This window comes from Nicotiana tabacum, chromosome 4 (assembly GCF_000715075.1).
Source record: "Nicotiana tabacum cultivar K326 chromosome 4, ASM71507v2, whole genome shotgun sequence".
Taxonomy (NCBI): Eukaryota; Viridiplantae; Streptophyta; class Magnoliopsida; order Solanales; family Solanaceae; genus Nicotiana; species Nicotiana tabacum.
This window is the reverse complement of record NC_134083.1, coordinates 44656330-44728418: the sequence shown is the minus strand read 5'-3', so window position 1 is coordinate 44728418 and position 72089 is coordinate 44656330. Positions and strand designations below refer to the sequence as shown.

Here is a 72089-nt window from a genome sequence, read left to right as displayed (position 1 = left end):
GGGGGAGAATGTAAAGACCCAACCGGTCGTTTTGAGTATTACAACCTTGTTCCCCCATTTAATGCTCAATTTATGCTTTACATTTATTATGTGACTTTCCGGGGGTAATCGGTTCGGGTCCGATGAGATTTTTGAATAATTTGAAACACCTAGTTCCAAGGTTTCGAAATTACGTTGAAAAAGTTGACCAGATGTTGACGTATGTGACCCCGGAGAATTTTTGCTAAGGAAATTAAGGTTTTGTGGTGCCAGGGTAGATCAATTAGTACAAAGGCAAGCTCGCCGCGGCTCAGACTTTTTGGGTTGAATAATGCACCGATGTGTAAAGAAAACTTTTTGCCTGAAAAAGGGTCATTTCTGCGACCACTATGCGGTCGCAAAATTACTCTGCGAAATGCATAATGGTCGCAGAGTGGATCAGGAGAGGGGCAAGTGTGGAGGAAAATTTGCGGCGCATTATGCGGCTGCAGATCAGTTATGCGGTGCATTATGCGACCGCAGAACAGGTCTGCGGACCGCATAACGACCGCATACTGAGGCAGCCTTGCCCAGTTCCAGAGGCCACATTTCGTGGCCATTTCGCGAGCTGCATAACCGTTATGTGATCGCCTATACGACCGCAGAGTGTGTTTCGGGGCTTAATTTTTCTGATTTTATAAACCCGACCCTATTCTTATAAAATATTATTGGGGGTCATTTTGAAGGGTTTCATATGATATTTTAGAGAGAGATGTGAGCATTTTAGAGATAGAAAGTGAAGACTTAGTCATTTATCCATCAATTCTTATTCAAGGTTTGAAGATTTCACAAGGGCTTCAAAGAGGTAAGAATTTCTTTCCCCAATTCTTCAATTTCGGGTTCGGAGTAAAGATGAACGATTAATAGTATGATTCTTGGGTGTAAGAGTATTAAGTATACATACCAATAAGGTTGTGAAAAGATTGTTAAGTTCAAATGGGTAAATATTGGGTTGAAAATGGTAGAAATCTTCATAGACTTTAATTAAAGATTTGAGGGTCGAGTTGATGTCGGAATTTGGTAAAATTTATACGGTTGGACTCGTGGTTGGATGGGCGCTCATATTTAGTAACTTTTGTCGAGTTCCGAGACGTGGGCCCCACATGCGATTTTTGAGTTAATTTTGAATTTTATTGGAAAATTAGTATTTCCTTATGAAATTAATTATAATAATTGGTATTGACTGAATCGAATTAATTGGGGCTAGATACGAGGTTTGCGGAGACCAATTCTTATGGCAAGGGGATAGCGGAATAAAGAATTACATAGTTTGAGGTAAGTAACAGTTCTAAATTTGGTCCTGAGGGTATGAAACTCCGGATTATGTGTTATGTGATTTGTTTTGAGGTGACACACATGCTAGGTGACGGGCGTGTGGGCGTGCACCGTAGAAATTGTGACTTGGTTAAATTCCATGGAACTATGTAGTTGAATAATCTGTTGATACCGGTACATCCTCTACGTGTTAGAGAAAATTGAGCTGAGACTCGTATTAAAAATTATGCTTAGACATATGATGTTATTATTGGTACACACTGGGGTCATTTCTGTGGTTGAATTATATGTTCAAAGTGTAATTTCACACTCAGTCTTGTTTATTCACTTCATATCATATCTCAATCTCTGTTGCTATTTATTAATACATCATATTATCATTTTTTTGGGCTGATTATCATGATTTCTAAGAGCCCGAGAGACTGGAGAGGTTGATGACTGAGTGAGGCCGATAGCCTAATTGTGAGGATATTTAAGGGATCGGGCTGCACGCCGCAGTATGTTTCATTGATTTATGCCATGATTGGCTTGATATAGCGCTTGGGCTGAAGGAGCCCCTCTGGAGTCTGTACACACCCCCAGTGAGCGCAGGTACCTACTAAGTGTGAGTGCCGAGTGATGAGTGACTGTGAGGAAAGAGTGACTGTGAGGTTGGAGTGAATGGGAGAACTGAGTGACTGTTACTCTGAGAAGATGTATTGATTTCATTATTTGCTGCATTTCAACTGTCATATATCACTATTTTTGGAAATTTCGGAAAAACATTATTGTCTGTTTCAATCAAATTTGTTATGAAATTACTATGAATTTCTAAATGTTGAACTTGAGAGCATGTCTACCCTTTTATGTGGAAAAGTACTCTATTTGGACTTAGCTGTGAAGCTCGTCACTACATTCAGTTCTTATTTATTATTGTTACTTACTGAGTTGGTTGTACTCATACTAAACCCTGCACTTCGTGTGCAAATTCAGGTGATCCCGGACACAGTGGATATTCATTCTTTCACACAGTTGATTTTCTGGAGATTCGGAGGTAGTTACTATGTTTCGCAGATCTTGTCTCTCCTCCCCTATCCTTTTGTTTATTGTATTTGGTCTCGGATTATTATAGACCGGGTTTCCCAGACTTGTAATGTATAAATGCTCATGTACTCAGTGACACCGGGTTTTGGGAGTGCGTTTATTTCTAATGTTTGTGGGATTTACTCTTAAACTTAATTATTATGTTTTCAGTATTTAAAAAAAATTGTGGGTTATTGATGTTGTCGGCTTGCCTAGTATCGAGATAGGCGCCATCCCGACGGTTGAGATTTTGGGTCGTGACAAGTTGGTGTCAAAGCCTAGGTTACATAGGTCTCACGAGTCATGAGCAGGTTTAGTAGAGTCTTGCGGATCGATACATAGACGTTTGTACTTATCTTTGAGAGGCTTCCGAACCCTTAGGAAAATTTCACTTTCTTGTATTCTATCATGCAAACTGGTTGATTCCGGAAAACTAAAATTCTGTTATTCTATTCTCTCACAGATAGTGAGAACACGTACTACCGGATCGGACGGGCATCCACCAGTGCCACCAGTTGGGGCAGCGAGAGGCCGGGGCCGTGGTAGAGGTCGAGGTGTCGCTAGTACAACAGTTGGAGCAGCACTTGTAGCACCACCAGTTGCTCCAGCTCAGGAGCAGATTCCGGATATAGTTGAGCCGGCGAGACCCACTTAGGCACCAGCTGTGCCCATTGAGATTCCAGGCCTACAAGAGGATTTGACTCAGATATTGACAGTTTGCACTAGCCTTGCTCAGGTAGTTTCGGCTCAGGCCACACCAGCCACTTCTCAGGCCGGGGGAGGTACTCATACCCCTATTTCTCATGCTCCAGAGCAGGTAGTGCAGGGACTTCATATACCGGGGGCACTACCAGCCCAGCCAGATGAAGCTGCTCAGGCCCCGGTAGTCCCCGTTATGGCAGAAGATGAGTAGAGGAGACTTGAGAGATTTGGGAGGCTTCGACCTCCATCATTTAGCGGTGCTGAGTCAGAGGATGCTCAGGGATTTCTTGATAAGTGTCAGCGGATGATGCGGACAACGGGTATTCTGGAGACCAGTGGGGTCTCGTTCACTATTTTTCAGTTTTCTGGAGCTGCCTTCAGATGGTGGGAGGCTTATGAGAAGCGCAGGCCGGTCGGTGCAGTACCACTTACATGGCAGGAATTCTCCGTTCTATTTTTGGAGAAGTTTGTGTCGCAGTCTCGCAGAGAGGAGCTGCGCAGACAGTTTGAGTAGTTACGTCAGGATGGAATGTCTGTGATATAGTACGAGATGAAATTTTCTGAGTTGGCTCGTCACGTAGTTTAGTTGGTTCCCACTGATAGGGAGAGGATTAGGAGGTTCATTGATGGCCTCACATATCAGTTGCGGTTACTTATGACTCGGGCAAGAGTATCAGGTGCTACTTTTGATGAGGTAGTTAACATTGCTCGGCAAATAGAGGTGGTCCGTAGTCATGAACGTGGAGAGAGGGAGGCCAAGAGGCCTCGTGGACCAGGTGATTTCAGCGCTGTTCCTTAAGGGGGTCAGTTTTACCGCGGTAGGGGTCGTCCTTACGGACACGCTCAGACGGGTCGTCCAGTTCACCGTGGTGCATCATCCGGCTAGGGTTCATATAGTTCTCATCAGGGCCAGTAATCTCTTAGTGCCCTTCCAGCCCAGAGTTCGTCATGTGCCTCTTCAGTTCAGGGTTCATTTGCACCGGGTGCTTCTAGCAGTTATTCTGGTTCTCGGGGCCCGATTCATTCCGCACCACCAGTACCAGGTAGCTACTTTGAGTGCGGGGAATTTGGGCATATGTGGAGACAATGTCCTCATCGCTCGGGAGGTCCAGTGCAGCAAAGGAGTCAGGCTACGACTTCAGCACCAGTTACTTCTCCACCTGCCCAGCCAACGCGGGGTAGAGGTCAGTAAGCTAGGGGTCGCCCAAGAGGGGGAGGCCAATTAGGTGGCGGTCAGGCTCGATTCTATACTTTTCCTGCCAGGCCAGATGCTGTTGCCTCAGATGCAGTGATCACATGTATTGTCTCAGTGTGCCATAGTGAGGCTTCTATATTATTTGACCCTGGTTTTACTTATTCGTATGTGTCATTGTACTTTACTCATTATCTGGATATGCCCCGTAATTCCTTAGTTTCACCTGTTCGTGTATCTACACATATGGGCGATACTATTATTGTGGACCGTGTGTATCGGTCATGTGTGGTAACTATTGGGGGACTGGAGACGAGAGTTAATCTTTTATTGCTCAATATGGTTGATTTTGATGTAATTCTAGGCATTGATTGGTTGTCTCCATGTCATACTATTCTGGACTGTCACGCAAAAACTGTGACGTTGACTATGCCGGGGTTGCCAAAGGTTGAGTGGAGAGGTTCTCTATATTATGTTCCTAGCAGGGTAATTTCTTATTTGAAAGCCCAATGTATGGTTGGGAAGGGGTATTTGTCATACTTGGCTTTTGTGAGAGATGTTAATGCAGATACTCCTACTATTGATTTAGTATCGGTAGTGAGAGACTTTCCTGATGTATTTCCTGCAGAACTGCCGGGTATGCCGCCCGACAGGGATATTGATTTCGGTATTGACTTGGTGCAGGGCACTCAACCCATTTCTATTCCTCCGTATCATATGGCACCAACTGAGTTAAAATAATTAAAAGAGCAACTTCAGGAACTTCTTGATAAGGGGTTTATTAGGCCTAGTGTCGCCTTGGGGTGCACCGGTTCTGTTTGTGAAAAAGACAGATGGTACCATGCGAATGTGTATCGATTACAGGCAGTTGAACAAAGTTACAATCAAGAATAAGTATCCTTTGCCGCGTATTGATGATTTATTTGACCAACTTCAGGGAGCGGGGGTATTCTCCAAAATTGATTTGAGATCTGGGTACCACCAGTTAAAAATTCGGGATTCGGATATTCTAAAGACGGCATTCAAGACTCGTTATGGTCACTATGAATTTCTTGTGATGTCGTTTGGGCTAACAAATGCCCCAACAACATTCATGCACTTGATGAATAGTGTATTCCAATCATATCTTGACTCATTTATCGTAGTATTTATTGATGATAGCCTGGTGTACTCACGTAGCCAGGAGGAGCATGCACGACACTTGAGTATTATACTACAAAGGTTGAGAGAGGAGAAAATTTATGCCAAATTCTCTAAGTGTGAGTTCTGGCTTAGTTCGGTAGCATTCTTGGGACACATAGTGTCCAGTGAAAGGATTAAGGTGGATCCGAAGAAAATAGAGGCAGTTCAGAGTTGGCCCAGGCCATCTTCAGTTATTGAGATTCGTAGTTTTCTCGGCTTGGCCGGTTGTTATCGTCGATTCGTGGAGGGTTTCTCGTCTATTGCATCGCCTATGACTAAATTGACCCAGAAAAGTGCTCCATTCAGGTGATCGGATGAATGTGAAGAGAGCTTTCAGAAGCTCAAGACAACTTTGGCTACAGCTCCAGTATTGGTGTTGCCTACAGGTTCAGGGTCTTATACTATGTATTATGTCGCATTGCATATTGGTCTCGGCGCAATAGTGATGCAAGACGATAGGGTGATTGCCTATACGTCCAGACAGTTAAAGGTACATGAGAAGAATTATCCAATCCACGACCTTGAGTTAGCAGTTATTGTTCATGCCTTGAAAATTTGGCGGCATTACTTGTACGGTGTCCATTGTGAGGTTTATACCGATCATCGGAGTCTACAACATCTGTTTAAACAGAAGGATCTTAATTTGCGGCAGTGAGGGTGGTTGGAGTTACTTAAGGACTATGATATCACAATTCTTTATCATCCCGGAAAGGGCAATGTGGTGGTCGATGCCTTGAGTCATAAGGCGGAGAGTTTGGGCAGCTTAGCATACTTACCGGTAACAGAGAAGCCTTTAGCCTTGGATGTTCAGGCCTTGGCCAACCAGTTTGTTAGATTGGATGTTTCCGAGCCGAATCGAGTTTTGGCTTGTGTGGTTTCTCGGTCTTCTTTTTATGATCGCATCAGAGAGCGCTAGTATGATGATCCCTATCTGCTTGTCCTTAACGACACGGTTCAGCACGGTAATGCCAAGGAAGTCACTATTAGAGATGACGATGTAATACAGATGCAGGATAGGCTATGTGTGCCTAATGTAGATGGTTTGCGTGAGTTGATTCTCCAGGAACTCACAGTTCGCGGTACTCCATTCATCCAGGTGCCGCAAAAATGTATCAGGATTTGAGGCAACATTATTGGTGAAGGCAAATGAAGAAATATATAGTTGGGTTTGTAGCTCAGTGTTTAAATTTTCAATAGGTAAAGTACCAACATCAGGGACTGGGAGGATTACTTCAGAGACTTGAAATTCCGGAGTGGAAATGGGAGCGCATTACCATGGACTTCGTAGTTGGGCTTCCACGGACATTGAGGAAGTTTGATGCGGTGTGGGTGATTGTGGATCGGTTGACCAAATCCGCGCATTTTATTCGAGTTGGTACTAATTATTCTTTGAAGCGGTTGGCTGAGATTTATATCCGTGAGATTGTTCGCCTACACAGTGTGCCAGTGTCTATCATTTCAGATCGGGGCACGCAGTTTACATCACAATTTTGGAGAGCAGTACAGCGAGAATTGGGCACACAGGTTCAGCTGAGTACATCATTTCACCCTCAGACAGACGGACAGTCCGAGCGTGTTGTTCAGATATTGGAGGATATGTTACGCGCTTGTGTCATTGATTTCGGAGGTTCTTGGGATACATTTCTGCCTCTCGTGGAGTTTGCTTACAATAACAGCTACCAGTCGAGTATTCAGATGGCTCCATATGAGGCATTATATGGGAGATGGTGTCGGTCTCTGGTTGGTTGGTTTGAGCCGGGTGAGGCTAGGCTATTGGGTACTGATTTGGTTCAGGGTGCTTTGGAGAAGGTTAAATTGATTCAGGAGCGGCTTCGCACGACGCAGTCTAGACAGAAGAGTTATGCCGACCGGAAGGTCCGTGATGTTGCTTACATGGTTGGGGAGAAGGTTCTGCTCAAGATTTCACCAATTAAGGGTGTGTTGAGGTTCGGGAAGAAGGGCAAGTTGAGCCCTCAGTATATTGGGCCTTTTGAGATACTTAAGAAAATTGGAGAAGTGGCTTATGAACCTTCTTTGCCACCTAGTCTATCAGGTGTTCATCCAGTGTTCCATGTATCCATGCTCTGAAAGTATGTCGGGGATCCGTCTCATATTTTGAATTTCAGTACAGTGCAGTTGGATGGTAATTTGACTTATGATGTGGAGCCGGTGGCTATTTTAGACCGGCAGGTTCGAAAGTTGAGATCAAAGAACATAGCTTCAGTTAAAGTGCAATGAAGAGGCCAGCCAATCGGAGAAGCTACTTGGGAGACTAAGCGGGAGATACAGAGCAAATATCCACACATGTTTGAGACTCCAGGTATAATTCTAAACCCGTTCGAGGACGAACGTTTGTTTAAGAGGGGGAGAATGTAACGACCCGACCGGTCGTTTTGAGTATTACAACCCCGTTCCCCCATTTACTGCTCAATTTATGATTTACATTTGTTATGTGACATGTCAGGGGTAATTGGTTCGGGTCCGGTGAGGTTTTTGAATGATTTGGAACACCTAGTTCCAAGGTTTCGAAATTAAGTTGAAAAGGTTGACCAGATGTTGACGTACGTGTAGTGACCCCGGAGAATTTTTGCTAAGTGTTCCGGAGGCCACATTTCGCGGCCATTTCGCGAGCCGCATAAGCGTTATGCGGTCGCATATGCGACTGCAGAGTGTGTTTCGGGGCTTAATTTTTTTGGTTTTATAAACCCGACCCCATTCTTATTAAACACTATTGGAGGTAATTTTGAAGGGTTTCATCTGATATTTTAGAGAGAGGTGAGAGTATTTTAGAGAGAGAAAGTGAAGACTTTATCATTTATCCATCAATTCTTGTTCAAGGTTTGAAGATTTCACAAGGATCTTGCTAGGGCTTCAAAGAGGTAAGAATTTCTTTCCCCAATTTTTCAATTTCGGGTTTGGAGTAAAAATGGGTGATTAATAGTATAATTCTTGGGTGTAAGAGTATTAAGTATACTTACCAATAAGGTTGTGAAAAAATTGTTAAGTTCAAATCAGTAAATATTGGGTTGAAAATGGTAGAAATTTTCATAGACTTTAATCAAAGATTTGAGGGTCGAGTTGATGTCGGAATTTGGTAAAATTTATGCGGTTGGACTCGTGGTTGGATGGACGTTCAGATTTTATAACTTTTGTAGTGTTCCAAGATGTGGGCCCCACGAGCATTTTTGAGTTAATTTCAGATTTTATTGAAAAATTAGTATTTCCTTATGGAATTAATTACAATAATTGGTATTGACTAAATTAAATTAATTGTGGCTAGATACAAGGCTTTCAGAGGCCAATTCTCGTGGCAAAGGCATGGCGGAATAAAGAATTACACGGTTTGAGGTAAGTAACAGTTCTAAATTTGGTCCTGAGGGTATGAAACTCCGGATTATGTATTATGTGATTGGTTTTGAGGTGACGCACATGCTAGGTGACGGGCGTGTGGGCGTGCACCATAGAAATTGTGACTTGGTCAAATTCCATGGAACTATGTAGTAGAATAATCTGTTGATACCAGTACATCCTCTACGTGTTAGAGAAAATTGAGCTGAGACTCGTATTAAAAATCATGCTTAAACATATGATGTTATTATTGGTACCCATTGGGTTCATTTTTGTGATTGAATTATATGTTCAAAGTGTAATTTCACACTCAGTCTTGTTTATTCGCTTCATATCATATCTTAGTCTCTGTTGCTATTTATTAATATATTATATTATCATTTTTTGGGCTGATTATCATGATTTCTGAGAGCCTGAGAGACTGGAGAGGTTGATGACTGAGTGAGGCCGAGGGCCTAATTGTGAGGATATTTATGGGATCGGGCGGCACACCGCAGCATGTTTCATTGATTTATGCAATGATTGGCTTGATATAGCGTTTGGGCTGAAGGAGCCCCTCCGGAGTCTGTACACACCCCCAGTGAGCGCAGGTATCTACTGAGTGCGAGTGCCGAGTGCGAGTACCGAGTGTCGAGTGATGAGTGACTGTGAGAAATGAGTGGCTGTGAGGAAAGAGTGACTGTGAGGAAAGAGTGACTGTGAGGTTGGAGTGATTGGGAGGACTGAGTGACTGTTACTCTAAGAGGATGTATTGATTTCATTATTTGCTGCATTTCAGCTGTCATATATCACTATTTTTGGAAATTTCGGAAAAACATTATTTTCACCCCATGTTTTCATACGTGAAAGTACAAGTACGCCATAAGTAAATTGATATAAGATCGGAAATGAGATGTTACGTCCCGCATTTTCGTACGTTGAAGTTTTGTCATAAGTTAATCAACGTAAGCTCGGGAATGAGATTATTTTGAGGTTATAAGCATTATTCTATTGCAAACAAGGGATAAGTAAATTCGTGAAGGTGAGATGGTAAGCAAATCGAAGAAAATGAGTTTCGACGAAGCTTGGCAATTTGGGATAAAATACGGACCGAGCTATAATATCCGGTATTTATGGACTAGTGCCATAAAAGGTACTACATGACCATGATAGTAAGATGTATAATTTGTATTAAAAGTGAGTAGTATTTTAATTAATTTAGGATAATTCTTAATTATGTGAGTAATTGATTAATTATTGGATAATGGGACATTACCTAGTTAATTAATAATTAGTGGTTATCTTTTGTATAAAGACTAAGGTCTTTGGATAAGAATTAAATTAACCAACGTGGTAGCCACATACAAATGCATTAAGTGATTCATATACACATTACGTGACTCATATACACCATTAAAGTGATTCAACTCCCCCCCCCAGCCTTCATAACGTGATTTGCATACCTATAATCACTTTAACACATGCAAACACATATATAATATACCAAAAGGGGAAAATACTCATTAAACTCAAAATACAACACTACTTCTTTTGGTAAAATACAACACTGCTTGTTCTTATTTGACAATGGTAGGTGTGGTCTAATTAAGAGTATAAGAGCTCTATATGCGTGCCTCTTGAGTAGTGTCTGATCTGTATCAGTGCTGGAATCCTGTGGCACTTGAAGCCTAATATTTGTTAAGCCTGTAATGATTATCAACTTCTAGAGATGATTGGATATTATTATGTTAAAGCCGCCATGTAGTTAGACCACGCAAATGACCATAGATGTTATACCCACAACGGTTTCCTCCGGATGATAGAAATTTGGAGATTTTATCGTAATAAAGTAAGGTGGAAGAAGAATAGTTTTGGCATACAAGATGGAGGGGGATTGTTCATGGATACAAGTAGAAAGTTCGCGTTAAAGGTATGTTAAGGCTATCCCTTATTTCTTTTAGCATGATCTATACGATACAAACGAAATGAGAAAATGTACAACTTCCATAAATGACTCTATTCGTAAAAATGCTAGAGATGCCTATGTTCTTGATTCTCCATGTGTCCTATTATTTTATCATCTGTTCATGGGTCTCAGAAAATACGTAAGTTGATAAAGTTTATTTCATGATATTAATCAAAGAAAATGGTCTTATGACACTCCGGAAGATTTTATTGACGTACTTCTCATGCATTGCATCCATTTACATTGACCCATGACCAGATGGCATTATATACGCGTATATATATATATATATATATATATATATATATATATATATGTGTGTGTGTGTGTGTGTGTGGGGGGGGGATGGGAAAAGGTTACGACGTTATATACACACCACCACCTGATCAGCTGGTATACGTTGATGATTTTGCCCACAGTGGCCGAGATGATATGATAGGATGCCCTCAGAGGCCTGATGATGTTATGAAACATGTACCTATGCACGACATTATATTTATACGCATATGCATGACACTATAATTATTTCATGATTTACAGAGTTATCCAGAATTACAGGTTGAGTCATTTACTCTATATTTCTTCCATGTATGTTATGTACTTATTTATGTTCCTTACATACTCGGTACATTATTCGTACTAGCGTCCCTTTTGCCTGGGGACACTGCGTATCATGCCCGCAGGTCATGATAGACAGGTCGAGAGTCCTCCAAATAGGCTATCAGCTCAGCGGAAGGTGTTGGTGCGCTCCATTTGCTCCGGAGTTGCTTATGTGATCAGTATGATTAGGACATGTACTGATTAGTATGGCGGGGCCCTGTCCCGACTTTATGATATTTATGTACTCTTAGAGGCTTGTAAACAAATATCGTGTACGTGAAAGATTGTACGGCCGTGTCGACCTATGTTTTGAGTTTATAAATGATCATGTTGGCCTATTAGGCCCGTATGTCACATGTATATGATGATGTAATAAGAAAGATATATTACGTTAGTACTCGGTTATGTAAGGTACCGGATGCCCGTCGCGACCCATCGGTTTGTTTCGTGACATATTATTGTCTGTTTCAGTCAAATTTGTTATGAAATTACTATGAATTTCTAAATGTTGAACTTGAGAGCATGCCTACCCTTTTATGTGGAAAAGTACTGTATTTGGACTTAGCTGTGAAGCTCGTCACTACCTTCAGTTCTTATTTATTATTATTACTTACTGAGTTGGTTGTACTCATACTATACCATGTACTTCGTGTACAGATCCAGGTGATCCCGAACACAGTGGGTATTGATTCTTTCACACAATTGATTTTCCGAAGATTCAGAGGTAGCTGCTATGTTTCGCAGACCTTGTCTTTCCTCCCCTATCCTTTTGTTTATTATATTTGGTCTCAGATTATTATAGATCGGGTTTCCCAAACTTGTAATGTATAGATACTCATGTACTCACTGACACCAGATTTTGGGAGTGTGTTTATTTCTAATATTTGTAGGATTTACTCTTAAACTTAATTATTATGTTTTCAGTATTTAAAAGAAATTATGGGTTATTGATGTTGTCGGCTTGCCTAGTATCGAGATAGGCGCTATCACGACGGTTGAGATTTTGGGTCGTGACAGTCATATATCTAAAGAAAGGTTAGAACGATTAGTAAAGAATGAGATTCTTATGAATCTAAATTTTACTGATCTTAATATATGTTTGGATCGCATTAAGGAAAAGCAAACCAAGCATAGTAAGAAAGGTGCCACAAGAAGTACCCAGCTTCTTAAAATTATACACACCAATATTTGTGGACCCTTTGATGTTCCATCTTTTAGTGGAGAAAAATATTTTATCACTTTTATCGATGATTCTTCACGTTATGGATACATCTATTTGCTGAAAGAAAAATCTCATACTACTAGAAATTAAGCCTATGGCAACCCTTTCAAAACCGTACCTATAGATACTGTAACCATTTGTGACGGTTTGTGACGCATTCCAAGATTCAGCGTTACAATAGGTCATCTGGAACTGTTAATTGTAACGGTTTCAAAACCGTCTCCGTATATGGCTATTGTAACGGTTATAACTGCAACCATCGACCAGTCTATGGGAACGATTTTCTGTTGTATTGGAACAGTTATAAACCATTGTGTTATAATTATAATAATAATTTTTTAAGTCTATTGTGACGGTTTTCATGGTATATTGTAACGGTTTTGTTATATATTGGAACAATTACATGTATCCTATTGCAACGGATATTGCAACATATTGCAACGGTTATTAGAGGGCTGCTATTGTTGTTTGCTAGTTCTATTGGAACAATTATATTGTCTATTGCAGCAATTCACTATTGTAATTTTTAATATTTATGGAAGCAAAATGAGGAATATTTTCCTATGCAATGAAATTTTATACACCATAACTTTTAGAAACCATGAAATAAGATTAAAATATCTAACTCGCATTATCCATATACAAAAATAAAATATGAATACATTGTTTGATCAACAATTCAAAAGTCAAAATAAATGAGTTTTAATTTGCATACAAAAAGTTCTAAACTAAAATATGCTTGAACATGATGATAGAAAGTCTAACAACGATCAACAAAACTCAAGTAAGGTCTTCATCACTACTTTCATCCGCAATCGATGCACCTACAAAATTCAATCAGAAATAATTAAACGAAGAAAATTTTAAGATAATTGAATAACAAAGTGTTGAATGACCAATTTGTAACTTAAAAAATTTCTAACTCTCTAAATTTTTAAAATATTTGGCAGAGTATCCTTTGTAAATACGACTATCCCAAAAATTTTAACCTGCTCAAAATAACATTATGTTATACACAAGAATAATTTTCAACTCTCCCGTCTGTTACAATGATATTTAATTTCTTTAACAACATACAACAAACCAGAATCAACAACAGACAAACCATATCAAACAACTCTCCAGTCTGTTATTTTTTAAGCAACAATCTGCCTTAACATCTTCGAACACTATTACATCACAAAACAACATCACAACTAAATTATTCAATGAGTTGATTCAAAACAAGAAGACAAGGGAGCAACTTTATAGTGAAACTACTCTATAACTCTCATAAAGTTAAGGAAATTATCCACGGCTAACAATCAGTCACTAATCAACCATGGTTACTTTGGATTTGTCCAGAACTGCTACACTAAGTCAAGTTAGACTATCAAAGTTCTGAATACAAAGCTATAAGGGATGTGGTTTCGACATGGGTATAAGAAGTGAGTGGGAGATATGAGCAAGATCAAACAACTCTACTAGTGGCACTGTTGGCCAACCAGACTACTCGCCATCCCAAGGAGTGATAAGGCAGAAAGCAAAGATATTAATTAGTCCCCTTTGGGAGGCCATTCTGGACAGATGGGAACCCTCATAAGAATACAATCCCACTTTCTACTGGGGCAATATGCATCTGACAGTAAATGAATTTGATTCTGAATGTGACACATGCCAAAGAGTCAGGACTAAAAGTATTCCTTGTCCTGGACTATTCCAACCTTTACTAATAGCTCAAAAAGCTCGAAAATCAATTAACATGGATTTATTGAAGGTCTTCCAACATAAGAAAGAAAGGATACCATACTTGTGATATGGAAAGATTCACAAAGTATGGCATTTCATTGGTCTCAAACACCCCTACACTCAGGTGCCACTCCCACCTTGAGCAGATGAAGCTTCTCCCAATGAATTATCACCCAATGCCGCTAGAATAATGTTAGCATCAATATCAATTCTTGAACGCTAAAGTCGTGCAAGGACATCTGCAACAACTTCTTGACGGATAGTTGCCTTTTGTTCCTCATATTTTTTCTCCATTCTTTGTATCTTCTCCTCCAATTTTTGTATAGAATTTGAAGAGGGTTCAAAACATCCTACTTTCTCTCTCAAAGAAGTTCTTGTGACCCCATGTCCATATAATCTCAGACGTCCCGGATGTTCAGGTCCCATGACAGATGCAAATGCCTCTACGAACTCATTGCCATTTTCGTTTTGTTGTGCTTCAATTTCCTCCATTTCAACCTACAAAGCAAATTCAAAAAAATATAATTCAAGTAAATAAAAAGTAAACAAATAGAAACAAATAATTGATCTCGATATAACATTAGTTAAATATAATTCGCACAATTTTACTAGTTGTATCTTCATCTGAGGACTTGTATGATCGCCCAACTTTTCTTTTTCTTGTAGCTACAAAGACTTCCTTTGCTGATAAAGGATCGGAAGTTTCCTTGTCGTTTTCCTAGTTACATGAAAGTGAGTTAGTATTCCTAGTGATCTGCCATGAACTAAACAAAATCTAAAACTGAAATTTTTTTTGCCATGATTTGCTAGTTACACGCCAACTTAGAGCGAACTAAAGTAAAATTTCTTTTTCCAGCATTGTAAGAATTCTTCAACATTTTCTGATTCTCAATGTTAGTTTTAGATATTTTTTGCAAACAGAAAGAAACATCAAACAACAACTTACAAGTAGGACTTGAGAATTATATATTAAACACAATATAAGAGAAATGGAAGAACATTGAAAGAAAGAAAAAACAGCAGCAACGAGGAGTATATGCAGCAGTGTTGACAAAAACACCCAGCAATAGAATGTGTGGTGGTGGGATATAAAAGGGAAGAAAGTTGTGGTAGTGGGCTATAAAAAATCAGCAATAGATCTTGCTGTTGAATGTGCTGAAGAAAATCAAGGTAAAGATTTCTGTTCATTATACATTCATACATCAAAGAACACAATACTCCTTTACAAAGATTTTTGTTCAATGCATAGTTTCTCCTTTATAAAAAGTCCATACTAGAAAAAGATTTAAACATGAAATTGATCTATTCTCAATAGCCCTTTCATCTATCCAAATCCACCAACTAAACTCCCAACGCAAGATAAAATGACAGGTATGACATCGAGTTATACAGTTTATACTGAACACAGATAAGGGAATAGGGATTTAACTAAGCATGGCGCACATAATATCAAATAGGCAGTTAAAACACGTAAGCATGCTCTTCTAGTATAAACTAAATAATTAAGCATATTAGTGCAATTTAATAAGAGAAGCAATTTATGATTTAAAAAGGATAAACAAGATTTTTACAATAACAGCCCGTGTACGTACTCATCACCTCACGTACTCGGTGCCCGCACACCAAATAATATCAAGACATCCTAAGGGGAAAGTCTCCCACACAAGGTTAGGCAAGCCACTTACCTCGAACCGCTCAAATCACCTCGATAACACGTTCTTGCCACGAGTATCCGACTCCAAATGGCCCGAATCTATTCAAATAAATTTCATAATATAAATATAACCACAAATAACTAATTTAGCTAATTAATTCGAAGCTAAAGCATGAAATTAGGGAAAACGCCCAAAAAGTCACCCCGGGCCCACATCTCAAAATTGGGTAAAAGTCGCAAAATACGAACACCCATTCACTCACGAGTTTACTCATACCAAAATTGATCAAATCCGATACCAAAATCTCGATCAAAACCCCAAAATTCGGCCTAAGAATCTTTCTCAATTTTTCACCCCAAATCCAAAATTAAATGATGAAATCAATCATAAATTAGTGGAATATAACCATAAAGGAGTTAGGAATTATTACCCAAAAACTTCCTCCGAAAATCTCTCCAAATTTTGCCTTCTACTGAGCTCTCAATTAAATTTTTTATGTTATGAACTCAACCCTCATTTTTGAACCTTAAATTCTGCCCAGGTGCGTTCTTCTTCGCGAACGCGACATCACGATCGCGAACGCGATGAACAATCTTCCACTAGCCTAAAATTCCTCCTTCGCGAACGCGAGGGGAATCTCGCGAACGTGTACCTTCCACTGACGGACCCTTCGCGAACGCGGGAACCTCTTTGCGAACGTGTAGGCTTAATGCCTGAAGCTTCCTCTGCCCCATTCCTCTACGCGAACGCGAGGACCATATCGCGAACGCGTAGGCTTAAGGTCCCATACCTTCGAGAAAGTGGGAACAACATCGCGAACGCGAAGAACAACTTTACTGCCTTTCCCAGATGCTCTATGCGATCGCGAGACAGCTCTCGCAAACGCGATGAAGGATTTTTCTGCAATAAAACACTAGAAATCTGCCACTTCTTTAAGTCCAAAGATGACTCGTTGAGCATCCAAAAGACACCCGAGGCTCCCGGGACCTCGACCAAACATACCAACCAATCTTAAAACACCATACGTACTTAGTCGAGCTCTCAAATCACATCAAACAATGCTAAAATCACGAATCACCCTCCAATTCAAACTTAAAGAACTTGAAACTTCAAAATTCTACAACCGATGCCGAAACCTATTAAATCACATCCGATTGACCTCAAATTTTACACACAAGTCATAATAAATATTACGGACCTACTCTAACTTTCAGAATCGAAAAACGACCCCGATATCAAAAATTGCACTACCTATTTTCCCTTTCTTTATTGAGAGCTATGAGAGTAGAGAGGTTCATGACTGAGTGAGGCTGAGGGCATGTTTGTGAGGTATTGTACCTTATCACGTGAGTTATCTTTGCGTATTCTGATGTGATATGATGGCACGTCAGTTGTCCGTACGGGCCTTGATATGATATTATAGCACGTGAGTTGTTCGTGCAGCACGTGAGTTATCCGCGCGGATTATAGCGCTTGGGCTGTAGGAGCCCCTCATGAGTCTGAACACCCCCAGTGTATGAAAGTACCTATTGAGCGTGTGCATTGAGGGATGAGAGTTGAGTGTCGAGTTATTGAGGGTTCGAGTGCCAGTGTCTGTGAGGTTTCATCTATTTCACTTTGTTGCTGCATTTAGCTGATAATTGTCTCGCAGGAATTGGTAATTATGCAACTGATCTTATACTCATGTTTACTCTTAACTGTGAAAATTATCAACTGAATTGTTCTGTATAGCTCGTCACTACTTCTCAATTCCTTATTTATTGTTGTTACTTACTGAGTTGGTTGTACTCATACTACACCCTGCACTACATGTGCAGATCCAGGAGTGTCTGCGCATGGAGACTGTTGATTCCAGGCCTGTTTGAGTTTCATAGACTGCAAGGTAGCTGCCAGCGTCTACAAGACCTTATTACTCCTTCCATATTTCTTTCCATTTGTAATGATATTTAGACATTAGTTGTAATAGTTTTATATACTTAGACGCTCATGACTTGGTGACACCCCGATGTTTGGGGCTCGTTTTCTGCACTTCGTTTCCAATTTGAGTTTAACTTTGATTTTATGAAAACATTCCTGATATGGAAAGATTTACTTTCTTTTATATTTCGTTTGGAAGTATTTTTTGGAAGGTCGTCTTGCCTAGTACCACCGATAGGCGCCATCATGACACGTTAGGTTTCGGGTCGTGACAAGTTAGTATCAGAGCCTAGGTTACATAGGTCTCAAGAGTCATGAGCGGGTTAGTAGAGTCTTGCGGATCGGTACGGAGATGTCTGTACTTATCTTCGAGAGGCTGCAGAACCCTTAGGAAAATTTTACATTCTTGGATTCTTGTCGTGCGAATCTGTCTATTCTGGTAACTAAACACTTGTTGTTTCATTCTCTAACCGATAGTGAGGACTCGTGCTACCGGTCAGGAGGGCTAGCCACCAGTTCCACCAGCCATGGCCGCGAGAGGCTGAGGCCGCGGTAGAGGCCATGGTAGAGGCAGAGGTGCAGCCCGCACAACAGCTGGGGTAGTACCTGCAGATCCACTAGTTGTCCCAGATTAAGACCAGATTCCAGTTATTGATGCACCAGCTCAGGCACCATATGTGCCTATTGTGATTCCAGGCCTTCAGGAGTCCTTAGCTCAGATTCTGACCGAGTGTACCAGTCTTGCTCAGGCGGTCTCTATTCCAACCGCAGCAGCCATTTCTCAGGCTGGGGGAGGTGCTCAATCTCCCGCTGCCCGCACACCAGAGCAGGTGGTATAGGGATTCCAGACACCGGGAGCACCACCAGCCCAGCCGGTTGCAGCTGCTCAAGATTATGTGGTTCCTGCTATGCCTGAGGTTGATCATCGTAGGTTGGAGAGGTTTGGGAGACTCCAGCCTCCACCTTTTAGTGGCACAGAGAGAGAGGATGCCCAGGACTTCTTGGACATGTGTCAGAGGATACTCTGTACAGCTGGTATTCTGGAGACTTGTGGGGTCTCATTCACTACCTTTCAGTTTTCTGGGGCTGCACTTAGATGGTGGGAGACTTACGAGAGGTGTAGGCCTGTTGGCGCAGCACCCCTTACTTGGAAGCAGTTCTTCGTGGTCTTTTGGAAACGTTCGTGCCTCAGTTCCGCAGAAAGGAGCTGCGTAGACAGTTTGAGCAGCTTCGCCAAGGTGATATGTCTGTGACGCAGTATGAGATGTGATTCTCGAAGTTGGCCCGTCATGCTATCTGGTTGGTTCCCACAGATAAGGAGAGGATCATGAGGTTTTTCGATGGTCTCATTTTTCAGCTACGATTGCTTATGATCAGAGAGAGAGGGTGTTTGGTGCTACCTTTGATGAGGTTGTCAACATTGCTTGGCAGATTGAGATGGTTCGCGATTAGGAGAGGGTTGAGAGGGAGGCCAAGAGGCCTTGTGGTCAGGGTGGATTCAGCGGTGCTCCTTCTGGGGTTCAGTTCCAGCACGGTAGAGGTCGTCATTTCAGACATGCTCAGTTAGCTCGGCCACTTCACCGTGGTGCGTCATCTGGCCATGGTTCTCACAGTCATTAGCAGGGCCAGTCATCATTCAGTGCACTACCAGCATAGATTTCTCATCATGCCCCATTCACTCAGACATCCTCGGGCAGTTCTTTTGGGCATCAGGAGCAGCAGTTTCGTTAGAGGAGGGGTTGTTTTGAGTGCAGATATTTTGGTCACATTATGAGAGATTGCCCTAGGTTATTGGGTGGGACTCCATAGCGGAGTACTCTGCCGATGGCACCAGCACCAATTTCTCCATCACCCGCCCAGCCAGCCAAGGGTGGAGCTCAGCCAGCTAGGGGTGGAGCTTAGTCAGCTAGGGGTCGCCTGAGAAGGGGAGGCAGATCAGGGGGTGGCCAGGCACGTTTCTATGCCCTCCCTGCCAAAACAAATGCTATTGCTTCATATGTTGTAATTATAGGTATTGTCTCAGTTTTTCACAGAGAAGCCTCTATATTATTTGACCCTGGTTCCACGTATTCATGCGTTTTCTCGTATTTTGCTCATTTTTTGGATATGCCCCATGAGTCTTTAGTTTCATCTGTTCATGTATCTACTCTTTTGGTTGATACTATTATTGTGGACCGCATATATCGGTCATGCGTGGTGACCATTGGGGGTCTGGAGAGCCGAGTGGATCTTTTGCTGCTTAGTATGGTCAATTTTGATATGATATTGGGTATGGATTAGTTATCTCCATGTCATGTTGTTCTAGATTATCATGCTAAGACTGTGACGTTGGCGATGCCGGGGCTGCCGAGGGTTGAGTGGAGCGGTTCTATAGACTATGTTCCCGGTAGAGTGATTTCATACTTGAAGGCTCAGTGGGTGGTTGAGAAGGGTTGTCTATCCTATTTGACTTTTGTGAGAGATGTTAGTGCAGAGACTCCTGCCATTGATTTTGTTCCGGTGGTATGGGATTTTCCAGATTAAGTGGTAAATGTTTTGGGAAGCTTTGACAGAGGCAACTATCATAGTGGTAATAATTTTAACTCTATGGGACAGAGGCACCCAGGCTTTTCTTGGAGTTTACCATGTGGTAGCATGAACTCATGCCAGCAGAATATCTGAGACCCCAGGGACAAGGAGCTCCAGGATTTCAGAATCAGCAGAGGCAGCAATACCAGCCTCTACAGTCTAATCAGTATAGCATGGAAGATCTAATGAAAGCTTTCATTATTAAAACGGATGAGAGATTGGAAACTCATGGTGCATCTATTCGAAACTTAGAGAGGCAAGTGGGGCAGATTGCTAGTCTGTCGTCTGAGAGGTCTCCAGGAACCCTCCCTACGGATACCGAAAGAAATCCAAAGGAAATAATAAATGCAGTGTTGTTGAGGAATGACAAAGTATTGCAAGATCCGTTGGTAGCAGAGAAGAGTGAGTTTACAAGAAATTAATTTAAGAATGAAGTGAGGGTAGAGCAAGAAGAAGAAGAAGAAGAAGAAGAAGAAGAAGAAGAAGAAGAGAGGGTAAATATATGTCTGCTCTACCTTTCCCGCAGAAGCATAGAAGAGAGGAGTTGGACAAACAATTCGGGCGCTTTCTATTAGTGCTCAAGCAGGTGCATGTGAATATACCTTTCATGGAGGTGCTTTCACAGATGCCATCTTATGCTAAATTCTTGAAGGAGGTATTATCCAAAAAGCAAAAAGTGGAAGAGACATCGGTTGTCAAGCTCACAGAGCATTGTAGTGCCATTCTGCAAAATAAGCTCCCTAAAAAATGTGAAAATCCAAGGAATTTTACTATACCTTGCTCGTTAGGAAGCACTAAATTTAAAAATTATTTGTGTGATTCAATTGCTTCTATTAATCTTATGCCTTTGTCTATTTTCAGGAAATTAGAGGGAGATAATGGAGAAATCAGGTCGATACTTGTGTCCTTGCAGCTAACGGATCATACCACAATCATACCTGAAGGATTAATGGAAGATGTGCTAGTTGGGGTGGACAAATTTGTGTTCCCTGTGGACTTCATTGTGGTGAACATGGAGGAGAATTGGGATATCCCTCAGATTTTAGGAAGACCCTTCTTGGCTACGGGTAGAGCAATTCTGGATATTCAGGAAAGGCAGCTCATGCTTAGAGTGAGAGAGGAAAGGCCGATCTTCAAGATGGAAGGAGAAAGGGGGTCCCGAAAGGAGCAACTTGGAGAGAGTAAAACTAATAAGTGTAGAATGTACCTAGAGAAGGCCGAAAAGAAGCTCTCAGCATGGATGTGTGCATTGGGTCGGGCATGCAAAGGAGATCCTGACTTAGATTTAGACCCCAACTAGATGAATAAGGGAAGTTTCTTTTACCCCTTGCTTGTTATTTTTGTGTCATGTGGACATTTCACAATTTAAAATGTAGGGTGGGTGATGTAAATATGTACATTTGTGTTTGTTTTCGTTTCTTTTGAAAAAAAAAGTTTGACTTTTCCCGACGATGGAGTTCCTCGACTTTCTTCTTGAGGGATAAAAGTCGAAGAAGAAAAACATATTTTGTTTTTCTTAGGTAGTGTAACAATTTCCCCTTGGTTTTTCTTTATGTTGCAGTTCTTTTCCAAGGGTTTTGCTTGAACCGGGTGTAGTTAATTTTTCTTTTATTAAGAATAGTGAAGTCCTATGATATGGTATTAAGTGGAGATGACTTTTCTTGACTTTGTTATGCCTTGAGAGTAGTGAGTTCTTTAGTTGTGATGCCTAGGATCAGTTCTTGACTCATGGATAGGCATCTTAAATTGTTTGATTGTGACTCAGCTTAATTTCTTTGACTAAAGAGTCGGGATAAATCCGGTTCTAAGTGATTTGTGTGCATGTGCATGTCAGTTGATGTCTCGAACTTGCCCCGTGTGTTTGCAAAGCGAAATAATAGTTTTGTTCTGTCTAGGAATTGATAGAGGCGTTTCTTTGTGAGCCAGATATATGCTTTTACCCACCTAACTAATGTGTATCATAGTTAGCCCCTTTGAGCCTGTAATCCTATTTCTTTGGCAACCACACTACAAGTCTGGCCCCTATTATTTGAATTGACTATCTGTTTGAATCTTTTACCTCTCTTGAGCACTTGAATTTGTTATAAGCTTGTAAAAGCTAAGTAAAGGTATGATCAGGTTTTTGAGTGGAACTATTAAGAAGGAGAAAGGTGCACTATGTGAAAAAATTGTGCCACTTGTAGGGAATTGAAAAAAGAAGAAGAGAAAATCAGAATCTAGAAAAAGAAAAAAAATGTTTGTGTTTGTATATGTTATAAAGAAAATTATTCCTTGCTAGTGGTAAATCTTGCTTTGTTTGTGCTTAAAGAAATTAAGATCTTGGTGTTAATATGATGTGAAGGTTAGGATGTGGTTCAACACAAGTGTGGTTTTAAATTGTGAAATTATAAATATTAAAGTGCTTAGGGAGGTGTAGTCACTATATCCAAATGTATCCTACCCGTCCCGCAGTCTACATTACAACCAAAATAAAGTCCTACTTGATCTTTGACTGAATTAGCTCAATTAGTAGAGTATTACACTACGGTAAAGACTTTGATACATTCTCTGTGGCGCATAAATTTTATTTCTGAGAGTGAGTTAATTCTGTCTATCCAGAGTTCCTATTTGTTCGTGAATTTTATTGTGTAGAACTACTCTCTATTGTTTGTGTGAAGGCACATGATTTGCGAATATAAGGTAAAGTCTTTGACCTCTGTGTTAGATTAAGTGAGCAGGTTGTGAAAAATGTGTGGTGCTTTGAGTCGAGTGTTGAGGCTAGGGTATTATGATATGGTACTTAGTTTGTTTTAAATATTCTTGGTATGATGCATTAGGGAAGTTGTTTTATGAGAAGGTCATTTCTATGTGAAGTGTAGTTTGATTGCTCGAGGATGAGCACTGGTTTAAGTGCGGGGTGTTGATGGTAGGCTAGAATCACGTGTTTTAGCCGCATTTTGCACTCTAATTACTGCACTTTGAGCGTGTTTGAGCTTATATGATGGTGATTTGCACTTATTACGTGGTTTATGCTTTGTAGGAGATGATTCTGAGTTAAGAAGATGTTATGGAGCTAAATCGAATAATTTGGAGCTTTGAAGTCTGAGTAAAAGCCCAAGGAATTAAATCGGGATCGTGGACCGTCGTTGCATACGAAAGTTCGAAGAAAGAGCAAGGGCTAGAGAAAAATGTACTAGTGTGTCGCATTAGGTGTGGAATTAAGCGTCGCATTAGTACAGAATTTCGTCAAAAGTTTGAGAAGTTCAGAGATTTGAAGTTTTTGGGTTTGACAAAAAAATACACTAATGCTACGCATAGCGCGTGGCATAGTGCGAGGCATTAGTACAAAATTTTGTCAAACAAGCTAAGTTCAGAGAGTTTACAACCGAGCAAATTGCACTAATGCGACATATCCTGCGTAGCACTGTGCGACGCATGAAGTGTAAAATATTTGTAGGTTTTTCCACTTCGGCACAAAGAGGGTAGTTTTGTCCGTGTTCGTTCCTGCTTGGTATAAATACACTGGAAACGCATTTTTGAAGGGACTTTTGTCCTTGGAAGCTTTGGGAGAGCATTGGAGGCTACAAGAATCAGGATTTAGTCATATTTCCATCAATTCAATACTGGAGTTTGGATTGTAACATTAGATTGATGCTTCCTTATTCTTTATTTATATTTATGATGACTTCCTCCATGATTATGGAGTAGTTCGCTTTAGGGTTTGACGAATATGGTATTTTGATAAATATTTGCGGATTTTAACTCTAGTTCTTACTTGAATTCGTTTATGGAGTTTTGAATTGTTGCAACTTTATTCACCGGTTTATTTAATCGAAAGAGGAATATTTTAGTGATTATTTTTGCATTATTTTGTTTGGTTTAATACATTGATTCTCCTAAGTAATTGAAAGATCTCGTTGAATTTTTTATTAAATCAAGTTAGGAGAATATTCAAGAGACGTTTTCCTAAAGACTAATCCATTAACGCATGCTTGCATACTTTCACAGTGCTTATATTAGTTCACCTCGTAGAGTTAAGATTTAATCGAGAAAGGAGTCTTGACTACACGTTTGAACTAATGATCGAGTGAATTCGTGAGAATCATTAGAACATTAGAGTGCATTGAACTAGAGTTAAATCCCTAATAGTTGTCTTGCACCTATCCTGTCATGACCCTTATTCCTCACATTGATAAGAAACCAACTCTGCTAATATCTAATTCCTTGTAGTCAATTGTCAATTGCTTAACTTTTGTAGTTAATCGTAGTTCTTAATCAATCCAAATCAAGTTTTGATCATCGTGAATAGCAGTTAAACCAGAAATTACTAGAGCATTGTTTAAATCCAATCCTTGTGGAGATGATAATTGAACTATACCTATCTTTGGCTAGCGAGCATCAATTTCGTGTTGTGTTTTGCGCTCGTCACATTAGCGCACGAAAAATTGAAAAATGTTCTGAATTCCTATTTTGACATTGGTTTTAATAAAGATCCGGTTTCATTTTCACATGCTATAGAAAGTAATGAGTCTGAAAATGGATTGATTCCATGAAGGAAGAGTTAAAATTCATGGACTACAATAAAGTCTAGGATCTCGTTGAATTGTTGGAAAGTTATAAAAGAATCGGGTGTAGATGGGTCTTTAAGACCAAACGCGATTCAAATGGCAATATTGAACGATATAAAGTCAGACTTGTTGCCAAGGGTTATACTCAAAAAGAAGGCATTGATTATAAAGAGACCTTTTCACCGGTCTCAAAGAAAGTCTCGTTTAGAATTATTATGGCTTTGGTGGCTCATTATGATTTAGAGTTACACCAAATGGATGTGAAAACTGCCTTTCTTAATGGAGATCTCGAGGAGGAAGTTTATATGAACCAACTAGAGGGTTTCCAAACTAAAAGAAAAGGTCAAATGGTGTGTAAACTGAACAAATCAATATATGGACTTCAACAAGCCTCACGACAATGGTATATAAAGTTTAATGATACCATAACATCTTTTGGATTTGTGAAAAATACCGTTGATCGGTGTATATACCAAAAGATCAGTGGGAGCAAGTTTATATTTTTAGTCCTATATGTTGATGATATTCTACTTGCTGCTAATGATTTAGGCATATTGCGTGAGACTAAAGATTTTCTCTTTAAGAATTTTGAAATGAAAGATATGCGTGAGGTATCCTATGTGATAGGAATAGAAATATTCCGTAAAATCTCACGAGGATTATTGGGATTGTCTCAGAAAGGATATATCGAAAGAGTGCTAGAGAGATTTAATATGAACAACTGTTCAGCATGAATTGTTCCAATTCAAAAAAGGGACAAATTTAGTCTCATGCAATGCCCTAAGAATGATGTAGAACGAAAAAAAATGGAAACAATTTCTTACTCTTCTATTGTTGGTAGTCTGATGTATGCTCAGACTTGAACAAGACCGGATATTAGTTTTGTGTTGGAATGCTAGGAAGATATCAGAGTAACCCAGGAATTAATCACTGGAAAGCTGCAAAGAAAGTTTTGAGGTACCTGAAAGGAACGAAGGATTACATGCTCATGTATAGGAGATCCAAGCATTTGGAAGTTGTTGGATACTCGGATTCAGATTTCGCTGGATGTATTGACATTAGAAAGTCCACATTTGGTTATATGTTCCAATTAGCTGAAGGAGAAATATCATGGAAGAGTGCCAAACAGTCTGTCATTGCTACATCCACGATAGAGGCAGAATTTGTGGCATGTTTTGAAGCCACAATTCATGCATTATGGCTGCGAAACTTCATTTCAGGACTTGGGGTTGTCGACACCATTACCAAGCCGCTGAAAATTTACTGTGATAATTCCGCAGCAGTATTCTTCTCCGAGAATGATAAGTACTCCAAATGTGCCAAACATATGGAATTAAAGTACTTTACCGTCGAGGAGGAAGTTCAGAAACAAAGAGTGTCACTTGAGAATATTAGAACACATCTCATGATTGCAGATCTGTTAACGAAAGGTTTACAACCAAAGATATTTAAAGTACATGTACATAGAATGGATCTTGGCTGTATATATGATTGATGTATTTATGATGTTTTGACACTTTGAGCTCATTTATATATTTCTGATATATATTAATGATTTTCTGTTTCTCATAATAGTGTACACATTATTGTTTTGAGATATTAGAGGATAAGTTTCAATGAGACACTATTGTGTACCATAATATTTTATAGCTTATGGACCTAGTACGATGAGTTGCTAATGTTGTAGTATATGGAAGGGAGTATGTAGACAAATTATATATAACCGCCATAACTCACATTTAGTAGTTTATCGTATTATGGTATTTATGATGGACATTATATAAGAGATTTGTTTATGCGCAACTAATATTTATATTATTAAATATTAATACTATTTGATTATTGGGCCAAGTGGGAGAATGTACGTTTTCCTACGTGTGTGGCCCAATAAGTTTAAGGTCCATAATTAATAATTAAATCTCATCCGTCCGATCGGTTACTTGATGGACGTACCGGATTAAGTGAGAACCTCTATAAATTGGTCATCTCCCTTAGGGTTATCGTATTTTATTTTTTTTCTTCCATCACTAAAGTCGGCGGTAACGAAAGGTAGGTTAAGGGACGAGAAACCAATTCCAATCAACGTTTCTGCTTCGTGATAATGACTTATGATTTAGGTATGTTTTCTATAATAATTATATGTAAGATTGTTATGTTCAAGATCGTGATATGAATTAAAGTTTATACTTACAGTTACATGCAACTATTGTTTTAGTAATCTGTCTGTGTAAATACATTTTACTATTGCGTGCATATAATTTATTGTGTCTTTTTCAAAACAATGAGCTCGTAGTAAAAGCTCATCACAAACTTTACACAACAATACAACAACTTCAATTACCACCAATTATGGCTGTCCAACGGGACGGGACAGGACGGGACGGGACAAAATTAACGGGACGGGACGGGATGACATTTAGCCGGGACGGTGGCGGGATGGAACGAAATGGGACTGGACAAACGGGATGAAACGGTAGGCCCATCCCGTCCCGCTAACAAACGGGACGGGACGGACGGTAGGCCCATCCCATCCCGCTAACAAACGAGATGGGACGGGACGGGACGGATTCGCGGGCCTTAAGTGCCATTTTAAAAAAAATTATTTAAGCATTGAGTTTGACAACGGATATTCTTTTGGCAATGACTAAGTTTTTAAAGTTTGCAACATCTAGTTTTTTGACTTATTCAATAAATTTAAAAATTAAACAAAAATTAGAAAACTAAGTAAAGAATTATAAAATATTAAAACAAAAGACTTGTAATAAAATATTCTAGCAATTATAAATATATAATAGAGTTATAATTTATTTAATATAATTTCGAGTGTAAGAGAATTCATAAAACAAATTCAACGCTTAGAGCCTTTTATTTTATTAATAGAACTTTCAAATCTCACATACAAATATAATTCTTTTGAAGAGCACCTAATCTATGCAGCCACCTTCTAGGAAGGGTTCTGTTTGAACTTTGAACTTTGAACTAGGCCTCTTAGTAGCCAATAAAAAATTATCATACTAATATTTGTAAGCTCCTATATAACTTCGTTGTAACTTATCTATAATTTCTCTCGGACATTGTTCTGGAATTGGCAATGTTGATTGATATTCCATGAGTTCCATTCCGTCATCGCTCCCAGCTCTAAGTATCTCATTGTATTCTTCTTCTTCCCTAGTGGTTAATTTTTCAAAACCAAGATTTCTTCTTTCTGAATTAATCCAATCTCTGAATAATACGGAAATTTCTAGGCTGTCCTCCGCTAATGAATGTCTATGATCTCCGATTTGAAATCTTGCCGCGCTAAAAGCATTCTCCCATGCTACTGATGATGCTTGAATAGCTAGGATATCTCGGGTCATTATGGAAAGTGTTGGAAAAGCCTTGCCACGCTCCCTCCACCATGCCAAAAGTTGTTCGTTGCCTTCTTCGTCTTTAATACTTTCCAATCCTTGATTAAGATAAGAATCAAGTTCATCATCAATAGAGGAATCAAAACCTGTTATATCATCCATATCTTCCCATAGAACTTCTACTCTAGACTTAGAAGTAGAAGGAGCAGTTTCACCACCTGTTGTTTCCATAGATTTATATTTATCAAATATTGATCTAACATAAGAATATATGTTTGCTTGGCATTCTTCGAGAGATGGTTGTTCATTTTCTTGAATTGCTAAATTCTCATAAATTTTATGAACAAGTCCCTTTGCACCTCTTAATTTTAAAGATGGGTTAAGTATAGTAGAAATTAAATAAACTTGGGGAATATGGAAAATACTTTTTAAATTTTGCAATCATTTCATTAATGGCCGGTGCATAAGTTGGATTAGTTTTATACTTACCAAATACAACAGAAATTTCACAAATATACCATAATATTTGTGTAATAGTAGGATAATATATACCAAAAAATTATTTTGTAGCATAATAAAATTTTTCTAAAAATTTAGTAAGCTCTTTGATCTGATCTCAATCAGAATCAACAATTTGATCAGCGGGAATACCATTATGCATATTAAATACCTTTTATATAGGCACCCGCTAATCATAAGCAACTTTAAGCATTTCATAAGTAGAATTCCACCTGGTACAAACATCTTTTGGAACTTTTCTATATGGAAGGTTAGCACTAGCACATTGTTGAGCAAATTCACGAATTCTACTCGCTTTATTAGCCCAAAAAATATAGCCGCAAGCATGTTGTACTTTACTACAAGCATCAGAAAATAAATTAATACCATCTTTTACAACCAAGTAAAAATATGACATGCATATCTAACATGAAAAATTATCGGATTAATTGGACAAAATCTAGTTCTTAAACTAGTTGCTGCAGTTGTGTTAGCAGAAGTATTATCTAAGGTGATAGTTAAAACTTTATCAATGAGTCCATAAAAATCAAGTATTTGTAGAACAGTAGTTGCAATATATGCTCCAGTGTGTTTTGAATCAACAAATTTATAACCAATAATACGTTTTTGCATGTTCAAGTGATGATCAACCCAATGACATGTAACAGTTAAATAATCACAACCATTAGGACTACGACCTATATCAGATGTGATGGACACTTTACAATCTAAGTGAAAAAATACACAACGAATATACTGAAGATATTCGGTTTGAAATTTAAAAACATCATTTCTAACTGTAGTCTTAGGAAAATCTTGAAAAGAAGAATTATAAGTTTCTTGTATATAATGAACAAAAGCAGGGTGAGAAGGAAAGGTAAAAGGTAAGCCACATACAGCTACCATTTTTGCTAAGTTCTCACGATCTCTATCTTTGTTATATGAGCGTAAAATCGTACCAGAAGCAGGGTCAAGCTGTTGTTGTAAAAAATTAGAACCCCCGCCAGATATACTAGGAGTGCTAGTACCAGTGATAGGATCCGGTATTTGTCCGGCTTCTATTTTAGCTTGTATCCATAAAGCTTTGTGGTCCCTACCTAAGTGCCTAGATAAGCCCCCCGTCCCACCACTTTTGGTGTGCACAAATCGTTGCTTACATATTTTACATGTAGCACGTTGATTGACTTTATCATGTTTAAAAAATTTTCATACAAGTAATGTTTTGGGACGTTCACCCTTAGGCTTACCCCTTACAGGAGGTACAGGGGGTAAAGCTCCAGATCGAGATTGACTATGAGTTGGAGCTTGTGTTACGGGACTAGTGGGTGTTTCATCTAATTCTTCTTCCTCATTTTCTTCATCCTCATTTTCTTCGTCCTCAATAAAAATATCCTTGCCAAATTGTCTTTGTAAAGTTTCATGATCTAGTTGTTCTCCGAAATTAATATTATAACATGCGGGGGGTTGGGAAAATAAACTTTCATCAACATGAGTCATTTCATCTATATGTTTTCTAATTATAGGAGAAGGGCTAGGATTAGGACTAGGATTAGGATTACTACTACTTTCACCTTTACTACTTTTTTTACTAGTTTTTTTAAATACGCCAAATACATTTTTAGGTGCCATAATTTAAATACGAAATTAAATTTAAAAAGTTAATACAAAAATTAAAAACACAAATGAAATACGAAAATAGAACACGTAAAGTAAACACAAAAATTAAGCACTAAAATAATGCGCAAAAAATATATATTAAAATTAGGAGATGGAACGAGTGCACCGTGATTAAATATTGAAACTTGAAGAAATTGCCCAAACTATTGCTCCAAATACTTGATAAATTAATTTGAAGCTTGAAAGTTGCTCCAAATATTTGTCCAAATACTTAAAACTTATCACTTGATTGCGAAAAAATTGAGAGAATAATATAGATAGAATGAAAAGGATTTGAGAGAGAATAATTTATTTTTGTGGGAAGAAATGAAGAAGGATTGGGGTATTTATAGTAGAAAATAGGGCTAAAGTGTAATTTAATAAACTTAAGGATTATATTAAAAGTTTGGGGGTAGGGGGTGTTTTGGTGGGAGTGGGGGCCAAATATGGCCGTTTTGGCCGTTGGGCAACGGCTATAATTTAAAAAAAAAGGGACACGGGACGGGACGGGACAGGCGGGACGGGACGGGACGGGACAGACGGGACGGGATAGACGGGACGGGACGGGACGAAACGGGACGAAATGGGACGGGATAAACGGGACGAAATGGCCATCCCGTCCCATCCCGTGTCCCGTTTAACATGGGGCCATCCCGTTTAAAATTAAGTGGGACGGGACGGGACGGGACGCGGGACGGGACGCGGGACGGGACGGGACGTCCCATCCCGTTGGACAGCCATACCACCAATTAATATGATAACAACTGGCAGATAGCAAAGCCAGAGGTGTGACAAGTTGTAATTTGAACAGGTTTTTTCCTCTTGAAATTGGACGGTGGACTGCCCCCAAACGAAAAACTTTAATCCAAACTATGTCGACTCAACTTTCTGTCCATTTTTTCTTTTATAATGTATTTCAGTAGATGACATATAACAAGTGCTGTCATGACAGAACATATATCCTTAAACGACGAGTGGGATTTTCTACGTTTGTCGTTGTTTTTCAAAGAGAATAGCGCCGAAATTGGATAGCAGCAGAGCAGCTAACTAGTGATCTAAAATAGGACCATAGGAAACGTGAATCATGTGGTTTTTCAAAAGTACGAACGTCCTTACTAGTTGGCCTCTGGATTTTTATTGGTTAATTATTTTATGTCCGGAACTTTCTGAAGTGACGTCCTATTAAGATTCGTCTCGGATAGGTCGTAGGGTCCAATTTCAGGTTAAAGCGCTTTAGAAAATTTTTATTCTAAAATTCTAAACGTAAGACCTTTAGTTAAGGATTATACTCATCCTACTGCATCCCTTATACTTTTAATGAGAAGAATATATCAAAGACTTTTAGTGTTAGTTCCAATTACAATCCACAATTTTTAGCTGTTAAGTATTGGTGGGACTGCCTGAAAATAAAAGTGGACTGTAGTTGAAAGATCTAAACTGAACTTACATTATGGTTAACAAAAGGAAAGAAGAAACTAATGAAGATTAATACTGTTAAAGTTCTAATTAGTTTTTGACTATAAAGGAATTAAGAATTATTTAGTTGGCACTAGGGGTGTTCAAATCGAACCGAAAAATTACACCAAACCGAAAAGTCAAACCAAACCTGTTTGACCAAAAAGTATAACTTTCGATTAAAACTATAGTGTTTGTGTAATAATGGGTTAAACCTAGTTAATGATAATATCTCTAGATGCAATTTCAGAACACGTGGATAATGTGGAACAGATCTAGTGGGAGATTGATAATAACATACATTAAATATTCCAAAAGTTATGAGTAATAATGGAGGTATATCTAGCAATAAATGACAATAAATGACATTTAAGTAAATAGAAGAAGTGATTCACCCAATGATAAATGAACTAGATGATTATTCCTCCTCACAATAATGAGTGATAGATAAATCTTAAAATGTTCGGACTATTCTCGGATCTGATGGAAAAGTATGGAATGATATGAACAAGAATCTTGATAAGAAGGTAATCTTCGTATCTTTTACAAGAGAGAGAATCTTTCTCATAGATCTATTCTTATCGAGTAAAAATCACATTCCCCTTTTTCCCTATCTTTTCCCTCTTTATATAGGACATATCCCTAAAAAACCTTAATAGTACATGTGCCCAGAATATTCTTTAGAATATTCTCCGTATTATACTATTCTAAAACTTAGCCGTTATAGCCCTTTTCACGGTGCTCGACCTCGGTTGTTGTTGACATCCCGACCATGAGCTTTGTCATTTCTTGATCGACCTCGATTGACTCTTCCCTCGATGCTATCCCACCCTAAATGCTCAGTGGTAGATGCAATTAGTCCCTCCGCTTATCGAGGCCATCTTCATAAGACCTCGATGAGTGGATTTTGTTGGTTATGGTCGAGGAGAGTAGGCGAGTGGTTCGGACAGTTAAGTTTGGGACGAGCTGGCAACATGGCCTTTCATGAGCCGCAATTTTCGAGGTTAGGTCGTTTTTACTCTAAAATGATGTCATGACACCATGCGTCATTATGGCGTATTTTCCCAATGCTTTGCATCATTTTCCGTGCGACTGTCAGTTGGGACTGCCGTTTTGATTCCAGTGCTGCTTAATGATGGCATAATCTCTTAGTTTTGATGCCCAGATTCTTATAAATAGAGATGTGATGACATTCATTTGTTCTTTGCGTATCTTTCTCATCAAAACCTTGTGTTTTCTTATCCTTCCTCCATTACTGTGTGTCTTCTTTATTAGCGATTCCTGTTGCTTCTAATCCTTCTTTGCCTGAATATCCATTCTCATTAAAGTTATGGCTAATGTATCCTCTGGTTTCGGTGTGGGAACTGACTCTGTCCTTTTGGCGGTGCTTGTGCCTCCTCATGCTGAGGGCGTCTCTGTCGTCATCGAAGATGAGAACTTTCCTACGGTGGAGAAAATAATTCCTCGTGGCGAGAAAGTTAGGTCTGACTTCTCGAAAGCCCCCTAAAGACTAGCCCGAGGTTTCGGAGTCAGCATTGAAAGAGGCCGATCTAGCAGAGCTTAGGGCAAAATTCAACATACCTGCCTGTATCGATTTGGTCTTAGCAGGGCATGATGCGGTACAACTCCAACGCCCCGAGTATTGCGCATTCTATGCGTATCCCTTTCAGGTCGGTTATGCTCTTTCCTCTTCTCCCATTGGCAGAGGAATTTTGTCGCTACTATGGCGTGTGCCCAGCTCAACTCGCCCCATATATCTACAAGCTCATTAGGATTCTTACTAAATTTGCTGAGTTGGCCGGGGTCGAGATCACTCTCCGGCATCTGATGCATCTCTTCGCCCCTAGTTTTTATAGGGGAACGATGTTGAACCTTCGCCATCGAGGGAACAAATGCCTGGTGGTGAAGTTAGATGACAAAGCAAATCGTCAGTTCTTGTACAATTGTTTCTTTGTCAGAATCGAAGACGTGGTGGCCAATGAGGACGGCTTCACTGAGACTTGGAATTACACTCGTAAGCATTTATTCTTCTTTCGTTAAAACATTTGAGCTGTCTTTTTTAGTCGAAGGCTCTGAACTTTTGTCCCCTCTTTATGTAGCCAAGACTACACCCCCTTCTTTGGTTGGGGGTATTTTAGACTGGGTTGGCCTGGTTCTGCCTCATATCGTGGGAATTCGCGAGTGGCCGGGCTTTTTAAAGAAGTTTGGGCCTGCTCCATCCTTGGCCGATGAGTTCATCTATGTATATCTTTGCTGCTTTGGCCTCATGGTTGCCTACTTATTATAGTTTGCTCTTGGTGGTGGTGATAAACTTTCTTTGATTTTTCTTTTCCAGCCCGAGGACCTTTAAGGAAACCGAGGGCTCCTCCTCCTGTATTTCGTAAGAGGAAGGTTTACTCCTCTTCGGCGTCTATTCCCATTGTGACCGCGACCAGGCCTACTCGATCGTCCGCTTCTGTCCCTTCCTCAACCGCGGCCAGGTCTACTCAGTCGTCGACCCCCTCTACTGATGCCTCGATATCGGTTTCTTCTTCACCTGCGAATATTCCGATAGCGGAGCTTCCTTCTTCCCCCTTGTACCGTCTTGTGGATGAGGAGGAGTCGTCGCTTAGCGGTGGGAATTTGGATCCCTATAAGAGAAGATTGGTGGACGTTTGTGATGGGGTCGCCCGAGCTGCAGATTCAGTAATGGATGATTTTGTCATCCGCTAGACAACGACCATAATACTTGAGGATGACGCCGAGCCGACATCTGATTTTTCGATGTCGGCGGAGGCCGTTGAAGGTATATCTCTTCCTTTTGCGGAGGTAGGAGTCGAGGGGCCGGCCACTGTGGCTTCTGATACTTTGCGGCAGGAGGAACCGTCGACTTTGCGGCCGGCTAATGATGGGAGAGGCAAAAGAGTTGCCGAGGATGGCTATGAGATGGGTTTTTGATCTCGACGCTGACGAGATGAGGATAATGGAGGAGGGGTTTACCCAACTGAAGGTAAGACTGGAAGGGTCTACGCGAACTATTGTGATCCCCATGGATCGGGATTTATTAAAAGATACAGAGAACGTGGTTCCTGCCCTAGGTCCCCTTTTCTCCGACGTGGAGAGTCGAACTCTCCGAGAGCTAAATGATGCTACCTTATCGAGGAGCATAGCCGGCCTCGCTCTCAGGGTAAGTCTATCGACATTTCATGTTTATGTTTGCTATGTTCAACGTTTAGGCCTCGATTTTACTCTATCTGTTTTCTCTTTCTTTCTTTTACAGACCGTGATCTTGGAGATTGAAAGTGCTCGAAGAGAGGAGAGGCGTAAATCTATTTTTATGAAATTGCATCGAAAATACCGTGAGTATCGTGGTAGAAACTAGTAGATTTGCAGGCGGTTTGGTGAGAGCGGCAATTTGCAGGCCCTTCTAGATGAGCTGAAGGAGAATGATGACGAGCTGGTGAGGGTCATCAAAAAGTGCAACGTCCTTGAGGGGACGCTAAGAAATAAAGAGGAAGATCTCGAGGTTAGCAGGGCCATGGAGGCTCAATGTGTCTATTTCGCGCAGGTGATCGAGTTGCGCAGGCAGTTGGAGGAGTGTCGTTTATAGATGGAGGTACTTCACAACGAGATTACTGCGAAGCAAAACGAGCTAGAGATGATGGGGTCTACTCGTACGACGGCTTCGAGGAAAGCTGAGGCCCTCGAGGTGGTTATCCGGACTCTCCGTTCTGAGCGAGAGATTGATTTGGAGACGTCGAGACTCAAGGAGGAGCAACTCGATTAGAGGATTGGGGAGTTGGAGAAAGATAACTCCTTCCTTTAGGACCAGGTGGTCCCCTTAGAAGCTGAGAAGGCTCAAATGCTTGTGCAACCGTCATCTTCTCATACCTCAGATTTTCCAAACTTTCCTCGGGGCCTGTATGAGGAATGGATTCACGCTGAGGCTCAGCTGGATGTGTTCTGAGATTTGCATGCGGCAGGGTCTATTTATGGGGCCGCCCTTGAAGATGCTCGCATCAAGTCCCGAGAAGCTCGAATCACTTGCTGGAGGCTGATGATGATGAGAGGGACGTGGGTGTGGACTAGATCGAAGAGGATGCCTGGTACGAGGAGGCGTATCCTGAGGGCGGTGGTGTGGATGGATATGGACCAGATGGTCGAGCCGAGGGCACTAATGGGCCTAGCAGCGACCAGTAGTTTTTCCTTCTTGTTTTTGCTGCGAACTTGTGCGTATTTTGTAGGAGTCTTTATGAGCCTTTGTAAAAATATTCTAAGTATGAAATGTCAACTTCGTTATTTTTACCTTATTCTCTTCTTGTGGTTCGTACTTGTATGGTTTTTGCTTTTGTCACTTGATTGCCTTAATTTTCTTAGTCGTAATCACTTAGTTCGAATAAGGTCGAACATCTCCTACGTTTAACTATGGCCGAGGGCCAGTAGGTGTTGGTTCGGACAAGGTCGAATATATCATATGTTTAATTATGGCCGAGGGCGAGTAGGTGTTAGTTCGATCAAGGTCGAACATAACCTATGTTTGACTATGGCCGATGGCCATTAGTTGTTAGTTCGAATAAAGTAGCACATGACCTATGTTTGAATATGGTCGAGGGACATTAGGTGTTCATTCGAACAAGGTCGAACATAATATATGTTTGACTATGGCCGAGGGCCATTAGGCATTAGTTCGAACAAGGTCGAACTTAACCTATATTTTATTATGGTCGAGGGCCATTAGGTATTAGTTCGAACAAGGTCGAACATAACCTATGTTTGACGATGGTCGAGGGCCATTTGGCGCTAGTTCGAACAAGGTCGAGCATAACCTATGTTTGATTATGGCCGAGGGCCATTAGGTGTTAGTTCGATCAAGGTCGAACGTAACCTATGTTTGACTATGGCCGAGGGCCATTAGGTATTAGTTCGAACAAGGTTGAACATAACCTATGTTTGATTAAGGCCGAGGTCCATTAGGTATTAGTTCGAACAAGGTCGAACATAACCTATGTTTGGAAAGATATGCTTCTAGGTGCTGAGTTTGTCAACATCATAAGCTTTAGGCATTGTTGCCTTGGTTGTGCATTTAGAGAGATAGGAATAAATTTCATGCATTGTTGCTTTGTTCATACACTTGGAGAAATTTACAAATTTTCATGTGTTTGTTGGCGTTCCAGTCCCAGTCTATCTAGTTCCTTCATTGGTCGTCCTAGAGAAGGCTTGAGAGGTCGGGCAATGAATTAGCCATCCTGGGCCTCCATTTTTTCGTACTTCTACGTGAAGTGTCTCCTTCGTCGCCTCATTAAAAACCTCCTTGATAAAACCCAATTGGGACAAAACTCAAGTGAGGGAAAAAAGAGTACGATTTTGGGGGACGCTTTACCTCTTAGAAGTTGAAGTACTTGAAGTGGGTAATATTCCCGTTGTTGGTAGTAGCTTTTCTTCCATTGTTTCTAGTTGGAATGATCCTTTGTTTGCTGTTGCCGTGATTTTGTACGGGCCGTCCTAATTTGTTCCTACTTTGCCTTCCCGTGGGTCTTTGCTGGCTTGTGTTTTGGCTTTAAGCATGTAGTCCCCGACTTTGAGCGGCCTGACCTTTGCCTTCTTGTTATAATAGCATTCTGCTTGTTGTTTTTGGGCGACCATCCTTATGTAGGCCATGTCTCGTCATTCTTAGAATTCGTCGAGCTCTTGCCTTCTGTTTTCGTCGTTCCTTGGTTCATTCTCGTGGGAGTATATTAGGCTGAACTCCCCGACTTCGACCGGTATTACTGCATCAGTCCCATAGACTAGAGAGTAAGGTGTCTCTCCTGTGCTTGTCTTCGGCATTGTTCGGTAGGCCTAGAGTACTTCTGGTAACATTTCCCGCCATAGCCCTTTGAAGTCTTCAAGTATTTTCTTCATAATGTTTAGTATCGACTTGTTGGAGGATTCTGCTTGTCCTTTGCCCGAGGGGTGGTATGGCAATAAGAATATTATTTTGATATGCCACTTTTAAAAAAATTCAGTGACCTTCTTTCCTATAAATTGGGGTTGGTTGTCGCAGCTGATCTCTTTGGGGAGGCCAAACCGGCACAAAATATTTTTCCATATGAAGGTGATCACTTCTTGTTCACGTATTTTGGCGAATGCTCGTGCTTCTTCCAATTTAGAGAAATAGTCAGTTAAAACTAAAAGAAATCGTATGTTACCTCTCCCTGCCGGGAGGGGGCCTACCATGTTCTTTCCCCATTTGATGAATGGCCAAGGAGAAGTGACTGAGTGGAAGTGCTCGCCTATTTGGTGAATCATTAGAGCGTACTTTTGGCATTGTTCGTATTTTTTCACGAAGTCCGCGGCCTCGTTTTTCATGGTGGGCCAGTAATACCCTGCTCGTATAAGGCATATGACCAAAGCCCGATTGTCGGAATGAGCTCCACAATGGCCTTCATGGACCTCTTCTAGGACGCGCCACATTTGATTTGGGCCCAAGCATTTCACTATAAGGCCGACGTACGTTCTATTGTACAAGTCGTTGTGACTGATACTGAACCTGACTACTTGCATTCATAGTTTTTTCGCCTCCTTTTTATCATTTGGGACTACGCCATCCTTCAAGTATGTAATAATACGGTTGCGCCAATCCCAAGTTAGGTTTATGGTTTTTACCTCGATTTGGTCTATCGATGAATTGAGAAGGTGGACCACACTTCTGTCTCTGATTGTAATTTTTTTGGTGGCTGGGGCTAATTTGGTGAGGCCGCCTGCCTCGGAGTTTTGTGCTGGAGGGATCTGGTCGAGTTGACATTCGTCGAATTCGGGCAGCAACTTGCATATTTCGGTCTGGTATTTTTGTAGCATTTGTTCCTTGATTTGGAAAGTCCCTGTGAGTTGGTTGACAACGAGTTGGGAATTGTGGCATAGGCTAAGTCGTTTCGCCCCGTATTTAAGTGCTAGTCTTAACCCTGCAATTATGGCCTCATACTCGGCCTCGTTTTTAGTCATGTCCGGGCACCTTATGGACTGGCGAATCACTTTGCCGGTCGGAACCTCAAGTTCGAGCCTCAGTCCGGACCCTGACGCGTTGGATGCACCGTCAGTGTACAGGACATAGAGGTCCTGTATTTAGGGAGAAGCGTGGGCAACCTCTCTTTCAACTTCATTCATTATTTTTGTGCTGAAGTCAGCGACGAAGTCAGCAAGAACTTGTGATTTTATCGCTGTTCGCGGTTGATATGTGATATCATGCTCGCTTAGTTCGATGGCCTATTTAGCCAACCTACCCGATAGCTAAGGTTTGTGTAAAATACTTCTTAGGGGAAAAGTCATGACGACCAAGATGGGATGGCACTGGAAATATGGTCTAAGCTTTCGTCAAGCTACGACTAAGGCCAGGGCTAGTTTTTCAAGGTGAGGATATCTCGTCTCGGTGTCGATTAGTGTTTTGCTAATGTAATAGTTGGTAGACTATGTACCTTTATTTTCTCGGACCAGGACGACACTCACAGCTACTTCGGAAAAAGCGAGGTAGATGAGGAGGCGTTCCTCTAATTCTGGTTTTGAGATCAATGGGGGCGATGACAAATATGCTTTTAACTCCTTCAAGGCTTGGACACACTCAGAAGTCCATTGGAGGCTGTTATCATTCTTGAGTACGCCAAAGAATTTGTGATACCTATCCGACGATCATGAAATGAACCTTGAAAGGGCGGCGATACGACCGGTCAACCTCTGAACTGGGTTTTTGGTGGTCAGGTGCTCTGGTATCTCTTCAATGGCTTTGATTTGATCAGGGTTGACCTCGATACCTCACTGCGATACCAGGAAACCTAAAAGTTATCTTGAGGCCATGCCGAACGCACATTTCTCGGGGTTCCATTTCATTCTGTACCGCCTGAGTATGTCGGAGGTTTCTCTCAAGTAGTCGATGTGATCTTCTTTCCTTTCGGACTTGAGCAGCATGTCGTCCATGTAGACTTCCATTGTTTTACCGAATTGATCTTGGATTATCCTTATCACTAACCTTTGGTAAGCCGTCCCTGCGTTTTTTAGCCTGAAAGGCATGACCTTGTAGCAATACGTCCCCTGATGGGTAATTAAAGTGGTTTTCTCCTGATCCTCTTCTACCATGAGGATTTGATTATAGCCCGAGTAGGCATCCAAGAAGCTCAGAAGTTCATGTCCGGCCATTGTGTGGATGAGTTAGTCGATATGGGGTAATGGAAATGCATCCTTGGGGCATGCTTTGTTCAAATCTGTGAAATCTACGCACATCCGCCATTTCCCATTCATCTCTTTCACCATGACCACGTTGGCGACCCATTGGGGGTATTTTGACTCCCTAATGGAGTCATTTTAAAATAGATATTCCACCTCTTTGCATACCGCATCATTAATTGCGGAGTTGGACTTACGCCTAACCTGTCTCACCGGGGGGTGGAGTGGATCGACGTTTAGCTTGTGCGTGGCGATTTCTTTTGGGATTCCTGGCATATCTGCATGGCTAAAAGCAAAAAGGTCTGCATTAGCAGTTAAGAATTGACGAAATTTACCTGGTTCCTGAAGTTTGCAGCCGATATAAGCTTTCTTACTGTGATCGTTGCTATCTAATCAGACGGGGTTGAGGTCTTCTATGGTCGATTCCGCGGCTTTAATCGTATCAGCATCTTTGATGACGTCGTCGCTATCATCACATATCGACCTCGATCCTGTTAATTGCTATGCCTTTTTTTCTTTGTCCTTTATTTGTTGAGTGACCGAACATTCTAGGGCGATACGGTAGCATTCCCAGGATGTGCGATGTTCCCCTCGTATATTGAATATTCCCCACGGAGTTGGGAACTTGATGACTTGGTACAAGCTAGAAGGGATGGATCTCATGTTGTGTATCCATGGTCACCCTATTATGGCATTGTATGGTGTGTCTTGGTCCATGATATGGAACGTGGTTTCCAAAGTAATGCCACCGGCCAGGACTGGGAGTGTGATTTTACCGGATGTTCGCTCATTTATGCAAGTACTCGAGGGTGGATAATGCGCGCGCCGCTCTCATCGTCTACCATAATGTGTCTCACAGCGGTATCTAAAATTCCTAAAGTGATAACAAGGGCATCATAGTGAGGGAAAACCAAACCATGGGTATCTGACTTATCGAAGATGATACTTTCTTCGAGTTCATCATACCATTCATGGGTGATTGACCGCTTGAGTTTGTGGGTTGTGGTGAACTTCACATTGTTGATGGAAGCATCATCGCCGCCACCAATGATCATGTGGATGGTGCGGGTCGACGAGGGCAGTTTTGGCAGTCCTTAATGTTGTTCACGACCTCTAGCAAAGTTAGTTCTTCCCCGGTCGCTCAGCAACTCTTTGAGATGTCCCTGACGTAGCATGTTTACTAACTCCTCTCTTAGGGCGATGCAATCCTCGGTTTTGTGCCCTCGCTCTTGGTGGAACTCGCAAAGGGCGTTCGATTTTCTGGTACGCGGGTCTGACCTTATCTTTTGCGGCCACTTCACCTTTGGTCCGAGCTTCTCCATGGCATAGACTATTTCTATAGGTGACACACAAAAATTGTGAGCTAATAGTAAATGAGGCATACCTCTTTCGTTCAGGTTAGTCCCTGTCCTTGATCTGTGTGGGCCTTCTTCATGGCGGGAGGAGGATGTAGTGGCAGCTCTGACATATGGTAGATGTCGTTCCTTGTTGGATCGTGGAGTTGCAAGGTCCGTTCTGATATCATTCCTTCAATTTTTTTTGGATTCAGCCTGTACCAAGGTCAATCGATGAGTCAGTCCATTGAGGTCGTCCTCGTCCCCTCGAACCTCGGCATAATATGCGTTATGTATTTCATCCCAAGTGGTTGGAGGGTACTTCATGAGCCAGCTTAACAACTTTCTTGTTGCCCTTGAACCCTATCTACTCAGCCCGTTCTGAAAGGCTGTAATCGACATCCCTTCCGATACGTTTGGCAAGGTCATCCTTACTCTGTTGAACCAAGCAAAGAAGTCCCTCAATCCCTCTCCCGGAGATTGTTTAATAGCAAATATATCACTTACTCTCGCCTCGGCCTTCTTGGCCCCAGCATGGGCCGTTACGAACTTGTCGTCCATTTCTTCGAAAGTTTCGATGGAACATGCGGGCAAGTGTGAGTACCATGTCAAAGCTCCTTCTGTGAGTGTCTCGTCGAATATTTTCAACAAAATGGAGGATACCTATTCCTTGACGAGATCATTTCATTTCACGACGGTGACGTAGTGAGTCACATGGTCTTCGGGGTTGGTCGTGCCATCATATATTTTCAGATGGGGCGGCATTTTAAAGTTTTTGGTATGGCATGCGGGGCGGCGCCATCACTATACGGCTGCTCGACGAACCGCCCGGCATCCCTCTTCGGCAAGAGCTTGGGGGTGCCCGGTATCTTATCGACCCTTTCTTGATATTCTCTCATTTGTTCTTAAAGTGGTTTGTTCTCATTCTCTATTTCCTCCAACTTTTTCAGAACGACTGCGAGAGAGTCGTCACCTGCACTATTAATTACATTGTGAGTAATACCTGTTGTTAGAGGAGGTTGGTCATGTTGTTCGTCCACTGGTAGTGCAACGCAAGCACTTGTATTTTCTATAGCCGGGTCCCGAGCAGGCTTACGGAGGACGTTGGCTAGCGCGTTGGTTAGCCAAGCCTCAAGGAGCTTTTTTACAGCTGGGGGCGCCTCCTCCACCACGGATTTAGAGGCTCCCTTACCAAGAGAATTTGTGATGCTACACTGAGGGGGGTGATCTATCTCGTCCAGGGGAGGTGTTGGGCGTTGCGTCTCCGTCTACTGTTTCACAACTCTCGTTGATGATGTTCATGAGATTAGTTGGGAGGTCACTCATTATTCTCGTCCTTTCTTCTCTGTTACCTGCCATATTGGACTAGTACATGCAAAGAAAGGAGATCTTGTTCTCGCCTTTTTCTTTTTTACGCTAGTGACCTGTGTTAGTTATAGATCTAAAGGAAACTAAGAAATTTAACTAGGAAATCCCCACAAACGGCGCCAAATTGTTTGACCAGGTATAACTTTAGGTTAAAACTATAGTGTTTGTGCAATAATAGGTTAAGCCCAGTTAATGATAATATCTCTAGATGCAATTTCAGAACACGTGGATAATGTGGAACGAATCTAGTGGGAGATTGACAATAACATACATTAAATATTCTAAAAGTTATGCGTAATAATGGAGGTGTATCTAGCAATAAATGACAATAAATGGTATTTAAGTAAATAGAAGAAGTGGTTCACCCAATGATGAACGAACTAGATTATTGTTCCTCCTGACAATGATGAGTGGCAGATAAATCTTAGAATGTTTGGACTATTCTCATATCTGATGGAAAAGTGTGGAATGATATGAACAAGAATCTTGATAAAAAGGTAATCTTTATATCTTTTACAAGAGAGAGAATCTTTCTCAGAAGTCTATTCTTATCGAGTAAAAATCACATGCCCCTTTTTCCCTATCGTTTCCCTCTTTATATGGGACATATCCCTAAAAAACCCTAATAGTATATGTGCCCAGAATATTCTTTAAAATATTTCCCTTATTATACTATGGAGTGCCTCAACCTTCAAGATTCAGACCAGATCGAAGAGGATGCCTGGTATGAGGAGGCATAACCCAGAGGGCGGTGGTGTGGATGGATATGGACCAGATGGTCGAGCCGATGGCACTGATGGGCCTAGCGGCGACCAGTAGCTTTTCCTACTTGTTTTTGCTGCGAACTTGCGTGTATTTTGTAGGCGTCTTTATGAGCCTTTGTAAAAATATTCTAAGTATGAAATGTCAACTTTGTTATTTTTACCTTATTCTCTTCTTGTGGTTCGTACTTGTATGGTTTTTGCTTTTGTCACTTGATTGCCTTAATTTTCTTAGTCGTAATCACTTAGTTCGAATAAGGTCGAACATCTCCTACGTTTAACTATGGCCGAGGGCCAGTAGGTGTTGGTTCGGACAAGGTCGAATATATCATATGTTTAATTATGGCCGAGGGCGAGTTGGTGTTAGTTCGAACAAGGTCGAACATAACCTATGTTTGACTATGGCCGATGGCCATTAGGTGTTAGTTCGAATAAGGTAGAACACAACCTATGTTTGAATATGGTCGAGGGACATTAGGTGTTCATTCGAACAAGGTCGAACATAACATATGTTTGACTATGGCCGAGGGCCATTAGGCGTTAGTTCGAACAAGGTCGAACATAACATATATTTTATTATGGTCGAGGGCCATTAGGTGTTAGTTCGAACAAGTTCGAACATAACCTATGTTTGACTATGGCCGAGGGCCATTAGGCGCTAGTTCGAACAAGGTCGAACATAACCTATGTTTGATTATGGCCGAGAGCCATTAGGTGTTAGTTCGAAAGGTCGAACATAACCTATTTTTGACTATGGACGAGGGCCATTAGGCATTAGTTCGAACAAGGTTGAACATAACCTATGTTTGATTAAGGCCGAGGTCCATTAGGTATTAGTTCGAACAAGGTCGAACATAACCTATGTTTGGAAAGATATGCTTCTAGGTGCTGAGTTTGTCAACATCATAAGCTTTAGGCATTGTTGCCTTGGTTGTGCATTTAGAGAGATAGGAATAAATTTCATGCATTGTTGCTATGTTCATACACTAGGAGAAATTTACAAATTTTCATGTGTTTGTTGGCGTTCCAGTCCCAGTCTATCTAGTTCCTTCATTGGTCGTCCTAGAGAAGGCTTGAGAGGTCGGGCAATGAATTAGCCATCCCGGGCCTCCATTTTTTCGTACTTCGACTTGAAGTGTCCCCTTCGTCGCCTCATTAAAAACCTCCTTGATAAAACCCAATTGGGAAAAAACTCAAGTGAGGAAAAAAAGAGTACGATTTTGGGGGATGCTTTACCTCTTAGAAGTTGAAGTACATGAGGTGGGTAATATTCCAGTTGTTTGGTAGTAGCTTTTCTTCCATTGTTTCTAGTTGGAATGATCCTTTGTTTGCTGTTGCCGTGATTTTGTACGGGCCGTCCTAATTTGTTCCTACTTTGCCTTCCCGTGGGTCTTTGCTGGCTTGTGTTTTGGCTTTAAGCATGTAGTCCCCGACTTTGAGCGGCCTGACCTTTGCCTTCTTGTTATAATAGCATTATGCTTGTTATTTTTGGGCGACCATCCTTATGTAGTCCATGTCTCGTCATTCTTCGACTTCGTCGAGCTCTTGCCTTCTGTTTTCGTCATTCCTTGGTTCGTTCTCGTGGGAGTATCTTAGGCTGGAGAGTAAGGTGTCTCTCATGTGCTTGTCTTCGGCAGTGTTCGGTAGGCCTAGAGTACTTCTGGTAATATTTCCCGCCATAGCCCTTTGGCGTCTTCAAGTTTTTTCTTCATGCTGTTCAGTATCGACTTGTTGGAGGATTCTACTTGTCCGTTGCCCGCGGGGTGGTATGGCGTTGAGAATATTATTTTGATATACCACTTCTAAAAAAATTCAGTGACCTTCTTTCCTGTAAATTGGGGTCGGTTGTCGCAGCTGATCTCTTTGGGGAGGTCGAACCGGCACAAAATATTTTTTCATATGAAGGTGATCACTTCTTGTTCACGTATTTTGGCGAATGCTCGTGCTTCTACCCATTTAGTGAAATAGTCAGTTAAAACTAAAAGAAATCGCATGTTACCTCTCCCTGCCGGGAGGGGGCCTTCCATGTTCATTCCCCATTTGATGAATGGCCGAGGAGAAGTGACTGAGTGGAGGTGCTCGCCTATTTGGTGAATCATTGGAGCGTACTTTTGGCATTGTTCGTATTTTTTCACGAAGTCCATGGCCTCTTTTTTCATGGTGGGCCAGTAATACCCTGCCCGTATGAGGCATCTGACTAAAGCCCGATTGTCGGAATGAGCTCCACAATGGCCTTCATGGACCTCTTCGAGGACGCGCCACATTTGATTTGGGCCCAAGCATTTCACTATAAGGCCGACGTACGTTCTCTTGTACAAGTCATTGTGACTGATGTTGTACCTGACTGCTTGCATTCACGATTTTTCACCTTTTTTTTAATCATTTGGGAGTACGCCATCCTTCAAGTATGTAATAATACGGTTGGGCCAATCCCAAGTCAGGTTTATGGTTTTTACCTTGATTTGGTTTATCGATGAATTGAGAAGGTGGACCACACTTCTGTCTCCAATTGTAATTTTTTTGGTGGCTGGGGCTAATTTGGTGAGGCCGTCTGCCTCGGTGTTTTTTGCTCGAGGGATCTGGTCGAGTTAACATTCGTCGAATTTGTGCAGCATCTTGCAGATTTCGGTCTGGTATTTTTTTAGCATTTGTTCCTTGATTTGGAAAGTCCCTGTGAGTTGGTTGACAACGAGTTGGGAATTGTGGCATAACCTAAGTCGTTTTGCCCCGTATTTGAGTGCTAGTCTTAACCCTGCAATTACGGCCTCATACTCGGCCTCGTTGTTAGTCATGCCCTGGCACCTTAGGGACTGGCGAATCACTTTGCCGGTCGAAACCTCAAGTTCGAGCCTCAATTCGGACCCTGACGCATTGGACGCGCCGTCAGTGTACAGGACCCAGAGGTCCTGTATTTAGGGAGAAGCGTGGGCAATCGCTCTTTCAACTTCATGCATTATTTTTGCGCTGAAGTCGGCGACGAAGTCAGCAAGAACTTGTGATTTTATCGTTGTTCGCGGTTGATATGTGATATCATGCTCGCTTAGTTCGATGGCCCATTTGGCCAACCTGCCCGATAGCTCAGGTTTGTGTAAAATACTTCTTAGGGGAAAAGTCATGACGACCGAGATGGGATAGCACTGGAAATATGGTCTAAGCTTTCGTGAAGCTACGACTAAAGCCAGGGCTAGTTTTTCAAGGTGAGGATATCGCGTCTCGGCATCGATTAGTGTTTTGCTAATGTAATAGATGGGAGACTGCGTACCTTTATTTTCTCTGACCAGGACGACACTCACAGCTACTTCGGAAAAAGTGAGGTAGATGAAGAGGCGTTCCTCTAATTCTGGTTTTGAGATCAATGGGGGCGATGACAAATATGCTTTTAACTCCTTCAAGGCTTGGACACACTCAGAAGTCCATTGGAGGCTGTTATCTTTCTTGAGTACGCCGAAGAATTTGTGGAACCTATCCGACGATCATAAAATGAACCTTGAAAGGGCGGCGATACGACTGGTCAACCTCTGAACCTGGTTTTTAGTGGTCAGGTGCTCTGGTATCTCTTCAATGGATTTAATTTGATCAGGGTTGACCTTGATACCTCACTGCGATACCAGGAAACCTAAAAGTTGTCTTGAGGACACGCCGAATGCACACTTCTTGGGGTTCAATTTCATTCTGTACCGCCTGAGTATGTCGGAGGTTTCTCTCAAGTAGTCGATGTCGGAGGTTTCATTCTGCACACTGTGATCGTTGCTGTCTAATCGGACGGGGTCGATGTTTTCTATGGTCGATTCCGCGGCTTTAACCGTATCAGGATCTTTGATGACGTCCTCGCTATCATCACATATCAACCTCGACCCAGTTGATTGCTATGCCTTTTTTTTCTTTGTCCTTCATTTGTTGAGTGACCGTACAGTCTAGGGCGATGTGGTAGCATTCCCAGGATGTGCGATGTTCCCATCGTATACGGAATATTCCCTACAGAGTTGGGAACTTGATGACTTGGTACAAGCTAGAAGGGATAGCTCTCATGCTGTGTATCCATGGTCGCCCTATTATGGCGTTTTACGCTGTGTCTTGGTCCATGATATGGAACGTGGTTTCCAGAGTAATGCCACGGCCAAGACTGGGAGTGTGATTTTGTCGGATGTTCGCTTATTTATGCAAGTACTAGAGGGTGGATAATGCACGCGCCGCTCTCATTATCTACCATAATGCATCTCACAGCGGTATCTAAAATTCCTAAAGTGATAACAAGGGCATCATAGTGAGGGAAAGCCAAACCATGGGTATCTGACTTATCGAAGATGATACTTTCTTCGAGTTCATCATACCATTCATGAGTGATTGATCGCTTGAGCTTGTGGGTTGTGGTGAACTTCATATTGTTGATGGAAGCATCATCGCCGCCGCCAATGATCATGTGGACGGTGCGGGTCGACGAGGGCAGTTTTGGCGGTTCTTAATGTTGTTCACGACCTCTAGCAAAGTTGGTTCTTCCCCGGTCACTCAGCAACTCTTTGAGATGTCCCTGACGTAGCATGTTTACTAACTCCTGTCTTAGGGCGATGCAATCCTCGGTTTTGTGCCCTCGCTCTTGGTGGAACTCGCAAAGGGCGTCCGATTTTCTTGTACTCGGGTCTGACCTTATCTTTTGCGGCCATTTCACCTTTGGTCCGAGCTTCTCCATGGCGTAGACTATTTCTGTAGGTGACACACAAAAATTGTGAGCGGATAGTAAATGGGGCATACCTCTTTCGTTCCGGTGAGTCCATGCCATTGATCTGCGTGGGCCCTCTTCATGGCGGGAGGAGGATGTAGTGGCATCTCTAACATATGGTAGATGTCGTTCCCTATTGGATCACGGAGTTGCGAGGTCCGTTCTATTATCATTCCTTTGATTGTTTTTGGATTCAGCCTGTACCGAGGTCAATCAATGAGTCGGTCCATTGAGGTCGTCCTCGTCCCCTCGAACCTCGGCACAATATGCGTTATGTATTTCATCCCAAGTGGTTGGAGGGTACTTCATGAGCTGACTTAACAACTTTCTTGTTGCCCTTGAACCGTGTCTACTCAGCCCGTTCTGAAAGGCTGCAATCGCCATCCCTTCCGATACATTTGGCAAGGTCATCCTTACTCGGTTGAACCAAGCAAGGAAGTCCCTCAATCCCTCTCCCGGGGATTGTTTAATAGAAAATATGTCGCTTACTCTCGCACCTCGGCCATCTTTGCCCCAGCATGGGCCGTTACGAACTATTCGGCTATTTCTTCGAAAGTTTCGATGGAACGTGCAGGCAACTGTGAGTACCATGTCAATGCTCCTCCCGTGAGGGTCTCGCCGAATATTTTCAACAAAATAGAGGATACCTATTCCTTGGCGAGATCATTTCCTTTCACGGCGGTGACATAGTGAGTCACATGGTCTTCGGGGTTGGTCGCGCCGTCATATATTTTCAGATGGGGCGGCATTTTAAAAGTTTTTGGTATGGCATGCAGGGCGGCGCCATCACTATTTGGCTGCTCGACGAACCGCCCGACATCTCTCTTCGGCAAGAGCTTGGGGGCGCCCGGTATCTTATCGACCCTTTCTTGATATTCTCTCATTTGTTCTTGAAGTGCTTTGTTCTCATTCTCTATTTCCTCCATCCTTTTCAGAACGATTGCGAGAGAGTCGTCACCTGCACTATTATTTACATTGTGAGTAATACCTATTGTTAGAGGAGGTTGGTCATGTTGTTCGTCCTCTGGTAGTACAACGCAAGCACTTGCATTTTCTATAGCCGGGTCCCGAGTAGGCTTACGGAGGACGTTGGTTAGCGTGTCGGTTAGCCAAGCCTCAAGGAGCTTTTTACAGCTGGGGGCGTCTCATCCACCACGGATTTAGAGGCTCCCTTACCAAGAGATTTTGTGATGCTGCACTGAAGGGGGTGATCTATCTCGTCTAGGGGAGGCGTTGGGCGTTGCGTCTCCATCTGCTGTTGCACAACTCTCGTTGATGATGTTCATGAGATTGGTTGGGAGGTCACTCGTTATTCTCGTCCTTTCTTCTCTGTTACCTGCCATATTGGATTAATATATGCAAAGAAAGGAGATCTTATTCTCGCCTTTTTCTTTTTTACGCTAGTAACCTGTGTTAGTTATAGATCTAGAGGAAACTAAGAAATTTAACTAGGAAATCCCCACAGATGGCGCCAAATATTTTGACCAAAAGGTATAACTTTCAGTTAAAACTATAGTGTTTGTGTAATAATGGGTTAAGCCTAGTTAATGATAATATCTCTAGATGCAATTTCAGAACACGTGGATAATGTGGAACGAATCTAGTGGGAGATTGACAATAACATACATTAAATATTCTAAACGTTATGCGTAATAATGGAGGTGTATCTAGCAATAAATGACAATAAATGGTATTTAAGTAAATAGAAGAAGTGGTTCACCCAATGATGAACGAACTAGATTATTGTTCCTCCTGACAATGATGAGTGGCAGATAAATCCTAGAATGTTTGGACTATTCTCGGATCTGATGGAAAAGTGTGGAATGATATGAACAAGAATCTTGATAAAAAGGTAATCTTTATATCTTTTACAAGAGAGAGAATCTTTCTCAGAAGTCTATTCTTATCGAGTAAAAATTACATGCCCTTTTTTCCCTATCTTTTCCCTCTTTATATGGGACATATCCCTAAAAAAACCCTGATAGTACATGTGCCCAGAATATTCTTTAAAATATTTTCCTTATTATACTATTCTAAAACTTAGCCGTTACATCCCTTTTCACGGTGCTCGACCTCCGTAGTTGTTGACATCCCGACCACGAGCTTTGCCGTTTCTTGATCGACCTCGATTGACTCTTCCCTCGATGCTACCTCGCCCTAAATTTTCGGTGGTAGATTTTGACCTATACAAAATCGATTAAAAAATCCGACTAGGTTTGGTTTGATTTGGTTTGGTATTGAATAAAAAAATCCGAACCAAACCGACATATAAATATATAATTTTTATATACTTTATATTGAATTTTCTTTAAAAAATATAGAAATATTCGAGATCCTCTCATGAGATGTAATATTTAATAGAACTATAAAGTGCATTTATTTTTATTTACTATAACTAATGAGTTGTATCACTTTCTTATTAAGTGTTACTGAAATGCGTCAATCATCTCTTTGTTCTTCCATATTCATATGTCAAGATTTCTTATATCTTTTTCGAATTTGATTTAGAATTAAATAGAATATATTATTATTTAAGTATCATCTTGATTTTTATGTTTAATTATTAAATTCGGTTTGCCTTGAAAGCGTACATTAACAAAAAAATTATTGTTAGAGAACTAAGAAAATAACTATCATGCGTTACTAAGAAAGTTCTCCCATAAAAATATTTTAATAGATCATATGTTATTCAATTTTTTAAATTTTTACTAAACATATATTCACTTATCAAAACTTTATCTATAACTTTAACAAAGTAAGATTGAAAAATATTCATGTAACAAAAAAATTCGAAAAACCCCAAAAATCTGACAAAACCAAACCAATCCAAACCGATGTAGTTGATTTGGTTTGGTTTTGATAAAAATCGAATAAATCCGGTCCATATACACCCCTAATTGCCACTACGTACACTGATATTAAGGAAGTCTTTCGGAAGTGGGGTTAGGGCTTTCCATAAAAGTTCATAAGTTAAAACACTACTAATAATCACATGCCTATATTTCTTCATTAGGATCATAATTAAGTAGGCACTACATTGATATGAAAGTAGTGCTAGGAGTATTAGTTATAATGCTGCAATTAGTGAACCAAATCCAACAACGTTTTCAAATTGGCGAATTGGCAAGAAAAGAGGTAAAGAAAAATCAAAGTGTTTTCATGTGGAATTGTTGCAAAAATAGCCGGCCAGATTTAATATTTATTTTTTCTAGTCAGTATATATTAATTATATATTAATTATACATAATTATATATATATATATATATATATATATATATATATATTATACATTAGTATGTTATTTTGAGTTTAAGAGATTAGGTGACGGCTATTTGACTAATTCTTCTATAATGATTAAATCACTTCTATCATGATTAGTTAGTTGATATAATTTGATGTAAATATTAGATCTAGATAAGTAATTATTACAATATTATGATAGCTTTTCGCCCTTTTAAAACTCAAGGTTAGTCCTAGAGCATTTATAGTTAATTTATATATTTAGGTAAGAGGATTATTGTTCCCTTCTTATTAGATTAGACTGAATGCTCTATTTTTTATTTACACACCAACATACGGAAAGAGATATTTTTCATGATATTCTTAACCATTACTGATTTTAGCTAGGTTTGTAACCCACCTTTTAATCATGATTCATGACCTCTTTTCTCATTTCATTACAATCATTACATCTAATTAATATGAGAGCTTGATGTCGACATACCCCCCAAAAAAAAGTTTCATCCTTTCATTTAAAAATTTGGTTATATGCGTAAATATCAAGTACAGGTAAGTTTTTATCGGCATTTTACTCCTCCTCTTAGTTTCGAAACAAACCCAAGAACATGCTCTAAATTATATCACGTGTCTAATTCTTATCATTACTACAGTGCTGGACCAGCTATTAATCAGAAACCACGGCATTAATTTTTTTCTTTCTTCCAAAAAGTATAAAAATATTTGATTAGTTTCAGTCTGATCTTTAATTGGAACGGTACTTCAAAGGCGAGCCAACACTTATTAGAAATAAAGAAGAGTAGGAGTAATATTTTTCTGAATAAGAGATATTTAAAAAATGTTACATCATTTTTAAAGCTAAAACTTACACATTCATAATTTACCTATATATAATCAAGTCAATTAATCGTGTTAAAAACGATCCAACATGAGTTTAAATATTTTAATAAAATAAAGGAGCTAAGTTAAAGTCTTAGAGCGTCACACAATAAAATAAAAGATTGTGATTAGTATATTAGTCATATGAATTTTTTCTTGTAAAAAAATCAAGAAATGTCAGCAGTACCACCTACCCGAGCAATAAAAATGAACTTCTCTTCTTCTTCTTGTTCGACTAATTCAATACGAGTCATCAGAATGCAGCATTTATGTCTCCTAAAAGTTGTTAGTTCCTAATAGTAAAAACTTCTCCAATCCAGTACTGTTAATTTATATCATATCATACCAATTTATCATGATATAATTATAAATTAATTTGGGAATGTGTATTAATTAATTATGGTATAATAATAAGAGTTTATATAAGACGTGTCATATTTGCTGATAAGATTTTACCCATTAATCCTAGTTACCTTGGAAAAAATATTCATAACACACACTAAGCATCAAGCTATATATCAGATGTACCGTTTATATTTTTCATTGCCAAATAACATGCATCTAATTCTAATTGATCGCTTTAAATGTTTTACATTTCATTCGATGCACGGTGATAAATTCGCACATTAAAACCACCTGCCATATGTGCAGTTAAAAGAGGCACAAAAACCGGCTTATCTACATTAACCGGTTTAATCTCGAACCGCCTTATACTGAAGCCAACACATACTTCATCTGTGTGAATGCCATTTCTTTTCCCAAACACACCCTTGGACCTGCTTGAAACACTGGAAATTTATATGGACAAACACTTTTCGACACTCCATTTTCATCCAACCAACGATCCGGTTTAAATTCAAGTCGGTCTTTTCCCCATATCTCCTCCATTCTACCCATTCCGTACTGAAAATAAGTCACTCTATTCCCTTTTTGAATTCTTGTACCGTCGGGTAAAATGTCATCTTTAGCCGCATGCTTTGAGTCCCATGCCACTGGCGGATAAAGCCTCATTGATTCATTCAAGCATGCTTGTAAATACTTCATCTCTTTCAAGTCGTCGAATTCGAGTGCCTTATCGCCATTGTTGATAGACGTTATTTCATTGATCATTTCGCTTTTGACTTTGTGATGTTTGGTAGTTAACCAAAAAAGCCAAGTCAAGGCTGAAGAAGTAGTATCTCTTCCTGCCATTAAAAAACTTATGACCATATCTCTCACCACTTCATCCTCGTGGCCAGCAATTAATAACCTCGAGAGGAGATCCATGTTTTTGTGATCCTCATTTTCATTGATCTTTTGTTTCTTTTTCTCTATGATCTCGTTAATACAACAGTGAACACGTTTCACGTTTTCTTTCAGCTTCTTCTCGGATCCTAAATTGAGCGCTCTCTTGCTTTTCCAGACCGCGTATATAGGCGCCATCCCACGCATGGCACACGCTTGTGAAGCGTTGTCAAACGCTTCAACGAGAACTGGCACGTGCGAAAGATCATCCAAGCAATGTGGGTCAGTGCCGAGTGACACCTTGCAAATAGTGTCGAATGCAAAACGCCTAAGCACGTCCTGCAAGTCCACAACTTTGGTAGATTTTGCAGCTTGGTCAAGCAATGGAATCAGTCTCGTCTCAACTACTTCTTCTAAAGTTTTGACCACAAATTCCCTCAATGACTTTGTGCTGAACTCGTGGCTCGCCAATTTGCGCTGTGTGTTCCATCGCTCGCCGTCCACGTTGAAGATCCCCATCCCGAGAAAATCGCCTAATATCTCTGTAAATGGCTGGCCTTTCGGATAATTAATAAAGTTCGTTTTGAGAATGTGCTCGACGTTATTCGCATTGGCTGTGATTATAGTTCGAGGTGCGCCAAAACGTTGAACTAGAATGGTTTGTGTAGGTGACTCAGCCAAAAGTCCAGTGTACCAATCCAATAGACGGTGACGATTTTTGTAAAAGGAAATAAGACAGCCAAGGATTGGGTAAGAGGAAGGGCCATAGATGGGAGTGATTCTTCGGAATTTGAGATGAAGTTTTTTGGAGAAAGACAAAAAAGAGAAGGAAAGAAACCCTAAAATGAAGGAAAGTAAGAGGGAAAGAAACATCTTTTTGGCAGGTGATTAGTGTGATCAAAAGGAAGATAGGGAGCTAACCGAAAGAGTGAATGAGGTTTGATTGATTTTGAGGGATAAAAGGCTCTATTTATATCTGTGGAAAGAAAATGACACGAGAGAGGAAATTTGCTACACTTCATTATTAATTTCATCACGTGCTTCTTATGCCGAAATTGAAACGTGAAAGTAGGCTGCGGCTGACAATTTGTCAGAATAGCGCCGAGAAAATGTCTTCCCACATCTAAAAGAAAAAATGTCTTTTTATTATGAAGATTTTTATTAAACAGTACTAGTCAATTATTCATTATTTTGTACTTTGTTCCACTTTTGTGATACATCTATTATGGAGAGTCAAATAATATTTTCTTGCCAAGTCTATTGTATTTTTTTTTTAATATTTTGAATTTTGTACCATTTTGGTTTATAATATTCTTTATATAAATTTTAAATATATAAATTTATATTCTATGCACAATTCATATCGAAAATTAGTCAGTTTAATACTTATACTTCAAACTATAGTACATAAAGTGAAATGAGGGAATAAGGTGGGGAGTCTTTTAGGATTTATACTCATCAATATAGGTACACATACAAAGCTTATATATACCATAAAACTATTTTAATTAAACAGTACTAGTTAGTCAACATATATACCTCAATTAACTCTTATCTTTTTACCATATGGGAGTAACAAACTGTGCGAACGTCAATTTATCTAACCTAGTTATTGATGTCTGGTTAATACTTGACCACGCAAATCTCTCTATATATATATATATATATATATATATATATATATATATATATATATATATATATATATATATATATATATATATATATATATATATATATATATATAAAGTTGGGACAATAAAAGATGAGTTGGCACCTTTGTCACGACCCGAAATTCTCTATTTTCTCCTATTTTTGGTTTATTCCCCAATATAACTAAATATTTTGGTTTTCTTTTCCTTCCTTAATTCCTATGATTAATGTCTATTAAGGTGTAATAGTGTGTAATTACACTAAATATTACTCCTATTACATTACTAGGCATTCCAATAGTCACTTTCTCAATCCCCACCTTAATTACTCTAATTACTCTCTTCTCCCACTCCAATGTATTCTTTAATCTTTGTATATAGATATAAGCCAAACAAGACAAGGAGAGTTGGCCATTCGATTGATATTCTATTTGATCTTTTGGCTTTCCAGTTCTAACATTTTTCACTTCTTAACATATTTTATTTTCTTGATTTAAAACTCTTTATCTTCCTCAGTTTCTGTCACCTTATCGTTTGGCCTCTCATGTCACCTTATTAATAGTACTGTGAATTTTTTTGTCTGGGCGAAGGTGTTGTTTGAAGAAAATATTATATTTTGGATGATGAGAGTAGGCAGACGAGGCTTATCCACATTTTGGTGAAAAATCTTCATCTGAAAGGTAACTATATAAGATAAATATTTTAAACATATTTTTTACTCCTCTATGCAATATATACATAGCTGTTCCAATCTCTAATTTGACATATGTTAGCTTGTAATTTTTCTATGGAAACAGAAGCAAATCATGCCTAGAATAGTTGTCCAGTTGAAAAAAAAATTATTTTGTCGAGAATGGTTTATTGGAACGCCTTTATGACCTCTGAATTTTAGCTTGCTGGAAACTGTTTTCCATTATTAATTCATTATTATTTGTTTTCTTAAGGTTAAGGATGATCCAGAAAGATATTATACTATAAACTGAGTCTTTGCTAAAAATCTTTGTTACCATTGATATGAAAATGTGCGAGCCCTTCGTGAGAGGCCGGGGTTTACTCGAAATTATAGTAACTTTTTGCTTACTATGGAGTTCTTATCTTCATTTGCCTTCGGTTGGAGACTTGAGTCACCGTAACACATATTTGTGTGTTGTGGGTTTCATTTTTTAGTAGTACGTGAATATGTACTTCACTTGAATATTTTTGCTTTCTTTTTGTTTTTAGTTTCTTTAGTTTTTATTTTTTGTTTCTTCAATTTGAATATGAAAATGTACATACCTATATTTAAAAGTGAAAAAGGTACTTAAAAATTCTTTTTATTTTTATTTTATTTTAGAAAAGAGGTTTGATGATGAAATATGCAGTAAAATATTCTAATTTCAGTAAAAATATTACCTTTTTTATTTAATCAATATAAAAGAATTAAAAATTATATGCATATACAAGAAAATTGTTAGTTGTTCTATCTCCGCTAAGTGTATAAAAATATTATTTCTAAATATTTACTGCTATCTTTTATAACCACACGAATCGCGGTCAAATGAATTTAATATAAGTAATGGTGCCTTATTGTTACAACCCTGTCAATATATAGGTTCGCGTTCAAGTTGTGGAGTTTTAATAAAGCTATAATTACTATTATTTCAAACTGATGTTAGAAGACACGGCCACTTAAAGCAATATGTGACCGCCACTGGCTATAAGGAAGACTAAGACCTTAAACCGATTCTAAGCTTCTTTCTTTTATTCAACCTGAAAGCTTCTTTTCATGATAATACACCTCATATTATGTAACATTTTCAATACCTTTGACCATCCATTATTGTAATCTTTCATGTATTAAAGTTAAATTAAATTTCAACATTTTTGACCAATCAATTTAATGATCTTATTCCATGTATTAGAGTCAAATTCATATTAGAAAATTACTAAGGGTCGTTTTGCTCGTCTGCAGAATAGATCAGATTTTGAGTTGAATATTTCGAGGTGCTATTGTTAATAAATGTACTGTATACACCACATATGAATTATTCACTTAGAGCTTAACTAATATGCATTGACAGTATAAAAAAATTTTATGCTATTAGATCGATCACCCAAAGAATTAATAATCGCAGGAAACTCTCCTGTGTGACAAGAGAGTGCCACCAATACTCAAAGGTAAGTTCTATAAAGCGGTGGTTAGACCGGCCATGTTGTATGGAGTTGAGTCTTGGCCCGTTAAGAACTCACATATCCAGAAGATGAAAGTAGTATAAATGAGGATGTTGAGGTGGATGTGCAGGCATACTAGGATAGATAAGATTAGGAATAATGTTATTCGGGAGAAGGTGCACGTGGCTCCCATTGATGACAAGATGCGGGAAGCGAGACTTAGATGGTTCGGACATGTTCAAAGGAGAAGCCCAGATGCTCTGGTACGGAGTTGTGAGCGGCTGGTTGTGGAGGGCACGAGAAGAGGTAGAGGGCGGCCTAAGAAGTATTGGGGAGAGGCGATCAGACATGATATGGCGAGACTCCAGATTTCCGAGGACATGACACTTGATAGGATGATGTGGATATCGAGTATTAGAGTAGTAGGTTAGGATGTAGTTGAGTCTTGACTTACTTCGTACCATTGTGGGATTAGCCAGGTAGGGTTTTTGTCTAAGATAGCTAGTGACAATGTTGTATTTTACTACTTTGCTTTTCAGTGCATGTCCTATTTACTAGCTATCGCTTTTGCTTTGCATCTTTCTTCTGCATTTCGTGGTGTTCCTATTTTTCCTATGATTGTTGTGGTGATACTAATATTGTCTCCTTTTGTCCTTTTGTCTTTTTATTTTCTTGAGCCGAGGGTCTTTCGGAAACAATTTCTCTACTCCTTTGGGGTAGGGGTAAGGTCTGGGTTATTGTTGTTGTTGTTGTTGAAACTATTCATAAAAAGATGAAATTAGTAACCCGAAAAATAAATAGATTACCTGCTACAATATGTTAAAATATATCAATGGTGCAAAAATTTTACACCACCACTATGTGTAAGTTAAATTTATAATGCGTTTATTAAATTAGATAGAAGGTTCAGAAAGTCACCAAAATAAAGCTTTTTACGATCCTAATAAAACTATAGAGAAATTACACTCTAAATTTGCTTACAATTAACGGAGCGACTTTCTTGGGCATGCAATTGAGTTGTCGACAGAAGCATCATTTTCAAACTATGAGCTCGTGATAAATTAAAGCTTATCACAAATCCCATCAATATATGATAGCATAATATGTGGCAAGTCGTAATTTGAGCAGGATTTTCTCTTGAAATTGGACGGTAAATTCCCTTGAAAAAAACTTAATCCAAATCAAAACTAATGTCCACTCAATTTTCTGTTCTTTTATTTTTTCTCTCTTTATTCATGCGTTCCAGTAGATGACATATTACAAGTACTGTCGTTGTAGGACTTATCCTTAAACGACGAGTGGTATATAAATCTAAGAGGAAAGAGCCGAAATTAATTTGGATAACGGCCTTTTGAGCAGCAAATTAAATGACCTGTGATCTAATGAATAATGATTACTAGTGGAAAATATGAATCATGTGCTTTTTAAAGTACGATTGATATTGCTAGTCGGACTGTAGTGGAAAGCTCTAAATTGAACTTATCATTACGGGAAAAAAAAGGGAAACAAATAGTGAACCAAATGCGGCGCTACGTTTTCAAATTGGGGAATAACAAGGTTTCAAAAATGAAATGGTTGTAATTTACTGAATCGGCAAGAATTAAAGGAGGTAAATAAAAATCAAAGAGTTTAATTGTAGAAGGAATATAGTCATGTACATAAGGATGAAGTAGGGTCTGAAAAGAAAAGGTGTAAATGGATTTAACATATGACAAATAAGTTTAGTGACCAACATAATTTATATTTAATGGTGGATAGTTTCAGTAAGAGTATTCGGCATGAAGATGTAACTGAAAGAGTGATCGATGAGATTCGTCGTAAATTAAATTTGGATACAACATATTATGCATCTATGCATATATCGTGGAAACTATCCATAAAAAAATAGAATTAGTAACTTAGAAAAATAAAATAAATTATCCCACTACACCATGTTAAATTATATTGATAGTGCAAAAGTTTTATACTGCCATTATCTATAAGTTAAATTCATAATGCATTTATTAAATTAGATTGAAGGTTCAGAAAGTCACCAAAATAAAGCTTTTTACGATCCTAATAAAACTATCGAGAAGTTAGCCTACAATTGACGGAGCGACTTTCTTGGGCATGCAATTGACTAGTCGACAGAAGCATCATTTTCAAACTATGAGCGCGTGATAAATTAAAGCTTATCACAAACTTACACAAATCCCGTCAATATGATAGCATAATATGTGACAACTGTCAAGTCGATCGTAATTTGAGCAGGATTTTCTCTTGAAATTGGACGGTAGACTCCCAGGAAAAAAACTTAATCCAAATCCAAACTAATGTCCACTCAATTTTTTGTTTATTTTTCTCGCTTTATTCAGGCCTTCCAGTAGATGACATATATATTACAAGTACTGTCGTGGTAGGACTTATCCTTAAACGACGAGTGGTATTACTTTACTACTATATAGAAAAGGGAATGAAAGGAGCTTCTGGTCAACATGAATTGACAAAAAACCTAGGCCATTTTAGTTTATTCCTTTACATGGGTCATGTCCTGCATATACATGCGGAACTTTGAAGGGTCCTTTGGGGGGTTTTTACAGTTTTATTCGCTTTGTATTTCGACGCTGGACTATTGGACCAGTTAATTTCACACTCCAACACATCAGTTTCCAATGAATTAACTTGTGATGCATATGCGATTGCCAACGTTTTGCTAATATGACAACTATTTGCATGGCCAATATATGAATATGTGTACTTAGGGGCACCTAAATCGTAACGGCAGGCCGTGATTAATTAGCACGAAAATCGAAACGACATAACCAATCAAGGGTCACGCGTAAATTGATGCAATGCATCAGAAAACGGCGTCATCATGACGCATGACATCACTCTTTCTCTTGGACCAGATGACTCCAACAAACTTTCCGAGAAATTCAAAGAATTCAAAATATGCGGCCCTAAGAGAGCCACGTTGTCTGATCGTTACAACGACCACGACCTGTATAGCCAGCTCGGTAAGCTAGACCACAAATGGCATCATCCACTCATCGACCTCGCCGGCGAGGACGATCTCGATAAGCGCACGGACTAACTGTGTGGGACAAAAAATATCTTTGATATAGGCAAGCCACATTAGCACCATGATAGCCTTCATCACCCGCCACGTGCTATCAGTAAGTCTTAGCAAAGAGCTACCCAGGTCGAAGTAGCCTCGGAGTGATGAAGGGTGCGGTCGAAGAGTCAGCAAAGATCAAGGTCGTGAAGTCATCGTAGATAAAAAGTCGAGGTAGAGCATCTTGGACAGAGTTATAACGGCTAGTTTAAAGATAGAATACAAAAGAGAATATTCTAGTGGATATTCTCTGCACTTATACTATTAGGGTTTGTAGGAACATGTTTCCTATAAATAGAAAGAGACGGAATGATAGAGGAGGGGGAGAGATTCACTTGTAAGAAAAGATATTGACTTTATAGAGAGAATCTGACCATATTCCACTTGATCCAAGAACGTAACAACCCCGAGTTTTTTAAGGCTCATCAATCATTCATCATTGTCAGAAAGAATATTCACAGATCTCACCCCTTTTCGGGTGACTCACACATTTTTATTTACTTAAGTGTCATTCATTGATATTTATTATTATCTAATGATATCTTCCATCTTTTTGGATCATTGAATACTGTATTGCACACATTCATTACCACTGGATCAAATATACATATAATCTGTCATAAAACCGGTAACCTTATCTTTTGGATATTATCATTAGCTAAGATTGACTTTTCTTTATTCAAATATAATTGGTTGAACCAAGATATATATATTTGGTCAAACACCCAGGTCTCCCATGTGAAAAATCACTTACTCAACTCAACCAACCCTTCCGGGCCGAAAATATTAAAGAGTTTTATTGTAGAAGGAATATAGTCATTTACATAAGGATGAAGTAGGATCCGAAAAGAAAAGGTGTAAATAAATTTAACAAATGACAGATAGGGTTATTGCTTCTTCAACATAATTTTATATTTAATGGTGGATAGTTTCAGTAATAGTATTCAGCATGAAGATGTAACTGAAAGAGTGATCGATGAGATTCGTCGTAAATTAAATTTGGATACATCATATTATGCATATTGTAACAATTAAATTTCGTTCCTGAAAAATAATAATCAAGACAAAAAATATAGCGACAAATATTATATTCAATTTCAAGTGATGGGGTTACAATCTCTAGAATATCTCGAATCTAAAAAGATGTGGTCCTCTGATTCTTCGCCTCACGAATGATGGTTCAAGAGCTTGAGAGCTTGATCTTGAACTTGACAGATTTTAAATTTGCTGTGCGTCACGAACAACTTGAAGCTCGTCACGAACTAGGATTTGTTGTTGGGTTATCACGAATGGAAGATTTGAGGCCGCCCGCTTATGATTTGAGTTCACCTTTGGAATTTGACCACGGACGACGATTGCATATATGGATGAAGATTTTGATACTATTCTTCAGAGCTTCTTTAGCCTTTCCTTCTGCTTACTTGCTTGTCTTCTAGCCTTTTCCTTTGACCCCTTTATATAGGTGTAGGATGGAGTAGCCTCCAAGAAAGCCCTAGTAGGTCATTGGGCTTGAGGCTCATGGGCCGACCCATTTGATAGAAGACCAACTATGGGCTAGCCCAATAAAATATTGGACCTTTATTTAAATCAATTTAAATAGATTTAAATAATTGACTCGATCATACTAGCCCATAATATTTATTTTATGATAAAATTTAAATTTCTTATGGATTTAAATTTAGTAAAATTTTAATTATCTACAAATGCCCCCTCACTACTAGAAATCAGGTAATTTCCGTCCAAGGCTTTCCGACCGAAATCGGTCGGAAATAAGAGTATTTGATCGCAAAAGTCAACAAAAATTTTCTGACAGCAAAAAAATAAAAATTTCGACCGATTTCGGTCGGAAATTGGTCAAATATTTGGTCATACTTGTATTTAAATGTACAAAAATAATTATTTATTAAAAATTTCCAACTTTTCGACCGATTTCGATCGAAAATTGGTCAAATATTTGGTCATACTTGTATATAATATATAAAAATAATTATTTATTAAAATATTTTCCAAATTTTCGACCGAAATCGGTCGAAAATTGGTCAAATATTTGGTCATACTTGTATATAATGTACAAGAATAATTATTTATTAAAATTTTTCAAACTTTAATATTTGGTCATACTTGTATATAATGTACAAATATAATTATATATTAAAAATTTTCAGAATTTCCGACCGATTTCGGTCGGAAAGTTTGAATTTTTTGTTTTTCTCCCAAGACAAAAATTATATATATTTAATTAACCAACCGAAATAATTATAATTCAATATTTCCGACCGAATTCGGTCGGAAAAATGCTTTTATACAAATTAAAATATAAATTTAATAATATTTGTGTGTGTGAATAATATATATATATATATATATATATATATATATATATATATATATATATATATATATATATATATATATATATATATATATATATATATATATATATATATATATATATATATATATATATATATATATATATTTATTTTTAAAAAGAAAGAAGTCAGCCATGAGTATTTTCCAAGTGTTGCATTAAGAAAATGCCATATGGCAATTTTAGGATAAATTAGTTAAGTTAGGTAAAATTAGTATTTGAATTTGAATTTCAAAAATAATTAATGTACAAACTGTGCAAACTAAAACTGCTTTTAATATTCATAAATCGATAGAGGCTACATCTAACAGTTATATAGTCGAAACCGTTTTCAATTCTCAACATAAGTCATCTTTTTTGGAACTCCCACAATCCCACTTTTCATCCGACAATAACTACCCTTAACACACTTCTTCTTTCTTCCAAAAGGGCATACTAAATCCAGCATTTCGGATCCTTTTCCATGGAAAATTTTAAAAAATCCACTTTCCACAGCAAGCGAATATTACATACGGAATCAGAAATAATGCAAAAATACTTTGTTACCAAACGTATGTTCTTTGATTATACTAGCATCTCTGAAATACCTTTTATATATTATTTTGGTTGCAAGTTATAAGTAATAAGATCATTAGAGTAAAAAATTTAATAATCGTTCATCTACTTTGTATATAAATGGGTAAAAAAATAATTTTGGCGATAATGATGGTATATAAAATTCAGGTATAAGTTATGAAGTCTTTATAGCTTCAAAAAGGACTTGATCAAATGAAGTTGCTTGGAGAAGTTCAACAGTAATCGAGTTCTTAGCATTATGTTCCAATTCAAAAGTTGAAAAGTGTAGAAGGGAGTGGAATTATAGTGTTAGGTTATTTCCCGTCGATAGTCAAGTACTCAAACTAACTTTTAAGATGATTGATTTATTCTTGAACTTATAGCCAAAATCATGAATTCCTTTGGTCTCGTGTACTGGATGCCCTGTCAATTTTTGCTGATCTTTAAGGAAGTCTTCATCATCGACATATATGTTTAAACACACCCTTTGTGAAGTACAGTGTTTTAGAAACGCCAAGTGAATGTAACCATAAATCTATGGGCTTGTGACATGGTTCAGTGACCAACATGCATATTTCTACTTTGATGTTGAAATAGTGAATAGGTGAGAGAAGTAGAGAAGATATTCTTCTTTTTTAATTGCATATATTTCTTTGAATTAGTTTATTTGTTTATCGGGATATCTCAAAATTGAGGTTCAGGGAGGTGGGAATAAGAGTTTGGTTTTTTTTTTTTAATATATGAGTGACACGTTATACATGTCTGTCTTAGTCGTTTCCAAATTCTTCATTCTGTTTGAGGAAAGGTGCTAAGTAATAATATAGAAAATTGCTCATAGCAAATAATGAGAAGCATACTATTTATTATTCTAATAGTCTGTTAGTTCTCTGTTCACTGGCAATTAGGAAAGTTGTGCATATTATTGCCTTTACTTTAAAACAAAATTTTATATACATAAGAACATTTATGAAGTCTTCCCTTTTAAAATTCTGCATTTTATATTTTTATATTTTACCATAATTTATTCTTATTAAAATATTTGGTTAAGTTGATTATTAGTTATACAATTAATGATGCATATAAAATATATTTTGTAGACATGATAACATGGCATCTTGAACCCCCAAAATACAAATTATTCTGTGGAAAGTGAAGAAAGAATTCCTCCTATGTCGATGTGAGTGACAATATAATCTATTTAATATATTTATAGTTGCGTAGTAAGCTTAGGAGTATAAGTCGAAATACTATCCGTGATTGGATGTTCTTTTAACGAATTGTACCATCATGATGTAATAATGGAGACTGTTGAGTGGTGTTTACCAAGAATTGAATTATGGATTCAAGTTGTATGTAATTGTACCATCATGATGTAATAAGAGTTAGTAGTGTACTGGGCTGCCCTTTAGTAAATTGAAAAGAACATCAGTGTTCCATTGAAGTCTTCACTGAATAGACAACTTAGTATGTCTCTATATACTACAAGTGGAGTGTGCAATAAGGGGATAACTTCTCTAGCAGAGCCTATAGATGACCTGGGGAGTAGAAGTAGCAGTAGTAATTGTCTTAGATCAATATACGCTCATAAAAAGTTTACACATAACATGGCAGTTACAAAATAACACAGAATATGAAGATGATGAAGTCTCTCTCTCTCTCTCTCTCTCTCTCTCTCTCTCTCTCTCTCTCTCTCTCTCTCTCTCTCTCTCTCTCTCTCTCTCTCTATATATATATATATATATATATATATATATATATATATATATATATATATATATATATATATATATATATATATATATATATATATATATATATATATATATATATATATATGTGTATATTAAAAATCCATCTGTATTAATTGATTTACCTACTACTGTCTAATTCTGAATCCTCAATATTTGTGATGACCCAAAAGGTCAACTTATGTTTTAGAACTCGAATCTGCGCTCTTAAGACTTAAAATTTTCATTTTTACCCTCTTCGATTTGCGTGGGCAATCCGGGAAGGTTTCCGAAAAACTTTTATGTTGAAAACTAATGAAAATAAGAATTTTTGGCTTAAAAGTTGATTTTTGTTGACTTCGATCAACATTTTTGATAAACGGGCCCGGATTCGTGCTTTGACGGTCCCGGTAGGTACGTATCGAATTATGGGATCTGGGCGTATGTCCGAAATCGAATTTAGAGGTCCCTAGCTTGAGTTATGAATTTTTGATGAAAATTAAAAGTTTGGAAAATATTTATTTTTAAGAATTGATTGATATTTGGCATTGTTAGTATCGGGTCTGTATTTTAGTTTCGGAACCCGGTACAGGTTCATTATGATATTTAAGACATGTCTGTGAAATTTGGTGGGAAATGGAGTTGATTTGACGTGATTCGAACGTCCAGTTGAGAAATTAGAAGTTTTAAAGTGTTCTTGAGAATTTCATTGGAATTGGTGCTAAATTTAGAGTTTTATGTGTTATTTTGGCGATTTGATCGTGCGAGCAAGTTCGTATAATATTTTTAGACTTGTGTGCATGTTTGGTTTGGATCCCCGAAGGCTCGGGTGAGTTTCGGATAGGCCACGGGATGTTTTTGAACATTGGAAATCTGATTTTTCTGCAGAATTTGTGTTCTGGCATGTCCTTCTTCGCGTTCGCGAAGGTACTCTCGCGAACGCGAAGAGTTAACTGGGCAGCGGAGGATTTCTTCTTCGCGAACGCGAAGCAATAAGGGCGTTACCCTTCGCGAACGCGACAAGCTCATCGCGAACGCGAGCAATGTCTCGCGAACGTGAAGACCAGGGAATGGTAGCCTACGCGAACGCGAGCACTGCCTCGCGAACGCAAAGGCTTGGCAACCCATACACTTCGCGAACGCGACAGTGCTCTCGCGAACGCGATGAACACTGTCGCCTAGCACTTAACAGAATCCAAAATGGTATTTTTGCCAAAAAACTCATTTTTCTCAAAAACCAAACGGTGAGGGGAGATTTTTCAAGAGTCATTCCTTCCCCAAATTATTGGTAAGTGATTCTAAACCATTTTCTTTCAATTACCCATTACATTTCTTAAATTTTCAACCTAAAATCTAGAGTTTTCATGGTAGAATTAGGAGTTAGGGTAGAAAATAGGGATTTCGAGAATTTGGGGATTTAGACCTCAATTTGAAGTCGGATTCCAAAACTAATTACATATTCGGGCTCGGGGGTGAATGGGTAAAAAGATTTTGGTCCGAACCTCGGGTTTTGACCAAGCGGGCCCGGGGTCGATTTTTTGACTTTTTGGAGGAAAAATTTGAAAATTTAATTTATGCAATATAATTGATTATTTGATATTATTGAGTCATTTTTGAATAGATACGAGTGGTTTGGAGGTGAATTCCAAAGAAAAATCTGTGATTGAGAATTAAGTGGCCTTCGGAGCGAGGTAAGTGTTGTGTCTAACTTTGGCTTGAGGGAATAGGTATTGTGTGAGTATTTGTTACGTGTTTTGTTGTTGAATACGACGTATAGTTGAGGTAACGAGTACCTATGCGCCGTCAATTTACCTATTTTTCCATGTTTCTCTATTTTTCTGACATTGTCTCATTCCTATGCCAAATTGCTACGTGTTATACTAGTGTTGTCCAAATTATCGTTCTTATTATGTTTATGGATTTTTCTGGTGATAATTAAGTTTTTATTTCAAAGTTGAGATTGATATTATGGAATCAAATGTTGAAGTAAGGTTTGTACTTGTTATTTTATCTCCCTGTTGTTATTTATGCATTGCATTATGGTAAGAGAGAGTGTTAATGCACGAAGGGTGATGCCGTGCCATATTGTGAGTGTTAATGCACGAAGGGTGATCCCGTGCCATATTGTGAGTGTTAATGCACGAAGGGTGATGCCGTGTCATATTATGAGTGTTAATGCATGAAGGGTGATGCTGTGCCATGATATGAGAGTAAAAGCACGAAGGGTGATGCCGTGCCATTTATATTAATTTTATGGTGAGATTGAGAGTAAAAGCACGAAGGGTGATGCCGTGCATTTTTCTTTAATGTATTCACTATTCCTGTTGATTCATGGTATATTGACTGCTCCGGTGATCATTCTGTTGTAGTTCTTTATCTTGTATTCCCCTCAGTATGTCTCCCTTCCCGACATTTCCTATTTAATTCTTCATCCCTGTTATTTGCGTATACACTGTTAAATTATACAGATTGATTGTAGGTTCCTTGCCTTAGCCTCGTCACTACTTCGTCGAGGTTAGGCTCGACACTTACCAGTACATGGGGTCGGTTGTACTGATGCTGCACTCTGCACTTTCTGTGCAGATTTTGATACCGGCTCAGATTGATCGAGATTTGCTATTGATCCGCTGTTCGGAGATTCAAGATAGATCTGTCAGCGTTTACAGACCTTGAAGTCCCCGTCTATCTTTTATGTCCTACTGCTTTTTTTTATTCAGATAATTGTATTTCTTTTAGACTATTACTTATAGTAAATTCTAGAATGTTCGTGAATTGTGACTCCAGATCTGGGTGGTAGTAATTAATACAGTTTTATGATATTTCGTACATATTATTTTTCATTTGAGTTAATTATTGTTATTTACTGAATAGAAATAAGGAAATGGTTTAATGATTCTCTAACGTTGGCTTGCCTAGCAAGTGAAATGTTAGGCGCCATCACAATTCCGTAGGTGGAAAATTTCGGATTGTGACAATATTACAGAAAAGTTATGTTAATATTAAGAAGGTAACTAGATCAACAACCTCATAGTGACTTCCTTTGACGTTTATCGATTGTTTTGGAACAAGTCTAATTTGACTTTTAAATATTTGGGAGGAATAGATGTTTAGTTGTATTATGGAAGGTGGACTTGACAACTTATGTTGAGAAGCATGACTTCTGTTTTGACGCTGATGTATTCATGTATTTTTGGATTGAGACCTTTTATGAGAATGTAAGAATACATCAACATATATATATATATATATATATATATATATATATATATATATATATATATATATATATATATATATATATATATATATATATATATATATATATATATAGAGAGAGAGAGAGAGAGAGAGAGAGAGAGAGAATACTTTTGGTAATCTTTCTGTTCCAATTAGTTTAGTCTTCATACACTGTATCTTTTTGGAATACACTGCATGTAGATTAATAAATTGTTGAACCCCTAAGTTTTAAATCTTTTTTTTTTCTAAATTAGAAAAGTAATTTTTGCTGACTTTTATTGTCTTTTACTTGATAAGTAAATGTCTAATTTCATAAAAGGAGAGTTTCTGCACACACATCGACATCAAAGCATTGGGTTCTCTAGAGGTAGCTCGAAATACGGGGGAGTCACATAAATACATTTCCTATTTGCACATAGATCCTCATTGTTTTTAGCCCAGGGCGTATGATGGCTGGCATGGCATCACATGCCAAATAGGAAACTATGAACTCTGGCATCTCTAATATGGTTTGACTGAACATAGTGGAGCCATGGTAATTCAGTAACATGGTTTTCATTTATATTTTTTTGTACTCATCTACTTATGAGATATCTAAAAAAAAAGAACATTGGTAATTTATAGTTTAATAAATAAGCGAAATTTCTTAGTTACATATATTTTATGCAAAAATCTCTTTCTATCACAATGAGAAGTAAACTACCTCATGGCTCTCGAATGCTGGCTAATCGGCCTCTTCTTTGGAATGGAGGAAATACCAGTATCATTCTCATATTAAAGGTATAATGTTTGCCAGTTTTTGTTGCACCATTTTTTATTTTTGTCGAGTCGTAAATATAGCATTGACTGGTGTGAGCACCTAATTTTTTACCATACTTGTGATTTTTCAACACTTTTTAGTATGTAAATAATTTTAAGTTTAATCTACATATTTTAACCTTTATTTCATTTTTAGTAGGTTTTATTTAAGAAAATTAAAAATCACAAAAATTATATGTTCTTGATTTTAAAATATTTAGCTAGTATTTTTATTTTACACTCTTAAAAGAAAAAAAATTATTATTAATTAAAGCAAGAATCAATGAGTCATTTCCATGTGGCAAGATTCTTCCTTATCTTTTGTAACAAACTCACATGCTCTCCCTAACAAACTCACACGCCCATCTACATTTATCAGAGAATGGACTCTCCTCTCAAGAGGGATTCTGCATTTCTTAAAAAGAATTCCTGGATTCACTCATGACTCTCTGGCCAATTCCCTTCTCACACACATTCTTCCCTCACTCTTTCTTCACAGACATCTCACACGAAATAGCCAAAAACAATCTCTAGAATAAAAACTTCAAGTTTTAGACCTGAAGTAGAAAAATTCTATTAAAAAAAAGCAAAAGAAAAGAGAGCAGCCTCCTTCATCATCTAAAGACCAACCAAAAAAACCAACAGCTTTTCTCCATGGAAATTAGCTGCAACTTCACCCAAAAACACCATTAAAACTGACCCATATTCCTCCAGATCTCAACCTCCTAATACCTTGTTAAATCCCCTTAAATCTAGTGTGAAAATCAGCACAAGAAGGGCAGTAAAATAGTTTCGAAAATCACTCCAAAAGGTCATAAATAACCTCAAACCCAGCTGAAAACAGCTCCAAAATACCGCAAAAATCCAGCACCAAACCACCCCGAAACAGCCACTATTTCTATGTCAAAACAGAGGCTACCGGCGAGTTCGGGCTCCTTGTTTGAAGTCGCTGTTCGAGTCACTTGAGGTTCGAAAGCTCCGGTCCGAGGTTTTGTTGCTGTCCGTTTTCTCCGGGCGAGTTTGACAATCGGAGTCTGACTTTGCTGTATACATTTGGAGTTTCATATCAATACACATATTTGAAAAGCTTCACATAAGGTCTCCTTCCCCCTTTAATTAATTCTTTCATTTTGCTCCTGTTGGTTTAAGTAAAAGTTCTGTCACTTAATTGATATCCTGTGTTAGCATGCCTTTGTTTGTCGTCTTAATTCGCTAATTCATATTCTAGATATTTGCTTCATTATTTGCAGTTTCTGTCCATGTCACTTGCATTTGCAGTATTTCTATTTTGAGCATGTGTCATTGAGTTAAATATTATTTTATCATTAGTTTATTTTGTGAAAACTTGGAGAAGAAAGCTGTAAGAAATCTCACTAAGTCAAATGGGTCAATATGACTTGCTACGTATGGTTTTGGGCCTAACTCTGTCAAGGCTGATAAATGGGTAGTACGTATTTGAGAAGAATTCATGTGATATCTTTACGTTGTAATTTCTTGCTAATTTTCATATGGTTTGAAATGTAATTATGACTTTTCTCGGCCATCGTCTTTGTTTAGAGGATTAGTTGACATTTTAGCTTCTTTGGTTTGATTATTGGGTATTTAATGTTAGAATATTGATAATTTAATATGTGGCATTCACATCTCATAACTTAGTAGTAATGAACCGTGTTAATAATTTTAGTAATCAATTTTATCCTTTTTCCACCATTTTACTTCCATATATCATGGCCTTCACAACAATCTTAAATTAGCTTTAGGAAAATAACTTATAAACATCCGTAGCATGATTAATAAATCATTGTGACTATGAGTACGGTTCTCGTGGCATAGTCATGATACATAAATCCCAACTCAAGTGTGCATTCACGCGACTTGACCACAACTTCAAATAATTAAAATAAACACGTTGTGAGTCACGGGTACGTTTCACGTGGTGTGATTTGCGATGTGTACAAAGACAACGAGTGCGTGACACCGCGACTTGTTTAAATAAATTTCATAATTGTTTTAAAATAATTAAAAGCTATATAGAAGCAGTAACACATAAAAGGTTTTAAACGTATAATTAATCAGATAGTTAGGCCAATTATTAATAGTTAAGCGACCGTGCTAAAACCACGGAATTCGGGAGTGCCTCACACCTTCTCGCAGGTTAACAGAATTCCTTACCCGGTCTTCTGTGTTCGCGGACCATAAATAGAGTCAAATTTTTCTCGATTTGGGATTTAAAATAAACCGGTGACTTGGGACACCATAAATTATTCCAAGTGGCGACTCTGAATAAATAAATAATCCCATTTCGAATATTGTCACTTTAATTGGAAAAACTCCCTTTATCCCCTATCCCCTATCCCCTATCCCCGTTCGGGAAAAAAAGAGGTGTGACAGTCTGGCGACTCTGCTGGGGACAAGAACCCAAAATCTCTGGTTCAGGGTTCAGAATTCGAGCTTAGAATAGCTGTTATGATTGGCTTTCATGATTGTCTTATTTTTACGTGTTTGAGCCTAATGTGCTAAATGCCATTTTTTTTACCGCTTTGATATTGTATGAATTGTATATAAACTGCTACGAAACCTTTCCTCTCTCTGAGTCTTCTAAATCTTCTGGGAAGTGCACGCTGGCGTGACTTCTTTTCTGTTAGTGTCATACCCTAATTTAGAACGAGGATCGGATCAGTTACAAAGCCGGATGGCCTTTTGGTTACCGGTACGTTGCCCCCCTCGGCTCGAGTTGTCCGCTCGGGTAAGCCAGGTCTAGAACAATACACCCAGGATTTAAACTTAGAATAACACAGCCTCATGCCGGATCCCTAGTAGGTACGTTTGCTTGCATCACGTGCATTTGACTTAGGGGACTCAACACAGGGGTTGGGTCCGTCTAGGACAGGTGT

General features: G+C 39.0%; 2 protein-coding genes and 1 pseudogene across 2 annotated transcripts; 2 read left to right on the top strand and 1 right to left on the bottom strand.

The window, feature by feature from the left end:
* The first annotated feature begins 20916 nt into the window (after nucleotides 1-20916).
* Nucleotides 20917-21714, top strand: LOC107795212 (uncharacterized). Its single transcript, XM_075250783.1, has one exon. It carries the CDS (start codon nucleotides 20917-20919, stop codon nucleotides 21712-21714), a length of 798 nt encoding a protein of 265 aa, XP_075106884.1.
* Nucleotides 21715-25853: 4139 nt separating this feature from the next.
* On the top strand, nucleotides 25854-26456 carry LOC142179892 (secreted RxLR effector protein 161-like). The gene has a single exon (XM_075250782.1). The coding sequence runs from the start codon at nucleotides 25854-25856 to the stop codon at nucleotides 26454-26456; it is 603 nt and encodes a 200-aa protein (XP_075106883.1).
* A 26399-nt stretch (nucleotides 26457-52855) lies between these two features.
* On the bottom strand, nucleotides 52856-54562 carry LOC107827898 (cytochrome P450 94B3-like; annotated as a pseudogene).
* Between the last annotated feature and the right edge of the window lie 17527 nt (nucleotides 54563-72089).

Bases quoted from the DNA above. Each gene is read 5' to 3' on its own strand.
- LOC107795212 (XM_075250783.1), top strand. From the start codon at position 20,917: ATGTCTGCTCTACCTTTCCCGCAGAAGCATAGAAGAGAGGAGTTGGAC.
- LOC142179892 (XM_075250782.1), top strand. From the start codon at position 25,854: ATGCTAGGAAGATATCAGAGTAACCCAGGAATTAATCACTGGAAAGCT.